Source organism: Carettochelys insculpta, chromosome 17 (genome assembly GCF_033958435.1).
Source record: "Carettochelys insculpta isolate YL-2023 chromosome 17, ASM3395843v1, whole genome shotgun sequence".
NCBI classification, from domain to species: domain Eukaryota; kingdom Metazoa; phylum Chordata; order Testudines; family Carettochelyidae; genus Carettochelys; species Carettochelys insculpta.
In genome coordinates, this window is record NC_134153.1 from 14,163,675 (window position 1) to 14,235,763 (window position 72,089).

At 41.5% G+C, this 72,089-nt stretch overlaps 2 protein-coding genes across 2 annotated transcripts in view; one reads left to right on the top strand and one right to left on the bottom strand.

Annotated features, from left to right (window-relative positions):
• PCK1 (phosphoenolpyruvate carboxykinase 1) overlaps positions 1-5,555 on the bottom strand; it is a 7,334-nt gene extending 1,779 nt beyond the window's left edge. Inside the window, exons 1-7 of the mRNA XM_075011692.1 lie at positions 5,332-5,555; positions 4,590-4,771; positions 3,810-4,013; positions 3,322-3,509; positions 1,801-1,963; positions 1,401-1,625; positions 1,183-1,314 (exon numbers count right to left, since the gene is read on the bottom strand). Coding sequence (XP_074867793.1) covers positions 1,183-1,314; positions 1,401-1,625; positions 1,801-1,963; positions 3,322-3,509; positions 3,810-4,013; positions 4,590-4,771; positions 5,332-5,555 — 1,318 coding nt within the window. The remainder of the gene's footprint in view (positions 1-1,182; positions 1,315-1,400; positions 1,626-1,800; positions 1,964-3,321; positions 3,510-3,809; positions 4,014-4,589; positions 4,772-5,331) is intronic.
• A 20,003-nt stretch (positions 5,556-25,558) lies between these two features.
• Positions 25,559-45,592, top strand: CTCFL (CCCTC-binding factor like). Its single transcript, XM_075011758.1, has 10 exons — positions 25,559-26,119; positions 27,442-27,676; positions 29,896-30,066; positions 30,499-30,632; positions 32,204-32,324; positions 33,800-33,949; positions 36,865-37,025; positions 40,846-41,028; positions 41,889-42,012; positions 45,435-45,592. Exons 1-10 carry the CDS (start codon positions 25,559-25,561, stop codon positions 45,590-45,592), a joined length of 1,998 nt encoding a protein of 665 aa, XP_074867859.1.
• Positions 45,593-72,089: the final 26,497 nt, after the last annotated feature.

Below are 72,089 nucleotides of genomic sequence, written 5' to 3' on the forward strand. Positions count from 1 at the left end.
TACTGTAGTATGCAGGTTAGCAAAGAATTCAATCCCTCTTTTTCCTGTTATATAATTCAGTTCATTTTCCCCCCTCCCTTATTGAAAAATAATTTAAGACAGAATCCTCTTTCTCTCTGGCTCAGTGAATCTTTAAATAGTTGAAGCTGTTCCATTGTCCATAAATATTTTGAATCTATGGGCAAGAATAAGAAAAATAGAGACTGAATGTGTAATGTTGTGGTTATGGCATGATTCCCCACCCCCAACCAAGAAATGGGAGATCTAGGGTTTAGTCTCCCTACTCCACTCATTTTTTATTTAGCTACCCCACAGGAACAACTTCAACAGGACAAAACAGCAGAAATGTAGCACTTATAAAGACTAACAAAATGATTTATTTGGTGATGAGCTTTCATGGGACAGATCCACTTCATCAGATCAATCTCATTTCCAATACAGACTGACATTTATAAGTACAGAGGACAAAAAAAAATTGCAATAAAAACTGACAAATCAAGTACATAGGACTGAGGTAGGTGGCAGCTATTTTGTTGGAGTACAGACTAACACTGCTACCTCTCTGTTACAACGTCAACAGCAGAGAGAGTGATGAAACTCCACATTCGAATATCCCATAGTTCAATGCTTAGTGCTCCCTTCAGAGGTGGGAGACGTCAGCGCAAATCTCTTCTCCCAATCAAGCAAAAGAGAGAATCAAGTCTGAGTGGTCCTACATCCCAGGTAGGTGCTCCCACCACAGAGCTAAAACCCATAAGCTAGGCATCTCTTGCGGACATATTCTGAATGGCACTTGGGCCAATAGGTGGCCTCAGTTACCCATCTGTAAAATGGGGATAATACTTCATTTCTCCCACCCTCTCTCTGTCTGGACTATCTAAAATGTAACCCCTTTGAGGCAAGGACTGTCTGTTACTGTGGATCTCCCACGCTTTGCACAATGGGCCCCTAATATTGGTTGGGCCCCTGGGTGTTAATACAGATAATCGTAAAGTGTTGGGCACCCAAAAATCACAGGCCACTTCTTTAAAATGTAGTTTACTAATCTAGTGGATTTTACTGCACTCACTGCTCGGGGACATGGCAATCACAAAAACCATATTTTAACCCAAGTATTGCCAGCAGTTTCAGGCCTACAGTGGCTAGGGCTTTGGTCTTGATACACATTATTGCCACTCTTACCAGCAGGTCTACGCCCTCCAAATATTATACCCTCAATCAGCACTCCTTCTGGAGATTCCCAGGCAGGGTCAATGATTGGGCACTGGCTGGCAGGCGTGCAGAATCGAGAATTGGGATGGGCACAAGTCTCCCCTGTACAGACCAAAATAATTCATGATTGCACAGTTAACTTGAAATATATCAGAAGTTTAAAAAGTCCCCCAAACCTACACAGTTACCATTCTCTGGGGTCCACTTCTTATTCTTCCATGAAGTCAGTGTCACCCCCGGTGCAAGCGGTTCATCAATGCCTTCCCAGTATATGCCTCCGTCACTAGTTTCTGCTATGTTGGTGAAGATGGTATTCTTGCATATGGTCTTTATGGCATTGGGGTTTGTTTTTACTGATGTCCCAGGAGCAACTCCAAAAAATCCATTTTCTGGATTGATTGCCCTTAAATTACCTGGAAATTTAAGTGATACCAAGCAGTGATCCAAACCCTAACTTACCATTTGAACTCTTCACCAGACAAGGGTCCAGATCCTGCTGCCATCAAAGTCAGAGGGATGTGGTCACAGACTATAATGAGAGCAGGATTGGTCCATAGAGTGATTCAGCCTTAAGAAAAGAAAAGTTACCTTCCTCATCAAATTTCATCCAGGCAATGTCATCTCCAACGCACTCAATTTTCCACCCTGGCAGAGTTGGGTTCATCATAGCCAAGTTAGTTTTTCCACATGCACTGGGGAAAGCTGCGGTGAAGTATTTCTTCTCTCCCTCTGGATTTGTGACACCTAGGATCTATTGAAAAATAAATGTCTCTGTTTAATATGCTTATTTTTTTTCCTGCACTTGTATTATTACCAGTAAACGGTGATAATAAGGCCTACTGGATTTCCATTAAATTATATGCAGTTTTTAAGAAAAGGTTAATATTAGATTTGAGCAAATAATTTGCAAGATAGTGTTTTATGTGACAAAGTATCCCCTCATGGAATACATGTGAGCAGATTACAGGTTTTTCCAAACTTATTCACCTATTTATTCAAACTTCATGATTATGTGTTACATACTGCACTCAAAGAGCTTAGATGAAAAGGGAGATGGGGCAGTAGCTAAAGAGGCAAGAGGAGTCAAGGACAATGGTCCGTGTAAGCTGAGCGCTTGGGCAGCCACCCAGGAGAGAAATGCTGCCCAGCTGATTTAGCAGAATGCCCACAGCTGGCAGCATGTGTTTCTAGTGGTGGTGCACAGTCACATGTGCCTTGGTGCACTTAATAACATTTATTCTGCACACGGAGGGGGACAAAATAGAAGGGCAATTGGTTGGGACTGTTTTGTGATATCACATATTTTATTATGTAGTAAGAGAGAGAGAGGCAAATGAGAAGTTAATGAGAGGAGAAAGCTAAAGAGGGAGGGTGAGTGTGAGGGAGATCAATTTACTTGTTTTTTTTATAAACTTTATAGATTAAAAATATTGAAACTTTGAATATTTTTGTGTTGCTCAGTTGATAATCAGGGAAGCCATGTGGTATTTTCAGGTCCCCAAGTGGGTCAGCATGGCACAAATATTTGCAGACATGTCTCACATGTGAATACTCGTGTGTTGCTAGGACCATTTTGTCTTAGGGAAACTTGCTCAAATGGGTATGGAAATGAACACAGGAAGTGCATGAACACAGCCCAGTGCAATTTATTTTAAAAAGCAAATGAGTATTTGCAGGATATTTTTTTTCAAATCAGCTTTCTCTATTAGAGACATTTACAAATGCTGGACTCTGTCCTGCAAGCTGTTGTATGTATGTTGAAAGCCCATATTCCCATATGAATCCTTATTGAAGTGACTAGGCTTTGCACAGGCATCAAGATCTAACTGCATGGAACATTTTTCAGGATCAGGGCCTTGACAAATGTATGGAAATCTTACTTAGGTCCCTATTTTTACATTTTTTTTTCTATAAAATGCTCATTTATCAACAATATGAGTAGGTCCTTATTTCTACACAAGTGTGGTGGACATTATGTATATCTCACATCACATAAATATTCATGTCAAATGGCAGTGCCACTAATATCAAGGCCTGGTGTTTTCATGCTTTGCTGTTTTGAGGTTTAATTGCTTTCAGAAATGCACTTACAATTTTACCAATTCTTACCAGCATGTGCTCAGCCAGCCAGCCCTCTTCCTTGGCAATTCTACTGGCAATCCTGAGGGCAAAGCACTTTTTCCCCAGTAAGGAGTTTCCTCCATAACCACTGCCGAATGAGATGATCTCTTTGCGATCAGGAATCTGAGCGATCAGAGTCAAATCCGGGTTGCAGGGCCAGTTGTTGACCAGTGGTTCTGCAAAACACAATGTGCCACTTGTGAATACAGGAATTGATGGCTCAGGTCAGACTCATGGTCAATTTTGGCAGCATCCTGTGTCTGACACTGGCCAATAGCAGCTGATTCAGTGTGCAGCTGATGAATAATCTGCCCCATAGGAAGTGCTCAAGGAAGTTCTAATTCCTTCACCTGGAACATGACCTTGCTTCAGTTGGATTCCAAAACCTTTGGTTCACTTCACTGGCAGTTTTCACGCTGCAAAGGATTCACCATGGGTGCAACATATGCATGTGAGAATTTGACAGAGTTACTTACTTTTTAGTGGTAGAGGGCACCCAACCGAATGAAGGCATTTTACAAACTCTCCATTTCCTAGGGCTTCCAAGATGGCTGTTCCCATCCGGGTCATGATCCTCATGCTGGCCACCACATATGGTGAATCTGTTAGCTCAATTCCAATCTTGCATAAAGGAGACCCAATGGGCCCCATGCTAAAGGGGATGACATACATTGTACGACCTGCAATGCAGGAGCAGAGCCATGAGAGAGATGTGACCGAAAAGAAAACCAGTGTATTGTTGGAATAATCATTAAAAAGTATGTTGTCCCTTTACATTTTTTCACTTATCTAAAGTCTCTCCACCTTCCATGGGGTGGTTTCAAAGGACTTTTATAGGGCTGTAACATTCCTGTTTGTCAGAAGGAGCAAGGGGCCAAATTCTCTGCTGATGTAAACTGGTGGAATTCCACTGAAGAGAAGCTGACCCAGGGAATCAGGATTCCTAGGTTCTTTCCTCAGTTTCAATCTACTGCTGACTCACTGTTGATTTCAGGAAAATCACCCAATCTTTTCCAGCTTTGGTTGCCCTTCTCTCAAATGTCTAGTGGAATGGCTGCTTGGGGTCACAGTGCTGCTAAGCCTACATGTATGTAGAGCTCTGAGACTGAAAGGTGCTGATACAATGGATTAGCTGCCTAACCTTATACGTCAAAGTCTGTAAACCTTAGTCAAATATATTTGCATTTTAGATGACAACGATGATGATATTATTTGTGCTTATTAATATGAAAGTGCCATGTGAGTTTTCTTTTCACCTTTCATACACCCCGGGAATCTGACACTGAAGTCTTTTTCAAAATCTTCTTCTGACATCCAGTTACCCAGCTGACTAGTTCCAGTTTTGGGGATTGGAATCGAATCTCTCTGCTCCTGAGTGACAATGACTGTTTTGCTTTCAATTCGTGCCACATCCCTGGGATCAGTGAGAGCCAACCAACTGTTTAAAAAGAATCAGGAAACTGTGCTTTAGTCATTATAAAGTAGCAAGTAGACTACATTTAATCCTTCCCTAGAGTCCATCTAGGCAGACTATTGGAAAATGCTTTAGAGGGGGTGTTCAGATAAAAGATCGATGAAATATGTTCTCTCATCCAAAATAACCAAGAATATTACTAAATGAAAAGACAATGTCATGTCTTTGGAAGTGTAAGGGCTTGTCTACACTACCACCTTCCTTCGAAGGAAGGATGGTAATTAGGGTGCATAGGCAGCACTTCATTAACCAAATCTCCCCCCCTCACCCCCCGCGCCAGCGTCAAAGTACCTTACTCCTTTTTGAATATTCCAATTGAATACCATTTACATTAGCATTGGGTGAATACTCAAGGATGAAGCATGCTTTACCTGAGTAATCCAATGCTCATTGAAAGTAAATAATCAAGCACTTTGAACATGGTTTAAATGAAATGCCCTTTGAAATATAAATATTCATTGAAATTTATTTGCCACAACTTTCTCGAGTCTAACCCCGACATCTTTTACATGTCTGTTACTTACCATTTCTCATACTTTTTGAGCTTCTTGATCATGCCTTGTTCTACCATGAGACCCATAATGTTTTTGTTCTCTTCCTCTGAGCCATCACAAATATGAATTCTATCAGGTTGGCACAGCTTGGCAGTGCTTTCAATGAAATATCTCACTTCCTGAGACAGGCTTTTCAAATCCCCCTGGACAACCTGTGGGGTTATATTCAGACGAGTTTTCAGCTGGCAAGGCATTGTTTGGAGGCTTCACTGGATATCGTCTGCAATCAAAAAAATCAAATGTTTGTCTTGTTAGCACATTACCTAATAATTCCTAATGGAAGGAATATGCATTCCTAAAAATACAGTCAGTAATAAAAGGACTGTGGATTAGATTTGTATCAGAAGGCATAGATGTGTTAGTCTGTATCCTCAAAAACAACCTGGAGTCCTGTGGAACCTTATAGAATAACAGGTTTACCTGGGTATAAGCTTTCATGGGCAGCAACCTATGGGTCAGATGCACTGCCTGATGTGGGGGATAAAGCTCCATCTGATGAAGCGGGTTTTGTCCAGAAATGCTTGTGTTCAAAGAAGCCTGTTAGTCGGTAAGGTGCCCCAAGACTCCTCATTAATTAGATCTGTGCACTTATGTTTATAATTTCAATCAAAACCTCACTGTGCATAGCTATGGAATTTAAAGCTCTGGAAGAACATATACAACATATTATATATATATATAAACAGAGAAAGAAGGTCTACTTACTTTCCCATAAAAGAGTTTGGAGAAGATTTTGCTGCTTCTTCCGGCTGTTCAGATTTAGCCCACTTTGGATTAAACTTGTGATCATTCACTTCCAGCGGGGAATCCTCCTCTCTTAAATACTGGCATGCGGGAGTCCTTCCCACCAGCTGAGGGGAAGCATGCTTATCTCCTATGTCATTGCAGCATAGCTTCTGGAACAGTGTCATAGACAGTTGTCATCATGAGCAATTGACAAGAAGAAGCCCTGAAGAGGTAATTATTTAACAAGCTTGATTAATGAATGCTTGAAGCAGAGATTCTGAGCCCTGGGATTTGCTGTTGAAGCAATTACAACACTTCTTGGTTTGTCCAATCTTTTGACTAGTTTTGCTCTAATGCAAAAAGTGTTGTAACTCCTCAATATGTGGGAAAGGTTGTACGCAATGTGGGGCTGGCCCCAGAACACCAAGGGTGGTAAAGCATAACAGACAGCCTGGCACATCTCCTGTGAGTGAGCTGGAGGCTCATACAAAGTGTGTTTACTCACCTTGGAAACAGGGCCTGATGAGGGAATAAAGTGCAGCTTTGAGCAGCAATAGGAGGGAAATAAAAGGGTGCACTTCACATTCTATTTTCACATCAATGAACCTTGAGGTTTTAAGTGTGTGCATGAAGTTCTGAAAAGCTCTGCCAAAATCATGCTTGCTGATCAATTTTATACTGTGTTAGAGAAAAGCTAAAGCTCCATATCTCTAAGCTGGGGCTTTTCATGGGCACAGACAGAACTGAGTGTCTCCAAATTCTGTATATTCCCAGTATTGTGAGCAGGGACAGAACATCTCTGAGAAACTACAAAGAAACTTCTGTTATTGTTAATTGAACAGTCTTACTATGGGAAATGTAAAGTTGTATTTGAATTGCTGCCCCTTCATTGTGTTTTGCAAGGAGCACTTAATAGCAATTTTCAAAGTTATTAAAATAAAATTCTGCTTTCCATATGTATGGCAAAACTGTTGTTTTGTCATTAATTGATATAACTTGATTGAGTGAAATGATTGACCCCATTGCAATATACTGTGAAAGTATTTCATTCCTGCATAGTTCCTAGAGATAGGGCCAGATTTGCACAGTTCAGGCATTCAGTTGCATGTGTCTATAGAAATGATGCAATCTTGCCCCTAAATCAGACAACTGAGAGCATCTGTCTGGCCTAAATGTTTGGGATATCTGGCCCAGAACTCCCTGTGCATTTTTCTGTGTTTAGTTCTTTAGATGCCCACCTTTTAGAAAATGAAAGAGAAAATAGAGTTTTGTATGCCTGCGCCCTCTCAGTCTGGTGTGCACAAATACCGCAGCGTTTCAGGCAAATTGCACGTGCACAGAAAAGTCACAAAATAAACTAAGCCACTGTGTCAACCAGATCAGACATAGGCAGTCATAGGATCATAAGACTGGCCATACTAGGTCAGACCAAAGGTCACTCTAATCCAGTATCTGAGCTTCTGACAGTGGTCAGTGTTAGATGCTTCAGATGAAATGGACCAACAGGGCAGTTATTGATTTGTTTAGTCCAGTCTTCTGGCAATTGGAGGTGTAGGGGCACCTGGAAGATGGGTTTGCATTATTTAGTATTTTGGGTAATAGCCATTGATGGACCTAGCCTTGATGATCTTATCTAATTATTGTTTGAATCCAGTTATGCTTTTGGCCTGCACAATATCCCCTGGCAATGAGTTCCACAGGCTGACTGTGTGTTCTGTGAGGAAGTAGTTCCTTACAGTAGTTTTAAACCTGCTGCTTATTAATTTTATTGGGTAATTCCTCTGTTTTGAAGGAGCAAATAACACTGCACTATTTGCTTCCTTTATACTATTCAAGCTTTTATAGACATTTGTCACATCCTTCCTTGGTAGTGTCCTTTTTAAGATGAACAGCAGCCATCTTTTTCATCTGTCCTCATATAGAAGTTGTTTCATATCTCTAATAATTTTTGTTGTCCTTCTCCATAACCTTTCCAATTCCAATTCTTTTGTGAGATTGGGTGACCAGAATAGTATGTATTCAAGATGTGGTCATACGGTGGATGTATATAATAGCATTATGATATTTTCTGACTTATTCATCCCTTTCCTAATGGTTCCTAACATTGTTAATTTTTTTCCCTTTACTGCTGCTGTAAACTGAGCAGAGGTTTCCAGAGATCTATCCTTGATAGATAGCTCCAAGATCTACCTTAAATGGCAACAGCCAATTTAGACTCCCATCATTTTCTATGCATGGAAGGGGGTTATGTTTTCCAATGTGTGTTACTTTGTGCTTACCAGCATTGACTTTCATCTGCCATTTTGTTGCCCTAGCCATCCAGTTTATTGAGATCCCTTTCATGGTGACAAGGATCAGATGGGTAGCTGCATTCAGGGACATCTGATGAAGTGTGTATATGCCCATGAAAGCTTATGGTCTTTCCGTCTCAAACCAGTTTCGCACTGATCGAGTTTCCACTGTGTTGTATGTGTGTGTGTGTGAGTGTAACTATATCTACTAAGATTCTAGGGCAGCAAATCTGGTAAGTGACTTTAGTCAGGCTATTAAATATTATGAAGTAATAAAATCAGTGTTAGTGGCCTCACTAATGAGCTACCAGCCTGTGGGAGAATTCAGAAGCTGTCAAAGTCCATATTTATGCTGTTCCATAATATTTTTCCAAGAAACTTCCATTAGTTAGACTTCGCTGAACAGAAATAAGGTGCAATGTCAAACCTATCTGTATTATAGATAAAAATTTCAACCTGACCCCCCAACCTTCACCTTTAAAATGCCATCAGTTTGAGCAGCCTCGGGTTAGATGGTGAATGACTGTCAGAAACAGCAATACAGGAAAGACAAGACTACACTCCTTGGAAAGTCTTTTATTATGTTTTGTAAAAGCAAAGTAAAGAAAATAGTGAAGTAACAGGAGATGTCCTTGATGAATAGCAAGGCCAACATTCCTGATAAAACCAAAGGCTGGTAAAGCACAGAGTGGATAAGAGATACTAAGATTGCTTGAAGAGATAAAATATGCATTAAGACAGGATAATTAAAGACAAGTCAATGCTGAGAGGAAGATTGTCCCTGCTTTGGGCCCACTCACACGTGGAACCATGCTTGGATTCCATAAGTACTTTGGCAGAATTATACCCTGCAAAAATGTTCTGACTTTGTTTCATAAAAATTGCTGACTGGCCAAAGTTTTGTTGGAATTTTTTCAACCTGCTCTAAGCTTTGAATGTGTTAATTAATACACCTTTTTCCTGACCTGTCTTCATATGGCTTCCCAGCCCCACCATGCAGGTCTGTTAATATATAAGATGTCAGTAGGTGGTGCTCAAGAAGCCCTACCATGGGCTGCATGAGTGTCTATGGGTGGTGCACATCCCCACCTGCCTTGATGCACATAACAAAATTTACTCTGCCCATGGATGGAAAAAATTAGAGGGAACCCTGCTGCCATGTGTTGTCTTCAGCCCTGAGGTTGGAGGGTTTCACTCAGTCCTTAGCTTGCAGGTGACAGTTTTCATCCAAAGACAAGGAAAGAGAGAGAGAGGTTCTGCAGGCCCATCTGGACAGCCAATAGAGCAAACCTCTTCCAGAAACTAAGCTGCCTTCACTGATGACGTGGTTGAGGATGATGACAGGCAAATCAAAAGAAGCTCTAAATTTCAGCTCACGGGAACTCTCCATGTTTGCCTAATGGAATAAACAAAATTTGTGAGGCCTTTTCTTAAACCTATGAGAGGATCAAGTTTGCTAACCTGCAGTGCATAGTGCAGGGCACACAACATTTACCCAAGGATTATTCTGGGGTTCAGCTAATGTGGGCTGTTTCCATGTTCTCACTGGGCACAGACATCAGATTGAGTGGTGATTGCTGCTACCTATTGTCAGTAGGACTGTGTAGGTTATTTTAATTATTTATTTGCACCCAGAGGCCAGGGTGATGGGCCCACAAGAAATCACTGTATTGTTTTTGTGTGTGTGTGTATTAAAAAAACAAGCGAGAGAGAGTAAAATAACAATGTGTATATCTGTAGAAAAGGGCAATGGGCCAGACTTATCTTACTGACATCAGCACAAAGCCAAATGAATGGTGCTACTGAGTGAACCTATGTCTAGTTCTATATGGTATTACAGCTTCTGAACTTTTAACTTGGGTTGGCAGAGTTTGAACATGAGTGCTCAGGTACTTGGCACTGTGTCGATCCTTCTCCAGTGAATGCTTTCTATTTGAGTAGCATCTCTCATCAGAAGATCTAAATATTCCATTAAGCCTCTAAACACCTCTGAGAGGTCTACTATTATACTCATATTCCAGAGAAATAATTGGAGCATAGAAAAACTAGGGCCATGGTTTTTTAAATGGTTCTTCTCACTTTGGGGGATTTCAATTTCTGGAGGCTCAATCTGATACATGATGGAGATCTGATTTTAAGAGGCGCTAAACAACTCTCAGCACAGTCCATAAGGGGTTCTGTCCCCTCAAAAATCCAGCCCTACTGGTCATGTTGGGCAACTACAATTAGCTTGCCCTGCTGCTGCCAATAGTCTTAGCTAGGCATAATCCTCTGATTTCCAGGACTTTCAAGCAAGCAAATATCCCTAGCAATAAAGTAACTGGGAACAGTGTAAGGGCCTTGTTTAAGTGTCTTAAGTGTACATTTTGTTTCCTGTGTTAAATGAAAAACACTTTTTTTTAGTAATAAGTGTATTATAATACACCAGATTTAATAGCGGAATGCAAATCCTCGGGTTTGAATCTTTTTCTTGCTACTTGTTCTCTTTACTTTTTTTGACACTTGAATCTGATGCTTATCGGGTTTCTTTTTTGGAAGCTGTCAAATTATTTAAATGAGTGCGAATGTGACATTTCCAGATGATCGTGTTCAGTAAGTGCATTGAAAAGAGTGTTTTCAAGATGTCTCCTTTGATGGACACCAGTCAGGCTGTTCAAATTAGAGGTTTTGAGTGCTTCAGTTTAGGAGTGACTTACCAGAGCTTAATAAAATTAAATTAAATGTTCCAAAGTCCTCAAGACCAGAGTCTCTCTCTCTCTCTCTCTCACACACACACACACACACACACACACACACTTTTAGCTTCATCCCTACACATGGACATAGGTGCAACAAAGCACTCTCATGAGCTCTGGAATCACTAAAAGCACATAATTATTTATAATAGACTTGGAAATCCTGAGTTCTTCTGAAGGCTAAGTATTGCAGGTACTTTCAAGTTTAAAAATGTGTGGTGTGACATTTGGGTTAAGACAACAGATATTTAAAAATCAATATATCTGGAATGCACAGGGAGTCTGTGGTGGAGCCAGAAATTTAACCCAGTTCCATGAACACCCAGTGCACATCCTAAAACATCTTAAGCCCCATGCAGAAGCTATTAAGCCACCTGTGGGGACTCAGGAATGCAGTAGGGAGAGAGGCCTCTTCACATCCCCGGCTTAGGGGAGGAGGCTCTCTCTGCCAGCCCTAGCATGGCAGAGGAGCGTCTGTCCCTGGCCATAGCTGGTGAAGGGGAGTCCCCCCCTCCTCCAATCACAGCACAGAACCACCCAGGTAAACTGGATGCCCAAAGCCCTGCCTCACCTTAATCCCCCAGCCCTGAACACCCTCCTGCATGCAAAAGCCTCCTCCCCAGACCAACTCCAGAGCCCACACTTCTGGCCCACAGCCTGTGTCCCCTCCTTCACCCCACTCCCCAGCCTAGAGCCTGTACTGCCTCCTGCAGAGGCCCTCCCCAACCTTGAAGCCCCCCTCCTGCATTCCAAACCCCTAATGCCCAGTCCCAGCACAGAGCCTTTACCCCCAGCCAGTGCCCTTGCACCCTAACCCTCTGTCCCAGCCCTGAGCCCCTCAATCCACAGCCCCACCCTAGAGCTCTCACTTCCTGCCACAGCTCTCACCCAGGCCTGAGCACCCTCCCACTCTGAGAACCCCTTGGCCTCACTCCTGTTGCATGAATTTCGTTTTGTGCACCAATATGAAAGTCGTGTATTGCACATCCCCTCCACATGGGTGCACATAAGAAAATTCATTCCGCTCAGGGGTGGAAAAAATTTGAAGGAATGTTGCCAGTGACCCATCTGAGATACCCAATTCCTGCATGAGGAGGGGGCTGGTGAGAATCCTCATAATGCTGCTTCCTATGCAGTAGAGGAAAAGTATTTGAAAATATTGGGCTGGGATTCTGGGTTCAACCCATACGTCTGCCTCAGGCTTCCTCTGTGACCCCTGGGGATGTTTATCTTTCTGTGGCTTTGTTCCCAATGTGCAAAATGGGGATGGTAATATTCCTCATCCTTTGTGCTCATATCTAGGAAGATTAGTCATTGCTTCGCAGCCTTGTCTACTTAGATATTAACTCTTCTGGACAGAGACTTGCTATTACACTGTGTATACACACAATACCTAGCACAGTTGGACCTTGATCTTGGTTGGAACTACTGTAATGCAAATAACAATATTAACATTCTCCCTCACGTGCTCCCATCCTTTGGATAAATGTCTTCTTTCACCTAAAACCTATTTTCTATTTCCTTGGCAGCATAGATACATTATACTGGATTTTACTGCATTATACCGGGTACATTTTCTGTTTCAGATAAGCTTTCAAGCTCCTTGTGATAGTGGAAACAAGGGCAGGATAAATAAGCTGACCCAGAAAAAATAAAAGCTAAGCTCTATAAAGATCAGAAGGCAAACATTGCACCTGTATCAGGCAGTACATCTCTCCTGACTGATTCAGAAAAATCAACAAGAGAAAAAGCAATTGAATGATAATGCTTTAAGTGTTTACAGATAAAGACTGACTTAAAGGCTATTTGGCCAGCTGAAAGAATGTTATGTACTGTATGATAACAGCCCAATAAACTTCTATTAAAGGAAGCTTGTGTGTGTTTTTTTTTTAAATCGATGCATTTTTGAGTAGGCTCTTTGGTTAATAAATTCCTTTTGGCTGGATGCATGGCATAGCCAACATTAGGAGACAGGACAAGTTGCACTCAGACTGGAAAAACATCAGTGGAAGGTTGCACATTTCCCTTTTCCTATGCAACAAAATTTTATATGTAGCACAATCAGTGGGTTTTTTTTTGTGGCAGTACTTGCTCGTACTGAGTTCTGGCACCTCAGCAGCCCCAGCAGTGGAATTGGCTGGGGGGTAAGGGGCAGGGAGTTAGCTGTGTACTGGTTCCTCTTCTATTTTTATTTGTTTATTACAAAAAAGGCACTGAGTGAGATAATATCCCCATACATTTCTGAAAGAAGGATGGCAACAAGAATGATTCAAAGGTGACTTAGCTTTTTGTTTGTTTCTTAATAAAACAAAAAACATTTTTGTTTGGTGACTCTGAGAGGTCTCCGGACCACAAAAACTAGCCAATTAACTGTTAATGACAGCCATTGCAGAGCGGCCAGAGATTCCAAAAGGACATGGAGACAAAATTATTCTCTTCCTCCTACAACTAGTCATTCCAAGTGAGAGTAAAAGAATATTGCCAGAATATTAGCTCTCCTACACTAATTATAATAAATGCGGCACCTCAATGTCAGATCCGTAAATCTAACACCACTCATAAAAATTGATGCAATGTATTGTAAGAGGGGAAAAAAAACGTACTACATCGATTTTAAAAAATGTTAAATAAATCATAACTGATTTCTGTAATGTAAATCAAGGAAGACAAAGTAACCTCAAATCACTATTTATTAGAATTATTATAATAATTTTGTAATATATATATTATTTAGTAGTGTGGTTGTATCTAGGAAACTAGGCCCCACTTTACTGGCCAGAGACATATAGGAAACAATTGTTGCCCAAAAGACCTTAAAATCTAAAATGAAAGGCAAGAAGTAGATATGAATGACAGATTGAGGAAGTGTAAGATAATAATAGGAGACAGCTATTACAGTATAATAAGTAGCCTTCACAGCACACAAGTTGCCACACCATTATTTACAGCCATCATGTTATATGTTGACCCCATATTAGCCTGGAAAGTATTAAAGCTAAGGGGCCAATTAACCAGATAGGCCACACCTGAGAGAAATTAGGTAACTGCTGACTGACTCAGCCCAGCTGAGAAGGCATGGATGAGGCTAGTACAAAGCCAAGAAGCTGGCAGCAGACAGAGGCTATAGGGGAGAGGGCTGTAGCTATTTTCTGGGTGTTTAAGGGGGAAAGGGAACCCAGAGAGAGAACAGAAGATCTGGGAATCTAGATGCTGAAGAAAGGGCTTATTCAGAGGTGTGGAGGGAGCAGAAGCCCAAAGGGGGCTGAGCAGGAAAAGGCTCAGGGAAATGACAGCAAGGTGGCATGCTGCTGCTTAGCAGGTCCCTGAGCCAGAACCTTGAATAGAAGGCAGGCCCAGTTTCACTTATGAGCTGCTGGGGAAATAGCACAGTCAGGGCAGAAGAACCAAAGACCTTAGATACTTTGAAACCTCAGAAGGGGGAAAAAAAACTCCCAGTGATCTGGCTAGAGGGCAAAGCCCAAATGAGGGAGTAACACAATCATAAAGAGGAAGTGTGCTGAGTTCTGAGGGTGGGAGGGGCCAATGGTGGGCCATGGCAAGAGCAATGATGGATGGGGACCTCACAGCTGGGCAGAGGTAATCCCCGGAGCAGCAGGGCATCCAAGTTATGAGCACATCCTATTACAGTGTGTTTTAAGAAGAAATGTCTGGTGTTTTTACAGACTTGACAAGGTGCTTCCTTTATGCAAAGAAGCAGATTGGGAAGCATTTTATATAACACCCAAGTCACCTCTTCTTGATAGAAGAGTACACTATTCAAATTATTTGTGGTCTTCACAAATTATTGTTATGTCACAGTAGAAAGGAGAGTGATCCTAAGACATTGGTGTGGATATAACTCAGGGACACTACACCAACATGAGATCAGAATAAGACCCTCACAAGGGTTTTTAACTCCCTTCTGGGCTCTTTTGAACTTTAACATCAAGCGGCATTACTAGTGTTTTTGTACATATCCTGAGTCTCCTCAGTGGTTCCAACGTCCATGCAGATTTGTTACCCTAGTTCATAACTTGCACATGTGAGACCAAATCTGGCCAGAGCATATTAATGCTAATTTTTGCAGGACTCATGTACTCTTGCTTTGTGGGTATTTCCAAATGGATACAAAATCTGAATCCCTTTGCTTGGGCGTGTTGCTCAGTAATACATCTGAAATCATGATTTAGTGGTCTCATCCTCTGAGTTTCTGAACTCCTAGGAGCTGGTGGCTGTCCAGGCACACACCCTCTGTTCTCAGAACAGTTTTCCTGATTGATGATTAACAGTGTGATAAAAGCAAAGAAACATGGATATCCTTGAAACTTTTCTTTCATCAATTAAGTTGAACTGTTACTATCTCTTCCCATCTGTGTATCTTCACTGTGTTTGGAATGAGGTTGTGCACTCTCCAAGTACGTCAAAATAAATGGATAAACTTTCTGCATTCTAAACTTTGTAATTCTTTGACGAATAGTAAGTACAGAAAACACTAAATAAGAAGGCATTATCTTTAGAAAAACTGCTATTGATTAGTGTTCCATAAATACAATGATTTTCAGAAAATAATTTTAGTGGATTGTTTTTATGTGTATGGTGGAATTGCAACATAAGTTTGTACATCACTTGACAGGTAAGGAACCATAGCCTTTGTATTCAGTTGGTGTAAACCAGAGTAGCTTTATTAAAGTCACTCAAACTATGCTGAGATCTGCATGAAAGGAAAGAAGTGAGTTTTAAGGAGGGAATGGACGATGCAGTAAACTTTCATATTTGGCAATCTATTATTTGGAATGTCTAATAACCGGCATTTTAACCATAAGTAAAGTTTAGTTATGTTTTCTGTAAGTACAGTATAGTGAAAGTAAGTACAAATAAATACACTAAGTTTACAGTGTACAATGGTATTGTTGGCAAATAAAGTACTCTTCATACATTTGTTTGTTTCTTAATATCTAATTTTGTTTTTCTTTAGTGTCCTACATTGCTAGGTATACTTCTCTATTATCCAGAATATTTGACTAGCTGGGAACCTCCCAGTCCCTGGGCTGCCAGATATGAGAGAGTTTACTGTATATGATGCTGGGAAGTGAAAATGTGTTCTGACTGCTGGGGAGAGAAGAAGATGGATTGTGATGCTTAGAGTGGGAGAGGAATGGAATGAAATGATAATATTATATGGGCAGAAGCGAAATGGTACAGAACCTTGAAAGTAAGCATAAGAAATCATCCTGTAGGGTAAATTCAGTCCCTGCCTCAAATGCCATGGAGCGTTCCATGTCAGAGAAATACATGGTTTTGCTATGCAAATAGACAGCCCCCATTGGCTGGAAACTGGCCAATGGGAGATGCACAATTGTGCTGGGCCCCATTGTCTGGAAACTGGCCAAAGGGAGCTAAATGATTGTGCTGGGAACACCAACCAAAGCCTCTCTTCTCCCTTGCTCTGGGCTTGCAACGTTCAGAGAGCTGCTCTGAGTAGAGCTTGCAGGAGGCAGAGAGTCTGGCTGAGGCTTTCCTTGGGCTACCCCATATTTTGCTTGCCCTTAAAATAGGTGGATAGAGCAGGTCTAGGGCAGGATTAGAAAGGGATGACTGTGGCACTGAAGAATTCTATGCTGTGTGTGTGTGTGTGTGTGTGTGTATATATATATATATATATATATATATATCTCCCAGCTCTTCATGAAAAGCTGTGCATGGAAGAGCTACAGATTTTTGACTTCCCTGAACAGTCCTACTACCACCGCCGCCGCCACCTGCAGCCATCATAGCAGAGGCAGGAGGGACCTGATAGAAGTGGATAACGGCTTTTTGATTCCCTGCCTCCCCAAGAAATTTGTATCCTGCGTTAGCTGCAGCAGCATGGCAGAGAATGTACAGGTATCTGTGGGAGAAAGGGTTTAATAACCAGTGAAGGCTGCACATGCCAGCAGAGCAAAGGCAGCAGTCAATATAATTTTGATACAGCTGAGTTACTCACTTTTTTTTTTTAAACAAGCTGCTGCGTGGTATCTTGGAGACTAGCACACTTATTAAGCCAGGAGCTTCTGTGAGTAAAACCCACTTCGTCAGATGAGTTGGAGTAGAAACATCTGATAAAGTGGGTTTTATGAATGAAAGTTGACTGTGGCTCCTAGAAGTCCAGAGGAGAGGGGTGTGGGGAGAGGAGGGGAGCAGGGCTGCCCAGCCTGGAAGTGCTTGGTGGGAGGCCATGGCAGTGTGGCTGGCAGGGCTTCCCCCACAGTCCATTGCTGCAGCGGAGGGCTAGGGAAACTGTTTGCAGCTGGGTGCAACTTACCTGGACTAGTGGCTAGCAAGATGGTGAGCCCTGTCTCCAAAGGAGCCCTGCCTTCCTGGTGTGGCTGTCCTTGGTGGTCACTCTGCATTATAGCTGTTCTCTGTGCTCACTGCCCAGATGGTCACTGTGCAGTATCATTGTCCCTCTGATCAGCCTCCTCCCATTCCATGTTTGGGGAAATCATTCTAATTCCAGGCATAACCCATTTTCCTGCCACAATTTTTGACCATGCTTTAAGTTAGAATAAGAGGAAAAGTATACTAACTTTGGTGGTCCTATCTCTTACCAGTTAGGATGTGTTCTTGAGCAGATGGATTTACAGACAGGCACCCAAATATCTAATATACAGGTTGTGTTTAAGGAAGAAGTGACTAAAGACAGGCCCCCTTCTTCTGCAAACACTTAAATGTTAAGAGATCATGCAAGATACATTTGCTTGGATTATTTTACCTTTATCTCTAGCCAAACCAATGAAACAAATTCAGATGAGATGAATCAAATCCTGGGAACAGAGAAGGACAAAGACCTCGTGCTGTTTTGAAGCATATTTCAATTTCTCTCTAGCTTCCTTGTTGCTCCTTAAGGGATGAAGGGGAAATAATTTATTGAGGGGATACACCTGCAGTAAAAATATTAATCCTCCACAGCCCTGCACAGATTGTGGTCAGTTCACAGGCATGTGGAACAAAGACTTTGTCCATTCTTTGCCCCTACATTCCTACTTGCTTTGAAGAAGGCATAAGGAAGCAAGTAGCCCCACTTATTCCTAAATGCTTGGATCTAAGGTGTGACTAGCCCCTGTGAAAATGAGGGAGAGGGCTTCCTTACTAGTGCCTTGTGCATGCATGTAGCTCAAGTTACAAGTGAATCCTAAACTAAATCTGTTGAATATGCAGAGGAATACCAACCTGACTGTACAGATCAGGGTTGTCAACAATCAGTAAATTCATGGAAAGTCCATAAAAATAGGTCCAGTTTAGCTCATCTGTAAAATCTACAAAGAAAAAAAATATTTAGATATCAGGAAAAAAAAAACCTGAGCTTTGAGTGATGCTGAGGAGTCTTTCCCATGGGCAAGTCTACAATGGCTAGGCCTAGGAAGTGTGAGTTGAGAGGGAGCTCTCCAGGCAGAGCCTTGCTCTGACCTGCTGTTGGGGTCTGCTCTTTTCCATTTCCAGCTTTAAATACCTCTTCAGTGTCACTAGCATCAGCATGGCAGAAACTTTTGGTGGACATGCGCGCAGCACACACCTTTGCTGGACTCCCCATGGCTGTAGGAGATGGGATACAGTGGACTGGGGGGTTGCAACCTCCCGTAGGCGCCCTGCAAGTACGTCACAGCAGGATGGTCACTTAACTATAAGAAATAAACAGTCCACTCTTATGCTAGGATTATTGATGGTCAAAAATTGACCTGGAAAAATTATTAAAGTGTTGGTTGATAGTGTGGCTGCTGCAATGTATGATCACAAAGTTGGAGAACGTGAAGGATGCTGATGTGGCTAGTGAGTAGGTTAAGCTGGCACCATAACATTACGCTTGTGGTATATGAATAAAAACACCGATTATTTTTTCAATTTTGTTGTTTGGAGCCATCTTTATATTATGTAAGAATGTGTCTGCTTGTCTGTGATTTTCTCCTATACTCTTCATAAAAATCACTTTCAGCTGTTGGCAACCCTGGTACATGTGCATACAAGTTTTTGTATCTGTACAGCCACTTCCTTCTTTATTTGTGTAACTCTAATCTCAGAGCCAGGGAACCAAGATTTTTGCTATAATAAAGTTTTTAACTTTTTGAGCAGTCTTCATGCCCAAATGAATTAACGTCCTTCCTGACATTCAGAATGTATCACACACTTCCTTGACAATCTACCAACCCAGCACTTCACAGTATTTAAGTAATTATAAATCCACTACTCCCAGGTTTTTGTATTGGCCTGAGAAAGGACATAGCTATTTTTTAATATCGCTTCAGGAGGCCTGTTTTCATATTTTAATTAAGTTCTTTGGTTGTTCTCTTAAGAAATGACTCATCAGCATGAAAGACAAGGGAGGGAAAAGAATTACATATTGACAACAATGCAAAGCACATTCAGTTTCAGCAGCGAAATAGAAGCAGCTTCAAAAGTGTACAACAGAAAACAAAGGTTAGAAAATTACAGTGCAATAATCACTGCCTCTGAAGCCAATGACAATGTGTAGAGGATTATTTACCTCTGTGACTAATAAGAGTGGGAATATCTTTTCACAAATCAGGTGATAGTGATAAAGAAGGTAATCTTTGTCACTGAGAGCAGCTTAGAAGTATAACGATTGTTGCCACTGAGAGCAGTGTTGAGGAACTCAGATACCGCAACGATGGATACTACAAATATTAGGTTAAGCAATAAGAAAAGTGATCCCTTCCAGGAAGGTGATTATGAAAAACCTTTAAGATGCCACACTAGTGAAGCTGCTAGGAAAGACAGAACTTGAGTCCTTATACTAGAATGAATGGGAGACAAGTTTAGGATTAGACTGCACCTTGCATTATAAAAAAGGAAATTCATAAACTGAACCTATTTGAGCTGCTGAAAAAGTTTGAACTGATTCTGCACAGAGGCCAGGTTGCACCCATTTTAATGACTTGATTCTTTGCTATAATAAATGTGATCCACCCTGAACACTCTGGGCAGGTTGGTCACGTCTACACAAGCAGCTTCTGTTCACAAAACTAGGTTTTTGTCAACAAAATTTGCATGCGTCTTCACAGTTAAAGCGCTCTGTTGACAAAACTCAGCTGTTCAGTTGGCAGCGTTATCCCTGTTCCTGATCAGGTGTAGTGCCTCTGTTGACACTGTTTTGTTGACAGAGTGCCTGCATAGACACTTCTGTCGATAGAGAGGGCTTCCAGTTCCCCAAGCAGCCCTGTTTGCAGAGCTTCCAGTCAGCCATTCTATCGAGAGAAGGCAGGGCAGTCTGGCTGTTCTCTGTCAACAGAGCAATCTGCTTTTGTGTGCAGATGCTATCCATCCGCAGGAGTTTTGCAGGGATTTATCCATTGAGTGTGACCTCTATCGACAGAAGGTGCCTGTGTAGATGTAGCTGTTGAGTACAGTATACCCTCAAGTTATGTGGGGGTTGCATTTCTGTTCTTCCCCCGCCCCAAGTAACTTGAATTTTCATGCAAGTTGAGGGGAGAAGGGAACCATGCTTGCAGGAGCCGGGAAACTGACCAGCCCAGCAGGACTGGTCAGTGTCCTGGCTCCCAGAGTGGCAGAGAGCCAGGAACCAGGGGACAGCCTGGTTCCCATCTCCCCACTGATTGCTGCCTGGTTCCCAGCTCCCTGCCACTCCAGAGACCAGGAAAACACTGCTGTCAGGGCCAGCAGTCTGATTCGCAGCTGCCCTCTCTGACAGGAGTGGTTTTCTGCTGCTGTCAGGGGTAGCAGTCACGTTAACCTGAGACACACACAACTTGATTGCACATATCTCGAGGGTTTATTTTATCAGTCTTTGTTGGTTCAGAGACTACACACCACATGCCCTATGCAAAGCCTGCTGAAGTCAGTGGAAAACCTCCAAATTTCTTCAGTGGGATTTGGATTCAGGCCCATGTTTGGACCATGCAAAAGCAGCACAAGATGTACAGAATGATTGTTGATTACCACAGGTGCTTCAGTAATCAGTGGCTGTTTCCTAAAGGGAAAGAACGGGACCCAAAGGAAGGCTTTAATTACTCTGAAGAGCTATGATATTATGATATGTGATTATGAAGGTGTTAGAGCTACTAGCATTAAAATACATTTTAACTAATATTAAGGGTTTCAATTAAATCTGTAAATGACAGTCAGTTGAGAATTACATCTGACAATCTGGACTAATGGTCTGATTTTAATTCACACAAAATACATAAAAAAGTGAATGCCAACTGTGCAGTTTGCACATGAGAAAAACTCGTATTGGAACAAATGCTGTTCTCATACTCTGGTGCACCCAAGAGCAGAATTTGGCCTAATGACTTAGGGAGTGTGTTCACTTTCATGCAGTGTTAGCTCCCAAACAGCAATTTATCTTAACTGGCACAGTTGAACTTTGTTTCTTTATGTAACACTGTTTTCACAAGAGGCTGAAAAAAAATTTAAATTCCACATGGTTAAGAACTTCCTGATTAATAATTATCCATACTCAGTTTACCCTCCCTGAAATAATTTGAAAGTTTCTTAAAAATGTTCACAAATTAAAGAGAGATTCCTCACCTGATGGACTCAAAGGGAATCTTTAGAGTAATGGGTTGTAGTTTATAGTCAGATGATTTAACAAACAATATTTGTTGTTGTGGAGATTGTACACACAATAGGTCATAATGATCAGGATGGTGCTGTTAGTCGATTGTGTCAAAACTTCATTGGGGATTTTTTTAGTTTGTTGATTGCTGATCAAATGGCTCCTTTGAATTAAAGAAAAATGAACTGAATTGATATTTTAAATTGGAATTATAAATTAAATTGTAAAGGAAACAATGACTGACCCTTAACTATAACTGCATGGATGATACTACTATTAATACAGAAGTACAAAACAAGACAGCACTTAGGTGATGATGACTGTTCAAGTGCAGAGAAACTCATTAAAATGACCTAAAGGAAGATAGATATAGATAACTTCAACATCTTTTTTTCCCCCGTCTGCAACTACTTATTACTACATAATACTCAGTACCAACCTGAAGCGATTCAGAAAATCTGAAAGAAGTATGATCTATTATTGCAGCCAGTGGCATCAATGGGGTACATATACATGTCTTCTGGATCTTATCTTAAGTGGTATTGAGACACTCCCCATGGATGTAAACAATTTGATATCAACTAATATATCACAAATTACTGGAGTAAATAATCATACTTAATGCTTTATTTTGGGTTGCTCTATTACTAAATAACAATTATGGAATTATTTGCACACAAAGTAGCATGTTGTCATAGAATCGCCGCATGAATGAGAACAAGGTCCCATAAAGTACAAAAATCAGTCAAGTCATGAGATAAGAATCACATTTGTGCATGCACATTTTCTAACTCACCATCGTGCAATCTGTTGCATGTTGGTGGATCTCTGCACCCATGTGGCACTCCTCTGATAACAACGGGACTTCAAACACTGACTCCTTGCAAAAAAGTGACAATTTCACTTCCTCGACTGTAAAGTGATAAGTAACCCAGGGTAGTGAGTGTCCCTCCCTCATCTCAGTGGGCTTCAAGACTGTCATAGACAAGAAAGTCTCCTGGGATAGAGTACTATTGCTAACTGCACTTGTGTACCTAGAACTCGTGGGGTGTGCCAATTGCACCACAGATGTGCTTCAAAAGGAAGCAGAGAGAGTACATTACAGCTATGCTTCAAATGGATGCAGAGGGCTCTTAGTGCACGGCTCTTACAGTCAATCTGTTGTGCAATCAGTATGCACCTCACTTCTGGTGCCCTTGCCTCATTTGAATGTCACTTTCATAATAACAATAGGGGAAAAAAAAACCTATGAAGATAGAAACCAACAGAATCTGGAAACCCCATGTTTGGGCAACAATAAACAAAATGTTTCACGGAACACACATAGAACCCTAATAGGCTGCAATGTAGATCAAGGTATGCACTGTCGGCTGCTTTTGTACTCTTATAATTTCACAATCACTTTTTAAATGAATCAAGCCTATTAGTTTTGACAAAGTAAAAACAGTTTAGTGGAATATTACGTATAGACTGTCTAGGCCATGTCTGGGACATGGGAGAGGCTAGAACCTAGAGCCATTTTGCAATGTGTTATCTTAAACATTAAAGGTGAAGCTTTAAATACTTACTCTGCACTGATATCTATTGTTTGAGTATTAATGGCAAGTGGGCTTTATAAAATGTGTGGGAATAAAGTGGATTATCCTGAGGATTAAAAAGTGCTGGTTTTGAAGGATATAATGGATGAAATATTTCACAGAATATTTCAAGTTTATCTCCAACATTTTTTCAAGTGCCTTTAGAGAACTCTTCAACATAAAATATGTTGTTCCCTGGTTGAGTAACCAATCCTGAACTACAATATCGTGTAATGATACTTATACCTCTTTAATCAATTTTGTAAAATACTTAAGCTTTGATGCTAAGATATACACTCCTATAGTCAACTAGCTCTTGAATCACACTCAAATGGCATATTATCAAAGCTGAGTGCTTTCCATAAGAGCATAGCTTGAAAAAGGAAGGCCAACTGAGTGTGACATTGACTCTAAGTGGAAGTACACATTAAGAACATAAATGGTCAGAAATCTCCATTTAAGACTCAGTTATGGGACACAACTGTTTCTAAATATTTTGGAGTTTTATGGGAGATTTTACTATCTATTATCCAACTTGCTCAGGTTGCAACTGGCATAAAAGTGGAAAATTGAACTTTGGCTCTGGCCATGTAATATGATCCCAATTATTACCAGGGATCATGCCTGAAGATCCAGTTCCAGGCTGTTGGCTTTCTTTAAGAACATAAAGAGGTGACTCCTATTCATAGAGCCCTGTGTTGACACAAAATTTGTACCTACATCAAATTTGCAAATATCTGCAGATCTATAGCAGATATTCATGGATTTGTAGCTGCTAACCAGTTAGAATCTCTCAGGTCTTCATTTGTCATCTTTCCTGTGTATGATTTTGTGCATTTCTTGAGTCACTCATTTATTTCCTCAGCTTGTGAGTATGACACAGTGAGTTTCTTCTGTAGGCCAGATAGCAACTGACAGATCTGCTCTCCTCCTTCCTTAGACAGTACCTTGCTAAGGAGACTCTGGGACTGGCAGGGCTTTTTTTCCATGTTGACCCCTGGGATGGAAATGTAATGGCTGCAGCAGGTTCCCTCTTTGGGAAAGGGAGCTCAGGCCTCAGTCCCTGCTGCTGGGGTAAGGAGTAGAGCTGAGGACAGAACCGGTCCTCTATTCCCCTGCGGTGGAGGAAGGAGTGGGGAACTTAAGCGTGGCCCCCTGTCCCAGAGCAGGACGGGAAGGAATGGAGAACTCGGCAAGCGCTGGCAGGGGCGCTCAGGGAGTGTGGAGTTCTCTGTCGCCTGGCGGAGGGTTGGGAGGCGGAGTTGAGGGAGCCCGGAGTCCCTTATCCCCTTGTAGTGCGGGGAGCTCAGGGAGTGGGCGGGTCTCCTCTCCCCGTGCCCTGTGGGGCGCAGTTGAGGGGCTCCCTGTCGTCTTGCAGTGCTGGGAAGCTCAGGGAGATTGCGGAGCGGAGGGGTCCCGTCCCCTTGGCTGGATCGGGACGGGGGAGACCCCTGTCCCCTTCCTCTCGGAGGGCGGCTCTTGTCACCCCTCCGGTCCGTCCCCTGCGGGCCTGAGAACCCGCTTCGCGCCCCGCCGGCTGTCACGTGCGTCGGCCGCGCCCAGCCTCAGCGCCGCTGTTCCCGCTCACCGCGGAGCGCGCCGGGCCGGCCCTGGAGGTCTGGGCTGGAACCCGCAGGGTGAGGGCCCCCCAGCAGGCCCGGACTCCCCGCGCGGTGGCTTCTGGAGGGAGGGGCTGTGCAGCGCCGGGGGTTCGTGGGAGCTGGGTCATGGGGGTGGGTTTGGGAGCTGGTGGGGCAGGCAGGGGGCGAGGAGTAGGGCGGGCAGGGGGGGTTTCCTGGAGAGTAGCCCAGGGTGGATTGGGGGAGGGGTAATATCATGGGGGGGTGAAATTGGGGATGGGCGCTTGGGGGTGCCGTCACGGTGACGAAGAGGTTGGGAGGTAGCAGGGGTGCTGGAACAATTGTTGTTCTGGGATTGCTGAGACCTGCTGATTCAAACAATAAAAGACAATGGAAACCACTCCAAGCACTCCCCTGCACCCCTAGTTCCAGCGCCCATGGGTGGCAGATGGGGGGAGCTGTTGCAGAGGTAGAGGCTGTGAAGAAAGGACAGGTTTGGAGGGATTGTGGGGAAGGTTTTCCTAGTTTGTGGATGGAGGAGGTTGGGTTTGGGTGACCAGGATTTTAGCAGACTGTTTCTGGGTATTTGGGTAGAGGTTTATGAATGAGCAGAAGCATGGTGGGTTATAGCAGCCTTAGGAAATAGTATGAGCTGAATTGAAGGGCTTGGAAGTGCCTTAGTAGCTTTCTTTGCTGTCTCTTGGGACAGGTTTGTTTAATGATGGCATCTCAGGACTCAGACCTGCCTGAGCCATTCACCAAAATAAAGGGTGCCGAAAGAACTTGGGACAGAGAAAGAGAAGATGTTGGAGGGGACAAGATGTCCTGGGTGAAGGAAAGAAACAGCATCTGTGAGCCAGATGCTGAAGTCCTAAATGGAGCCTCTCCAGCCAAGGTGCTGGAAGGAGGAGGAAACATGGAGTTGTCCCCATCTCTAATGCAGGGTGAAAAGCATTTGATAATGCTGCAGACTGTGCGTTTGAAGGAAGGGGAAGAAGATGACCTCCAGGGAGTCAGTCAGTTGAATAATCAGCAGCAGAGTGGGGTCCACATGGTGGTACAACGAGGGGCAAGTGTCTTGCAGCCCTTGGTAGTAGTGCAACAGGGAGTAGGGGCTCAGCAGAACATGCCCACAGGTGTGGCAATAAGTATACAGGATGGTGTTTATACATTTCATGACATGGAGGTGATGCAGATTAATGTTTTGCAAGAAAAAGTACAGGGAAAAGATGAAGAAAACAAGTCAACAGATAAACCCCCAGGAATGCTACTGATTAAGGTAGAGATATCAGTGAAGACGTGGAGATGGTAGCCTTCGCTCTGTAGTGTTATAAGGGCAGATTTAAAACTAAAATCTGGTTTAAAACCAGAAATGAAAAAAGTCATGGCTGTGACTTCTTAAAATAAGGGATTTAGGCATCTAAAACCCTTAAGCAAGTTTCTTATGTCACTGTTTATATTATTAGAAAGCAATATTTCCTATATACGTTACTGACAAGTTTATTACAAATTAAATGCTTAAAATGTACTTTTTTTCATTTTTACATTATGTGAATTTCAGTTCACTGGGGTGTTTGCTGGAAGGCTTCCTTTCCTGGTTTTCCTGCAGTTGTATAATAGTTATGGGTGTAAAAGTTTTAGTCCAACAAAATCAGTTTTCACTTAGAGCAAACTAATTGAATAGTTTGTGAAAACGTTGGCATTGCTATTGATATTGGGCTTTGTAACTTTTAGTACAAAATTTAGGTGTTGGGCTTAAAATACTAGGCATTGTCACTTTAAGAAGGTGATGCGTGATATTTTGTAGTCTCGGGATTAGTAATGGTTTTACTAAGTATTAAAACCTATTCAGTTAACAAAATTTCAGTTGCAGTACCTTTAATGGGTACAAAATACAAAATATTTACAAACAATATAGGTGTTATGTGTTATGTGGTACATTTCTTTTACAAAAAATATAAAAAATTACATATATTTTCCTAGTTTTTCTTAAAGTCTGAAGTCCCAGAAATTATCTGAAAAGTGCTGTCAAAATGAATTGAAAATATAAACTTTTATAATCTCATTGCTACCTTCTTAAAAAGAAGGTCTAAAATTTTAAACCTATAAATATGAGAGCCAGGTTTTAAAAGTTGCTCAATAGCTCCCATTTAGGAATCTTATATGAAGCTGTTAATTTTCCAGAAGTACTCAATATCCAACAGCTCCCCCTGAGAACAATCGGAGACTGCTGATTTCTTTTGAAAATCTGTCCACTCAGTTTAGATGCTGAGGGCTCTTTTGAAAATTGGATCCCAACTGTGGGTGTTGACAACTTGAAAACTCTACCTGCCAAAGTTTGGTCCTATTCCTGTTGAAGTATCTGTCAGAACTCATTGACTGAGCAAGACCCAAATCCAAACCCTTGCAGAATATGTACCACATAATTAGCTATAAATGAGAATAAATTGGTAGGCAGTTTATTGCATTCTGTAGGCTGCTGCAGGTGTCCTCTGCTGCTTAGGCACAAGCACAGTTGTGCTGCAACCATTTTTTTTCCTTGCTGAAGTGTAAACCTGTTTTGTGTTTTGTTATTTTTTCTTTTTAAAATTTGTAAACTAGATTGATAGAAGTAAAGATCTGCATGCAGTTGAAGGTAAGACCCAGGAAGTGTCTCCAAATGAAGAGGGAAGAGAAAAGGACACTTTCAACGTTGAGAAAGCAAAGATATTGAGCTGTAAAGCCAAAGATGATATGTCAGTGCCATACTATGAACTCAAACAGCAAGAAGAACAAGCAGCTGTAAAAAATTCTGGCATTCCAGAAGCTCAAACAAACACACAGCATAGGAAAAAAGGTAAAAAGATGACTGTGCAGTTTTTATAGATCGTGTTTATAACATAAGTATGGCTATACAGGGTCAGACCAAAGGTCCATCTAACTGTGTATGCTGTCTTCTGAAAGTGGCCAATGCTAGATGCCCATGGGAGAATGACCAGAATAGGTAATCATCAAGTGACCTATCCCCTTTCATCCATTATCAGCTTGGAGCAAATAGGGACATAGAAAATAACGTGAAGTTCTATAAGTAACTTTCACTTTATCTATGGCTAGATTAAGTTAAGATTAGAACTAGTACTGAAATTTGGAAGACTGTTCTGATCTTACAAGAATATTTTGATCACTGTGATGGCATGGTGAAGTTTCAAAAGAGACATTCTTCAGATTACTGCCTCATCCATGCTTTGAGAAACTGGGGAGTATTTGAAACATGGCTCCATAGTTAAGGTTCCATTTGAGTTTTCCACTTAATGTTCAGTGTAGATGCTTAATAATTTAAACATGAAGATTTGTAAAATCATTCTGAAATGTATACTCTTTAGAGCCTTCCTTAATCTTAATGTTTAAAATCATTGTGTTCTGAAATTCTTAGTTTATAGCTTCTTCAGTCTCCTATAATATTATAAACCCAAGGATGAGAAAATAATTCAGTTCATCATTGCACTCAGTGCTTTGCAAGGAATAGACCCAGAATAGGGTAATTCATGGTGGAAGAAAATAGAAAAAGCTGTTCTTCATTATAACTCATCATGGGTTTTGTTCATTTTTAATTGGTTTATTGTTTTACCTTGGAGGCTGATGGAGCTCTGGAGCTTCACAGAGAACTCTCATTTTCTGAAGTTCCCTTCTTGAGTCGCTGGTCAATGCTGACTTCCTTGTTCATGTGCTTCCTTCTACCATACCGGTACCTCATCCTAGCTGCCTCTGTGCCTCCAGAGTACCTTTGTCCATATCTTCACTTTTAGCTTACTTTGGGTGCGATAATGGGAGTTTGAATACAACAGACCTGGTAAGGTTTACCAGAATAGATCTTCTGTTTGCCACTCTATGTAACAAAGGCAGACTTCATGTGACCCTGCCACCATGTCTCAAGTCCTTAACAGAAGGACCGGGGGGGCTTGCAGACAATATAGGGTGCAGGAGATTGGAGCAGGCAGAGAAAGTTATCTTGGAAGTAAAGCTGTTACTTTGCTGGGGAGGCAGTTTCTCTTACTAATGTGCTGAAATAATGTGGAGACCTGATTTGATGACTCTTAGTAGCTAGGCCAGAAAATGCCGCACAAGGGTTTGCAGGAGGTTGTGAGGAGCCTATGGGTAGTTCCACAAAGCGTTTCACTCTGTGGATGTGTATTGGTGAGTAAAATAATACATTTTAAAGTACTTTTATGTGTTTATTCATTGCAGTATGGTACTATCTACATGTTTTAATACAGGCACATGGATTCTGTATAAATATTTTTGGTTGCAATGTGAGCAGGTCAGCTATAGTCTTACCTGAAACAGTGGTTCCAGGAAGGCTGTCCAAATATTGCACTGTACCATTTGATGACTGAATCTGCTTGAAAGCTGAAAATGTTGACATTTCCTCCGTTTATTTTCTAAAGAAATTCATCATTTTTGTTATGTGAGTTTGCACGTTATATAATCAGCATGGAGTACTGTACCACTTAAGGAACCAACTTTTTGCTGCATTTGCATTCTTCAGGTTCAAGCAATAGATTGAGAGGCTTTGAACTATAATAGTTTTTGTCTATACTTAGTACTTTCAAGACTCGGAATGTGTGAAGAATTTCATAATTTTCCATTTCTACATTTTTATGTAAGTAAAGGAGGTTGTCTCGCTAATTAATGAAGCTGACACCAGAGGCATACTCCACAGGATATAAGCATCTAGATGAGCTAAATGTTAAAGACACTGTCAAGGAAGGGAGGTTTATCCATTGGTGTGAGTTAGATTAAGAGCCAAGCCTCTTGGATTTTGTTCCCAGCTGTACCATAAGTGAGTGTATGGGTTTGGATGAATCACTTTAAACTCTTTTTATAATAGATATAATAATACCTTTCTGACAGACAATTTTTGTAAGGCACTTTGAGATACTCTTTTGAAAGGCACTATAGAAGTACAAAGAATTATTACTTAATCTGGTAGCTTTAGTTAGGAAATATGGTACTATTCTTGAAGTCAGATAATTGTTTCATGGCTCATATGACCTAAATATGTCTGTATTCTCATAGGGGAAAAGGTGATCCTCCATTGTGATCTGTGTGCATTCACCTGTATTAGAATTTCAAGTCTTAATCGTCACATGAAAACCCATTCTGATGAAAAACCCCATTTATGTCATCTCTGCCTTAAGGCTTTCCGTACAGTTACTCTCCTGCGTAACCACGTGAATACACATACAGGTATACTTAATGCATAAGTCCTTTTTCTTGGTGTCTGCCAGATTTAAAGGCATTGAAGTAATCTTCTCCCTTCAGCCTACACTCAAAAGCCCCGTTGATTTTACTGAGAGTTCCATATGTAGCATGGTGGTATAACATGGTTTTTTGTGGGGTGGGTGTATAATATACAAAAATATTCAATGCAACTATCCTCAAGTGGAAAATGAATTGAAATATCAAATTCCTCTGCTCATGACTTGGTCTGTCTCCTTTAATGCCTGTGGTCCTTTAGGTATGTAATAGATAAGTCGTGCCTTAGTTCCAAATACTTTATAAATGTATTGTAAAAAATTTTATATCATTTTTCATATTAAAACTATTTTCATTAATGTATAAATGCTGTCTTTCTGCTGCGAAATTATACAGATATGCGTTTAAAATTTGTACTTACAGGGACAAGACCATATAAGTGCAGTGATTGTGAGATGGCCTTTGTAACCAGTGGTGAGCTTGCACGACACAGGCGATATAAGCACACACTAGAAAAACCCTTTAAGTGCTCAGTATGTAAATATTCTAGTGTAGAAGTAAGTGCAGTACTACTGAAGCTTTTTGTTGGGAATGGAGGAGCATGTTTTCAAATACAAAGGTTTGATCTGCAGTGCATTCAGTAGGTTTTCACACAGATACCTAAAAATTACAAGCACAAGTGCGTAAATATTGGGATTTAATGGCTTTATTTGTCGTATTGTGTTTACTGACCTTAGCTTTACTAAACTAACCAACTTGTAGCAGAGACATAGGTCAGTATAGTAAACCCTCGATTTAACGGATTAATATGGGGGAGGGGTGTCTGTTAATCCCAGAAATCCAGTAAATCTGAGGGTTTACCATATGATGGTACACTGACCTTCCCAGCTCCTGTGGGGTCTGAGCCGTTTGTACTCTGCTCTGAGCACAGCGGCTCATCCTGGTTCTGAGCTGCCTATGGTAAGGGCAGGGCATGGCAGCTCTGGGGGCTCTTCCAACTGCTGCAGTGGTCCCAGCCACCATGGTGGCCCTGGGGGTCCTCCGGCCCCAGCAGCAGACACAGGCACTCCGAGGGACCCAGCAGCAGCAGTATCAGTAGCTCCAGCCGCTCTGGTGTGTCACCAGCATTTACAGTAGCATATTTTCTTTGGAGTGGGAGGCTGGCGGACATCCATTGTTCCTGATGTCTGCTATATTGAGAGTTTACTGTAAATGATAAGTGTAGTTGCATAAGTTAAGCTACAGTATTGACAGTGTTGTGTTCATGAAATTCTTCTTAGTGCAGAGACCAAGTGCATTACTGTTTCCACCATTTTAACCCTATTACTTCCCTCCACAGAAGAGTAGTGGCCACACAGGGTGGCTACATCTACACTACAGAGATCTTTCGAATGCACTGTGCATTGCACTGTTATTACCAGAGGTGAAAGTATGTGTGTGTGCAAATAAATAAATGCAAATCCTGTAATTTGCACTGTTTTAATATTTATGGCAAAATAGCAAAAGTGTGCAGCTTTGGCAAGAGCTGGCTGAGCTGTGGTAAAAGCCAGCAGACAGCTATTTAAAGGCAGCTATTCGAAGAGTTGTCAGGCACCCAAGTTGCAATAGGACAGTTCCTGTAATAAATCTTAATTTTATTTCACCCTGGTTATTACTGTGCAGTTGGCTTTTGATGCAGCACAGACATAAGCGCATCTGTGATTTTTACTTGAGGAGTGACCTTGAGTGGGGGCTACTTGTGCATTAAATTAAGTATACGTGTAAATCGTTGTGCATATTAAAGCCAGTATGATGAGCAAATACTTAGTAAAGCTGATGTTTTATCAGCTGCCAAAGGAGCTAGGTGTCCTCATTAGGCTGGTTTGAGAATCCCAGTCTTGTGCATTTGATAGAAGTATGCACAGGGCCAATTTCACTGTTCTCTCATAGAGTCAGTTTCCCCTTTTGTGTGCATGTGTTTTGTGTGGGAATGTTAAAAATACCCCCAAATTTGTGATTGAAAAATCCAGTAAAATTAAAAAGTGTTTTTGAAATTGCCACGAGTTTTGTAAAGCAGGTCAGATTTTAAGTGGACACTGTCCCTGTAACATGAGTAGGTGTTGAAATAAATTTTTGACTTTTACACTAGGCAAGCAAATTGAAGCGTCACATTCGTTCACATACGGGAGAGCGTCCATATAGCTGTTGTCTCTGTAGTTATGCTAGCAAAGATACATACAAACTGAAAAGACACATGGTAACCCATTCAGGTAAGACATACCAAAGTAATGGACCTTATTTTTTTTTTTTTTTTTAAATTGGCCTCATTCTAGCCTCTGAAATTGCTGCTTCTGTTGTATGCAGTTCTTCAGTTTTGTGTGTGCACGAAAACATACATGGAAAATGTTCATGTAAAATTATTGGGTCTGTCATTTAAAACTAATTTTGAAAATTTGGCCTATTAGATTGTTATGACAATGTTTAAAATTGTGTTCGTTTTGTTTAAACTGACATTTACTAATATGAAACAAAATGTTCAGTGTCGTCGTTTGTGTGCTTTAGTTTTCTGTGAGCCTATTTTCAGTTTTGTATCATGCCTGTTGAATATTACCTGGCACATGTGGCTGACAGTCTGGAAAGTTTAAGAGACAGCTGCCCCAGAATGTCAGTGTCTACACTATCAAGTTCTTTCAAAAAAACTGATCCTTTTCTGAAGGAACCCATGGAGCATCTACACACAAAATGTGCTCTTTTGATCTGAAATCAAAAGAACACAGCACTTTTTCCAGTGGCCCTCTTTCTTTCGGGAAAAAAAGTGTGTAGACACCCTGGTGCCCCTTTTTTCAAAAGAGCAGTCCTCATGGCGCCTGCCTTTTGATCCATGGATCAATTTTTTGATCTTCTCTTTTGTGTGTGGATGCGTTCTTTCAAAAGAAGTTTTTTTTGGAAGAGATCTTCTGAAAAAACTTCTTTTGAAAGATTGCTGTAGTGTAGACATAGCCGATAGTCCTCTCATGTAAATTATTTTTGCAAATAAATAAATGCAAGCCCTAACATTATAATTTGCACTATTTTAATATTTATGACAAAATAACAAAAGTAATTTGCATAATAAATTTAGGCCAATCTGGAATTAGCAACTGTGTGTTTTAATGCATGAAACATATCAGAAATGAATAACTATATTTTACGTTTATAAATGGCATGTTATTTCTGCTCGCAACTTCTGTAGGCTAAAATCATGCATTGGGATCAGCTATAAGCTACTTTGGATCTCTACACACGTCATTCAGATTATGTCTACATGGCGGGTACTGTTTTGGGATACAAAGGTATCCTGAAATAGCTCCCTGTGTCTATGCAGCGTGCCCATTATCTCGAAACAGTTTTCAAGATAACAGGTACACTATAGCGGCATCCTTGTAAACCTCATTGAGTGAAGAGTACAGGGATGCCTCAAAATAGGGCTTTATTCTGGCACATGGCGCCATTTAAATAGTGCTACATGGCAAAATAGTGTATTTCAAAATACACTTGTGTAGCTTGTTTCAAGGTAAGGGCACTGTCTAGACATAGCCACAGTGTCCTACTGCAGTTAGAGAGTTTCTGTGTGGGCATAGGTTTGGGCTCGTGGATCACAATGCAGCATGAAGGCTGTAGACTTCTGTGGGAGAGTTGCGTTTGCCTCAAATATATGTAAAGCTGCTGAGCATATATTAATATCTAACTTACGCTTTTTCCATAGGAGAAAAACCTTATGAATGTTATGTTTGTCAGGCCAGATTTACACAAAGTGGTACCATGAAAATCCATATATTACAGAAGCATAGTGAAAATGTGCCCAGATATCAGTGTCCACGTTGTAATACATTTATTGCAAGAAAAAGTGATTTGGGTAAGTTTGGTCTTAATTAAAAATGGAATGCAAATACATAGGAAATTTGGTATCTTTTCTTCCTGTTCATAATGCTATAAAATAGTCTGTTTTATTTTTATCGTTAACTAAAGTATTCCTAGGGGAAAATGTTCATGAATTTCTTCTGCTGAAGGGATATGGTGCCATCTTGTGGTTGCAATAGATTGAAACAGTTATAATGTTCTACATCAAAGATTAATATTTCACTAACTGTGGCATGAAGTGAATCCATTTTCCAGAGTGACAGCTGTAGCAAAATTTAGGCCATAGATGATTTTCTACACGGAGTGGAAGCCCAATGTGCCAGAAGGAACAGATCTTGATGTAACTGTTAGTTTCCATGTTCTGTTACAGACCCAGTATGAAAAAAGTGGATATCAGACCAGACATCTGCGGTGCTGTTGTTTCAATACATTCAAATGCTTGAATATATGTTTGTACGTTTGTATTGTCCTTGAATGTTTTTTTTGCGTTGTATAAATTGTGGCGCATTTCACTAACAGGGCTTCAAATTTGTATTCATAATCAGTTCAGAAAGTTCATGTTAACTTTTAATCTTATTTTCATGTATGTTTAGCAGATAACAGTTGTACATTATAACTTTTAAATTCGAGTAAGCAGTTGTAGCAGGTATATTTTCAGAGTTCCATAAGAGTCATGTGACATGGCAGATGATGGTGTACAATAAATAGAAATAACCTTTGCCTCTTTGGGTCTTTCCCCATCAAGTAAAAAGCTATTCTGATGCAGGCAATGAAATTGTTTATAAAACTCATGGATTGTTTATTGTGCCTGTAAGTAATATCACTGTGGCTATGTCTAGATTACAGGCTTCTGTCAGGAGCCCGGAGGTCTTCCAAAAGAAGTCTGCCACTCCGGGAGCCTGCTGACATCCCAGTCATCCTCATTCCACTAGAAAGCAGGGATGTGTTGGCAGGTGGGGGGGGGGGTTCCCTATATTTGCCCCGTGTGGATGGGCCAAAGGTCAGGAAAGCCTCTCCCAACAAGAACTGTTGGCAAGAGGTATGCTAACACGCTGCACAATTTTTTCTGACATCTCTTCAATTTAGCTGTAGCCTAAAGTATTAGCAGACATGCAGAGATATGCTTAAAATGTCATAAATGATAACTGAAAATTTAATCTGCATAAAATCTAGTTATGTAAACCACTGTAGTAGAAATACAAACCCACATGACTTTCCAAGAGAATTATGATTATACTAACCCTGTGTCTGAAACATACTTCATTCACATACCAATAAAACCATCAGTATCCAGTTAGTTCACTTGTAACTTGATGGCTACGTCTACACTAGCACACTACATCGAAGTAGCCTATTTCGATGTAAGAACATCGAAATAGGCTACTTCGATGCGTATCGTCTACACATCCTCCAGGGCTGGTGCCAGCGACGTTCAACATCGAAGTAGCAATGGAGAACGTCGAAAGGAGCTGCCCCGGAAGGAAATGCGGAGCATCCACACACACAAGTGCTCCCCATCCAAATAAGGGACCAGCAAAGCCCCAAGCTGCTCCCTTAAAGGGCCCCTCCCAGACACACTCGGCCTGCACAGCACGAGATCCACAGAGCCGACAACTGGTTACAGACCCTGTGAATGCAGCATGGACCCCCAGCTGCAGCAGCCAGAAGCCCTGGGCTAAGGGTTGCTGCGTGTGGTGACCGTAGAGTCCCACAGGGGCTGGACAGAGTGTTTCTCAACCCCTCAGCTGATGGCCTCCATGGAGGACCCTGCTATTTCGAAGTAGGGGAACACGGATCATCTACACATGCCCTACTTCGACGTTGAACGTTGAAGTAGGGTGCTATTCTCATCTTCGGATAGGAATAGTGATTTCGATGTCTACCTGCCTAATGTCGATTTCAACGTTGAAATAGCACACGGCACGTGTAGACGCAACTCGTGCTATTTCGACATTGTACCGGTTACTTCGAAGTAGCTGGCTAGTGTCGATGCACCTGATATGTTTTAGTTATATGAAGGCCTCATTGAAATCAGATTTTCATTTACAAGCCACCATACTAAAAATACAACCTACTTCTATTAATTATGTCAATATAACTGATATTTTTCAATCAAGTTTATGCAGAAAGGCCAAGATTTTCACCCTAGGAGCCTGAAGTTACAGTCTTAAATGGATACTTCACTGCCAGGTTGATTTTCAAATGTGCTGAATATCCAAAAGCACTGATCATGGTTAATACTGTACATTTGTTCAGCTTCTTATAGAAAGTACCTTTCATTCGTCACAAGTGAGATATACACACATACAGAGGTGTGACTTGTTTAAATGATGATTTATCCTAGTGGGCTGTTGGTGCTTGAGTTAGGTGAATTGAGGCACCAGATTGTTAAAGATAGAAATCTAGGCACGTTTGGAAAACTCCCTAAAGGCCCAACTCAAATTTAAATCAATTAAATATTTACTAATAAATGTAAGAATATGGTGGGATATTTACACACAGAATTTGTCTGTGTTCAAAGATTATCACCTAAGAATTAATTGTGAAAGAGCCCGCACATGCTGCAAGCTCAATACAGTAAATATAATTTGAGGCCAGATTGTCAAAGGTACTTAGGTGTCTGAAAATGCAGAATTATTTCAATGGTAGGTATGTGCCTAAATTGCTTAATTCTGAAAATCTGGTCTTTTGTGCCACTGCCCCATAAATGATGCTAGTAGGCTGTTTGTGGCTGCTGAACAGAACTAGTAGGAGGTTTGGAAGGTTCCTTTTCTGCTTTCATTCATCCCTGCCTTCAAGGACACTGATTTAGGGCTATGTATAGACTCGTCTTTTATCTGAAACTATGAATGTCCAAAAATTTTTGGCTATCACAATTTTTGAATGTAATGATCTGTAAAACTGTTTTAGGTGTCCACTTACGAAACTTGCATTCCTACCTGGCTGTAGCCATGAAGTGCAGTTATTGTGATGCTGTCTTCCATGAGCGCTATGCTCTTATTCAACACAAGAAAACCCATAGAAATGAAAAGCGGTTCAAATGTGATCGATGCAGTTATGCATGCAAGCAGGTATTTGAATTTAATTGGAGTATGATTGTATATTCCATTTCTGTTTCTGTGAGGTAGGCTTCACTTTGAATAGGTATTTTCTTTGATCATAAAGTTATTTGTTAGTTACCACTGTATAGGTAAAATATTGTAATTACATATATTTGGAAGATAACTCGTTTATGAATGATAAATTAGTAATCAAAAAATCTTAAATTGCTTATGAAAACTTATTCTTACACAATCTGTTCAGAGCTAGAAAATAAAAACATTATGTTTACTGCCGTTGTGATGAGATCAAAATATGGTATTTGCATCTTATTTGTAATATTAAGCATGCTCAGAATGGTGTTTTTCAATCTGAACTGGCATTTATATAGAACAATAACAATATGCTATAAAGTAGCTTGAATGCCATGCAATACAAAATGTCAAGAAAAATTGGATTTGCAGAGTCAGTCATCTTTCATGAGAAGTAATTTAACATAGGATAGTTTATTCCTTTTTCTAATGTATTTGCTGTATTTACATTTTGAATAAGACATAACCCATATTTTAGAAATGTAGACAACTCTTCAGAACTTCATTACACAGCTTTGTTCATACTCTCAACCAGCTTGGTCCTATTTATCTGGCCCTGACTGAAAGAAATTTCTCAGTGGAACATTTGTCACCAAAATATATGAAAATTCCTTTGAGAACAGGTATTAGATAGATGTGTTTCTACCTACTTGTGAAAAAGCATCACTTAAATCACACTGGCCATGTCTACCCAGGCACCTTCTGTCGACAGAACAGGGCTTCTGTCAACAAAATGCACAGAACGCCTTCATGGCTAAGGTGCTCTGTTGAGAGTTTGTTGACAGAAGCTCTTTAATCAGCAGAGTTATACCTCTCCCCATTCAGGTATAGCGTATCTGTCGACAGTGGAGTGACCGTTTCGACAGTTCTGTTGACAGAGAGGGCTTCTGGTTGCCAGGCAACCCTGTTTGCAGAGCTGCCATTCTGCTGCTCTGTCACCAGAGGGCAGAGCAGTCTGTAGTTCTATGTTGACGTAGCAAGTTGTGTGTAGATGTAATCTTTTGACAGAAGCTACCTGTGTAGACGTGGCCTCTATGTTTCATAAGGGTTTTTTTTTTCTAATATATAATATAAGGTAGCATATATATCCCAATTTATAGCCTTATGGTTGGTTTTATTCCTTGATGATGTGATTGTAGAGTTACATATACTAAGCAAGTAATTTTGCACTATATTTCAAAACGAAGTTTAATTTTTATTACGGGGGACTCTGATTAGAGAATTATGTGCAGTCCAGCCATGATGAATTTTCATCCTCTTGGGATGTATTTAGAAATGTGTCATGTTTAAAGATTGAAATATCTGGCCATGCTCTACAGAACAATTATTCATTCATAACACTTTTTTAACCCCATTTTTACCTTTACATTCACATTCATCTACTATACTAGTAGTCAGCAACCTTTCTGAGACAGAATGCTGAAATTTGATCTTTTGACCTCTATGTACAGTCCCAGTGATCCTTTTAAAAGTCACTAATAGTCCTACTTAAAATAGCTTCATTAATAAATAAATTAAGATGCAGAGCTTTACTATTTAGGTGATGTTTGGTAGTATTAGCTGAACTTTTGTTAGACCACAGGCGGCTTGGCTTTGAGCAAGCTCCTGGTTGCATGGGGGAGGAGGGCCAGGGCTGAGCTCCCAAAATTGTGTGCTGATGAAAATTGGGCTGGGTGCCACTGTTGGCACCTGGGCGGGGGGTTGCTGATCCCTGAACTGTACCGTAGTACTTCATAGTTGAAGTTTATCTAAAATATCCTCATATAAAACACATGGGATTCCTTCACTGAGACTCTTCCTCCAAGTGCTTTTGTGACTGTTCTTGGAAAAGTGTGAAAACTTAATGACTTTGGTCTGCCTCTTTGATTTTTAGAAAGATTCTAGCACACTCAGGAAGAGATTTTAATGTATATTGAGAAGATAAGTAAATATGGATCACAGGCATGAATTCTTAATCAGAGAAGTATACGCTATAGTAGAAAGGACTATATTTAAGGCTGGCTATATGTATTTTAAGGCTGAGCTTTTAAGACCATTAAAACATGTAGGCAGTGTCAATACTAGCCAAAAACTTCGAAATGGCCATGCAAATGGCCATTTCGAAGTTTACTAATGAAGCGCTGAAATACATATTCAGCACCTCATTAGAATGCGGGTGGCTGAGGCACTTCAAAATTGATGCGGCTCGCCACCGCACAGTTCATCCAGATGGGGCTCCTTTTCGAAAGGACCCTGGCTACTTCAAAGTCCCCTTACTCCTATGAGCGGATAGCAATAAGGGGACTTCGAAGTTGCCAGGGTCCTTTCGAAAAGGAGCCCCATCTGGACGAACTGCGCGGTGGTGAGCCGCATCAATTTTGAAGTCCCCTTATTGCTATCCGCTCATAGGAGTAAGGGGACTTTGAAGTAGCCAGGGTCCTTTCGAAAAGGAGCCCCGTCTGGGCGAGCCAATTCAATTTCGAAGTGCCACGACTGCCCGCATTCTAATGAGGCTCTCAATATATATTTCAGCGCTTCATTAGCAAACTTCGAAATGGCCATTTGCATGGCCATTTTGAAGTTTTTGGCTAGTGTAGACGTAGCCGTAGTGTATTATCATTTCTCCCATGGACAGGGTAACAACGGGTAAAACTCTGGGAGCTCAATACAGATTGAACCTCTGATCCAGCAACAACTATGGTCCTGCATGATTTTAGTTGGCTGGATGTCCACTTATCATGGGTGTAGCCAAGTTTTCTGTGGTCCCATAAAGTCTGTGCACAGTTACCAGTCCGGGCTCTGTATTCTGTGCTGTTGTTTTGTTCAGATCCCAATAAGCAGTGGAAATATTGGCAATGCTGCTGGACAATACTGACTACTCTCCAGCCAGTCCTGTGGCTTGGGCTGCACAGATGGCGGTACTTAGTACCGGCAGGTACCAGTACAAAAAAAGTACTAAAATAAAGTAACTTTGCTCTTTGAACTCACCATATCCTGTTTGTTCAGTGAAAGGAGAGCACAGACATTCTCTTATATAGTCAGCTGTCTATTTTTATAGTCTGGGGAAGTGAGGGCAGGAGGTAAGCCAGACCTTGAAGAGGATTCTTTACATATCTTAGGTTGCTACTGTTTTCTGAAGTTGCGCCATGCAGGTGTACTTTCTCCATATGCAGCAGTCTTTTACCCTGCTGATACTGTAGCTGTTAGTCTTTCCCAATGTTAATTACATAGGCCCTGATGTGCTAGCATAGACTGTTTCTTTGCATCTATGCATCTCCAGGTGCATACAAGGATTCATATCAGTAGATTTCGCTTCATTATCGGTACCGTGCAAACTCAGCTGGGGTAGAGTTTCCATTGGACAATAGGAGACAAGGTGTTAAGAACTCTTCAGCTCTTGAAATAACTGTTTTTATTCTTTAAAAATGTAAACTTATTCTCTCTCTTTCTAGAAAGGTTTTTTTGGTATCAACTCTTCTTTCAATCATTTCACAGTAAAATAATTGGCGTACTCTTTCTTTAATGCTCTGGTAAAGTGAAAAATTTAGGAAAACACAAGCCCTCTCAGCCCTTAACATCTATTTCAGGGATCACTGTTCTCCAAGTGTGGTAAAATGCTGGTCCTATTCAAGTCAGTGGCAGTAAGATTTTACTCTACCTGTTCTTCTGTAGCTGTGCTCTGTGGTCACATTAAGGAAACTGTGCAACATCCTTGAATTCTGGTGTTCTTGCTTGTCATAAAAAATTAGTTATGTTTTAAACATTTTATTCTTCATTTCAGGAGCGACACTTGATTGTGCATAAGCGTACACATACTGGGGAGAAACCCTTCACTTGTGTATGTTGCAGCAAGTGCTTCCGGCAGAAGCAGCTTCTAACTGTTCACTTTAGGAAACACCATGATTCCAGTTTTAAACCAACAGTTTATGAATGCCCTAAATGTGGCAAGGGCTATTCGCGTTGGGTAAGATATTACCTTCTAAGGAATCTCAGTGACCATATCTTTAGTTAAGTACTGCATAACAACTTGTTATAAAGAAGCAGTCTGTTGACTGAACTGAATCTCTTGCTAGCTTCTTGATGCAGAACAAGTAATAGGATTTTCCCATCTCTCACATCAAAGGATTAACACGTCTGATAATTTGTCACTTTTATATAAATAATAGGCCGTGTGTTTGCGTCAGGAATCATACTGGTAAAATGTCAGCTGGGAATTAATAAGATTGAAAGCACAAATAGACTAGTGATAAGAAAACAAAATGAAAAAAGGAAACCAATGTAAATATCTGGAATGTATCCTGGATAGGTACCAAAATATAAATAGAAGAAATTGAGAAAATATGTAAAGTAGAAAATACAAGGGTAGTATAGCAAAGTGAATAAGAACATAATAACCCTGTTCTTCTCAACCTTGTGCTACCAGCAGAATTTTGATTTCATCATCTCTCTGAGCACATAGAATGCTGTATGAGCAACGAGAAATGTTACTGTTGTGGGACATGTGATTATAGCAGCTTCAAAAGCTGGTCCAACCTTCTTTCCAAAATTGATATTTTATAAACCTGTTCATTCACTTATGAAACTAACAAAGATGGCAGGTCTGATTTTAAGCCTGCCAGTCTTGATAATGTTCCTTTAAAGTAGAATTTAAAAGTTTTATTGCAGCGATTTTTCAGAAGTTTGATAAGCAGCAAAAGGCATCAAGATTAATTAACATTTTTTCTAGTTTTCTAAAATTTATATATTAGAAATTTGAAATGTTTGTCTCTTTTTTTAAAATGCATAACTGCGTTAATACTACATTTGTGTGTCTACTTCTAACAGAATAATATGCATAAGCATGCTGAAAGCTGTGGATTGGTTAGGGCAAAAGCTGTTACACACCACAAAGGAAGCAAGAGCAAAAAAAAAAGAGGGGCCAGCCTAAAAGAGGATGTTAAACAAGAAGGTAATCAGCTAATCAGTTAGAATTTAATTGGGTAAATTGGAAACAACCAGATATGGCTAAAGCTGTGGTTTATTTAATATTTCACAGTGAGGCTAATTTAAGTGCTAATAGGCAAAGAATGTTTCAGACACCTTTTTGTGTGTGTCAGAAAGCTCAGTCATATGCTTGTGTCTGAGTATAAGTTATTTGCTCGATTATTTGTTCTGGAGCCACTATTCACCACTCAGGAAAGTTTGGCTCCCTGTCCAGCGATAGTCACAAATACATCAGTGTTCTTTAAGGAAGGCCACTGTGGGTTCTCTTGTGCAGATCAGTGTGAATCAGCTGGCAGTAAGAACCAAACAAAAAACTCCGGCATACCACAAATGAAGTTTCTCCTATTTGTGATGACAGATTGTAATGCTGCTTATAGTAGGCTGAGCATATCTTCACAATATGGTCTTTCTGCTTCTGTCTCTTGTGTTTGATCATCAGAGAAATAATAAAAAATGACTATTTTAAGCAGAATTGGGCTTTGCAGTTAACATGCCACTAAGATGATCAAGACAATTCATACCTGAAAGGTACTGTTTTAAGGCTGTCTGCAAGTTTGGGCATACACAAGCCTTATTCTTTCTGATTCTTGGTGCTTATTCCATATGTTAAAAACCACAAGTTGAACAGAAGGACTACTCCTAGATATCTCTTCTTAGCAGCCTTAACAACAGAAGTCTGCGTTTTGCATCATGTCTAGACAGCTGCTTGAGCTCTGAAAGATCAAGTATGGGGAGAGTTCCCAAACTGAGAATCTCTGCAAGAAAAACACTACCTCAGTAGAGGTGCTATCATGCTCTTTGGGCTTCCACTTTGTTCACATTTGAAAGGGTATGTTTGCAGTCAGTAGCACTCTATAGTATTTTTTTAAAAAGTAAGCTTAGATGCTGGAATACAGGTTGATAGCCTCTACCTAAAGGCACTGGCTCATTGATCCACTGCAAACTTGTACAATTTTACTCTTTTTAAGGATGAGTAGACAGCACAGTATTTAATGTACTGGCAGGCAGTCTATACTAACTTTTTTTCTCCTTGTATGGACAATGCCACTGGTATGACATTTCACAAAATGATAATTGTGATGTTGGAGCTTTTTCTAAGTCTGATTAATACATTTCAAAATGATACATTAGCAGATGGTGTAGAGGAGTGCTCCTTTCGCTCCTTTCAGTGGTAAAGGTAAAGTGATTGTAACTGAAGATTTTAAGAGGAATGCCAAGTGTAGGCGCAGACCTAGCTTGGCTTGTATCTTTGCATTTTCTGTACTTATTTTGTGAAGACTTTGCGGCTGTTGTCTGTTACATGCAGACTCCAGGAGTTTTTGTGCATCAGCCCTTGAGGTGAGAAATTAATTTTGCTGGAATTTAAATAATATTTCTGCAAGCACTGAAGGAACAGAATGCAACTACTTGTCATTTCCCAAGTATGACTTGCACTGATCTTACACACTTAAACACTAGGTCCAAATTATTTTTTCAGCAGTTAGTATGTGGGGCCAAACAAGCAGAGGAGGAGTGTTCCTTACAAACTTAGAACATGACTATAGCAGGGGTTGGCAAGCCTGTGGCTCCAGAGCCACATGCAGCTCTTTAAGGGCTCCTTTTCTGGCTCCCTTCCAATGCTAGAATAACCCCACCCTGCAGCAGCAGGAGCAATAGCGCCTCCCTCAAGATCAGCCTATATCCGACTTTTCCGCTGCCGCCTCCTCCTGCTCACATCAGAACAGCTGGAGGGTGGGGCTGGCCTTGCTGCGGCACCTGTATGTTTTGTGGCAGAGAGGCAGAGGCCTCGAGTTGCGAGTCTCCCTAGGGCAGCCATCAGGAGCCTGGATAGCATCTGGGGCCGAGCGGAACATGGTGCCACAGTGAATGGGATACCGCTCTGGGAAGGTACAGAGTGGTTTGGACAGCTCTTGTCCCTCTTAGCTGTGCTGCTGTCAAGGTCTCACATGCTACTGTCCCCAGCAGTATGCTGAACCTCACGTCAATATGCAATCCAGGTTAGTAGTGCCTCTGCCTCTCCTCTTTAGCGTTGGGCTCTCTGGCCATGTGGCAGTGTCCTTCCCCATGCCACTCTGGGAACAGAGTGCACTGCTTTAGCAAAGCAGTGATTGCTCGCTAGGTTGTGTTGCTGCTGCCTGGCAGAGGGCGGGTGCAGAGTAAAGACCCTTGTCCTGGAGGGTCCCTGCCGCTCCACTGGCATCCCAGGTTGTGAACACAGGGTGAAGCTGCTGGGGTTCCTCAGCTCATGATGCAGTGTCACGGATCTGGCCCTGTGCAGGCCACCATACTGTAAGCATATAGGATGCACAGAGGCCAAGCCAGTTTATGGTACTTCCACGGGCATCTCGCCCATGCTGTAGGTATCTTCAAGGCATAATTGTGCCATTGTGATGTGTGTCTGAGCTTATTACCCTTCTCAGCTGTGTATCAGTGTATTTTAGGCATGTCCTGACAGGGCTGGTTTGTCTACAGAACATGCACTGTAGCTGATTCTCTCTTCAAATCTTTGTGTAGTGTGAATGTTTCAGAAGATAGTACAGAGATAAAGACGTACAAACACAGTAGCAATATCACATCAGGTAACTGCCTAGTTTTTCTCTGAACCCACTCATGAAGAAAAGGTTTGGGAGTGAAAGTCAGGAAGTTTGTGGTACCAGCACACCCACACACACACGTAAAGTGTGAGGAAATAGAATATGTAAAATATTTGTGACTATCCTTCAGTAAACGTGTCAGTACAAATCATTGCATGTGCACTGTTCTTAAAATAAGGATTAAAAAATGTATGATTTTAGGTTATTTATTAAGAACTGTCTTGTATTTGCATGCATGGCGGTTCTTCAAGTATTGATTTTGTAATCAAACTTGAAAAAACGGCTCTTCTCGCTATTTTGATTGCAGACCCCTGGACTGTAGGATATATATATATATATGATCCCTAGCTTCTAAAAAGATCATAGTATCACAAGAACTATTTAACTCTTTTGCTTAGATTTAAAAATTGATTTGTGGTGTCATTTTGACTGATAAAGAACCTGTTCTGCTCCTGCTTTCGAAATTTGATTTTAAAATTTAAAAAGGAATTCCCTCTTCCTCATTGTGCCGTTGATGTGAGAGTATGCAATTCTCCAGTTAACGTTTGGGTATCTGGTGATTAGTAAACAGTTGGTGCTACTCAGCATTGATTATTGCACATTACAGTTAAATTGATCCACCAAAGTCGAAAACAAAATCCCAGTGGTAGCAAGGTGTACTCATATTCCAAAATTGGAGGCTTTAAAATACAAAGTGTGGTACATTATAAACACTAAAAATGTTTCCACACTCTACATTTAGTATTTAATTCTTTCTCTACTTGACAATTATAATACTTTATTTTTTGCAAAGCTGTTGACCTGGGATCATTCCAAGATATTTCCTGTGTGAACACTGAACACTGTGCCAGTGAGATTGTTCCTGTTGAATGTGGAATAGAAACAAGTACTCCGAGGGAGCAGAAAACAGAAATTACTTGTGAAATGATCCTCAACATGATGGACAAGTAATACATATACAAGTTCTGATTTCCATGGTTAACGTACAGAATGTCCATTTGTATACAAATGTAAACATGTTCAGGGAAGTAAGCTGTAGAAGGTATTGATTTCTGGAAAGGTTGCAAAAAGTTGTTAACTGAAGTTACCTGGAAGCCACATATTCTAGCATGTTCACATCAGCATTAAAAAAAAACACACCTTAAAACTAAATCATGGAAAAAGTAGGTTGAATTTATTCAATTTACTTTTCTTTTTTCTTCTAGATTTAGTAATATAGATATATACAGTTTTCAAGCAGATGTATTCCTCAATAGCTAGGTGCTTTTATCAGATCCAGATTTGTGTGATCTTCAGCTTGTTTGCATTTACCTCATGGTGAGCATATTGTGAACAACAACATTATTTTGATGTAAGAAACACAGCTAGCCTTCTCTAGAAACTCTGTTGATCTTTAACAGATTGGTACTGTTTTAACCTCGTATAGTTAACGGGTATGAGAAGCATGACATGCGTCCGGATACCCTTGTCAGTAAGTTTATTGTAACATTATTAACTTTACTACATATATGTTTAATCTCTGAATTTTAAGGAGGATGCTGCCTTTATAATGTAACAGCTGAATTTCAAAACTGAGCAAGGATTTGGTCAGATTCTCCTCTATTGATTTCAGTTAGAGCATTAATGAGGCTGACCAGTGTGGGCAGAGAATCAAATCTCTTGTTTTTTGATTGATGGACATTTAAAACTTTACTAGAGCAGTAAGAGCATCAGGTGGCCTGTGATCGAATATAACCATTTTCATTTTCCTAACTGTTCTCTCATAGTTTGCTCTTTGCATAGCTGTCTTTCATATAGCTATTTGTGTACGACTTTAAGAATTGGTTTATATTTAGGACTTGATTCAAAGCACAGAAAGGTCATTTGAAAGATTCCCATAGACCCTTCGGTTCAGGCCTGTAGTGTATGTTTGTGTTTGATTAAAATATTTTTCATATTTTAATGTTCATGAGACATATATAAAAAGCAATGAAATTCTAGTCATTCTAGCCTTTTACCAATTTTTAGGAATCACCACTTTTATACCAATCTTACTGCTTAATCTTCATGGCAGTTGCGAAAAGTACCATTGATTGCTGCTGTTGGGTACAGTGAGCACAACCAGTTTTTGCAATATTCACTTACTTTTCTTTCATTTACAAATATTTGAAAGCATACTCAAAATATCAAATATATACTAGCATTTTCAATGAAAACACACTTTCATGCTATTTAAAACTGATGTTAGTGACAAATAATGAACAAATTTGGTTTTAATATGCTCAACATATATTTGATTTTTGCATGTGGAGTATGTTGTTATTCATCTGAATTGTTTTTATGAGCTTTACAAGTCCCGCTGTCTTTGCTCAATCAAAAGAACATCTCAACTGTAGCAAGGGTTTTGTTGGAGAACTAATGCAAAATTTGATTCACTAATTAGGCTGAGAGCCTAATTCTAATGTTTTTAAAGTCAAATATTTTACACAAAGCTACACATAATATAAATTCAAACTGATGCCACATATATGTTCACATAGACCTAATTATGTACTGTAGGTTTTTAATTACCCTTTTAATAATGCTTTGGAAGCCATGACAGTATGATTCTTTTGTGTTCTGTGCATTCCAAGTTAAAGGAGTTTAAGTATTCACATCTGAAAGAACTCTTAGATGATTTGTTACTTTTAAGAAGTTTAATAAATATATGGTTTATTTTCAATTAATACACATTTAAGGACTTTGTCTCATCCTTTAAGTGCCAGGTATAAGTAGATTGTAGTACCTGCATTACTGCAAAATAAAGCTAGTACTGTGTTGTGCTGAGCTCCAACTACCATTGAAGGTGGTAAAGCAATCTTGCTCTGTTGTGTACGAGCATACAGCTGGGAGTTAATGGTTATCAGGGTCTCACCAATGTTAGTTGTCTCTTGTAGGCTGTATTATCCAGGTTAATGAGATACAGAGTGATGCATGCTATCACGTGAATGGATCAAGTGCTTATATAACTACTGATAAAAAATTATAGTAGTTACAGCTTTGATAAACCAGTGTGATAACCCATCCAGTTTTGTAGTGTAAGTAATTTGCAATCACTGAGAAGGTGGTGTTCTAGACTCAGTTAAACTTGCTAGTTTGTTAAACCCTCATTCCATGATAATAGTGTTATATGGCTGTTCAGATTCTTAATCTGTGTTGTGGCAGTTTGTTTAATGATAATGTTTACCTAGATTTTAAGAATTGTCTTCCTTCTATTATGAATGTTTCAATATTGTTGGCCTAGCACATGTAGCATTAACTTTGTTCATCTGAAAATCAGTATATTGGTTTCTTTGTTTCACATTCATAACAATTTTGTGTAAACATTTGACCATTTTCTGTGTGTACACTGTTTATTTTGAATCAGAGTAATTTGGCTTTCTTCTTATCCCAAGCCAAGAAATCAGACTGCTTGAAATAAAAGATATTTTCTCTCATTTGTGACCTCAAAGTAGTCATTTAAGCCATTTAGAAATTGAAAGAGATGTATGCTTTTGAAGATTGAAAGATCCATGAGGACTCAGCGTCAAATTGAAGTCTTTTTGCCTTACAGCCTTACACTTTTCTACACTTTTCACTGAAGTCAGTAGTGGTTCTGTTTAAGATTTGCATGATGGAGGCTTTTATGCATATTTGTACCTGTGACTCGAGTCAGGTTATGATTAACACTTCACAAAATGCTAGTTTTGAAGCTATCTGATTGAAAATCTATACATAAGTCTGTGGATTTTAAGATTATGTGCATATAATTAACTATTGAAAAATAAAATCCCAGCTGTAACCCTCAGAAGTTAAATTTATCAGTAACATTTAAGAGGCCAATGGAAAAATGGTTTTAAAAATTTGTAATGTTTTAAAGATTTAACTTTTGTTTTGTATTTCTTTATTTTGTTGTATTGCCAAGGGACTGTTGAGATAATTGGTGATGTTCGTTACCAGAATTTTAAGTAAAGGGACTAATTTTCAAGTGCCATTGGTAATTTTACATTTGCAGTTGCAATATTGTCTGGTGCAAATGCAATAATTTAAACGGTAGTTATTTGTGTTTTCACTTGCAGATGTGTGCACATTTTTATCCAACAAATTTTTATTATTCCTACAAAATTAGGCTTTTTTAAGCTTGTTTAAAAATTCATTCTAAAAAGCACACCAATTTTCTTGTGCAAATGTCTCCACAAAAATACACGTTTACAGAGTAGAAAGTATTTTTTAGCGGGGTTTGTAATTATTAATTCTGTTGAGAATGACTTATGCACCAGTATTACAAATGCTGATACCTTGCATGAGCAATACAACATGACCTAGTATCAGAAAAGTAATGGTTCTAAGTGTGAGAGCACCATCTAGCTTAAAACAATTGTGAAGCACCTTAAAGACTAACAATTTTATTTATTAGGTAATGAGCTTTTGTGGGTAAGATCCACTTCTTCAGTTTCTTGAGTTAAGTGGGATGGCAGCTGTTCCTAACTTAATTTAGTCTTTCCAGAGGTCCTTTTAATGGTAAGTGACCCCCCCTGCCTTTTTTTCCCTCTCTGTTTACCCTGTCTGCTCATTTCTGCTACAGAATCTGATGAGATGGTCTTACCCACAAAAGCTCATAACCCAATAATAAAAATATTAGTCTTTAAGGTGCTACAGGACTGTTTGTTTTGCATTTTAATGAAGCTACAGACTAACCACAGGTATCCCTCTGAGAGTTGTAATAAATAGTAGAGCATTTCTATGTAAGAGACAATAGAAGGCTTGTCTGATTTTTTTCACCACAAAAATGAGAAATAGCCTGGACAAAACTTCTGTCTCCAGAGTGAGGCTGCACACAAAAGCCAATCAAAAGAGCGATCAGCTCTGTTGACAGAGCAGCCGGACTGCCCGGCCTCTCTCTCGACAAAACAGGCACCCGGAACCACAGCAGAGAGGGCTGCCCATTGTTCTGGATGCCTTATCTGTTAAGAGAGCTCCCTGGCCCTAAGAGAGTCAATGCAGCTTTTTTGTCGACAGAACCTGTTGACAAAAGGCACTCCCTCTCATCTGGGAGAGGTAGAGGATCAACAATGAATGTGCCAGGTTTTGTTGAGATACTGTTGACAAATCCCATTTTGTGTGAGGATGCTCCACTAGTTTTGTCAACAAAACCAGGGTTTTGCCAGCGAAACTTGCTAGTGAAACCATGGGTATGGAGTATGAGGCTGCAAAAATATAAAAAATACAGAACTGACCATCAGACTTGACATCTTCCCTGAGCAGAGGTAAAACACCTTTCAAAGAGTGTATGGCAAACCACCCAATCCTACTGTCAGAAAAATACAGGCTGAAGATATAGCTCTTTGAAAATGTGAACAATTTCTTGCACGAGGATGACGAATTAAGCACTATGCTGCTTTATATTGGCATTGTGATGGGTGTAATAATGACTTTTTCCTTAAGGTGGCAGTCTAAGTTCACTTGTCTGTACTATCAAACTAGCAAGGCTATCTCTGTTACTATTCAAAACGTAAGTTCACTTGTGTTTGGTCACTCAGTAGGTGAAGGTCTTTAAATAGGGCAGGGTTCTTCAGATTTTCCATTTTTATATAGGTTTAACTGTATATCCATCTGACGGTTTTAGTATCTGCTAAAACTGCAGGATGAATTCTTTGCAGCATTTTGTCTTGAGCAGACACAGTAATTCCAGGTGACTCTAGAAAGTGTGGACACTACACTATGCTTGGAAAGGATGCGGTGTGCACAATTCACAGAGTGTCTGATAGTATGGATGCTGGCGCTGCCCTTGAACAAAGGAGAGCATCATCACGGCCCCTGTGCTTGAAATCTGCAGGGGTGTGCAGAAGTGAAAAATTCCATGCACCTTTCCCTTGCTCTTAGGTGACCATATGTCATAGCACTAAAAATCTATGTAAAGCTATTTAAGACTATGTAGTGAGTCATGAGATAATTAAACTGTAGAACTCATTACTCCAGTATGATGGAAATAAAGAGCCTACTGGGATTTTAAAAAGAATGAGAGGTAATGAAGTAACAGAGTGATGCAAAAGGGTAAGAACTCCCATGCTTCAGGGCATAAAGCAACTAAGATGTTTAGAGGTAGGAAGAAACTCTGACTACATCTATGATACAAGATAAATTTGAATTTACTAAAATAGGTTGTTTTAATGCTGGGATTTTATAAATTCAAATTTGAGTATCCCATCAGCTCCCCACAAAGTCCACTTACTGCTGCCAGACTCAATTGCCAAACATTGACTGTTGCAGCATGCATTTTGGGAAACCTATCCCACAGTTCCCTCAGACCAGTAGCATTTTGGGTGTTTTTTAACTGGTGCAGCATGGGAAAAAAAATGTCCCGCAAGTGGATGTGGGTGTGTGATGTCATCTGCCCACGTTGCATTGCTCTCTTCCCCTCCTGGCCATTTTTCCAGAAGGAAATAAGGAAAAGTAGGGCATCAGCAAAGATTGCCAAATGAACAGAAATCTCTTGCTTCTATAACTGAATTGCTTTTTATAACTGAAATATCAAAGATTTTACAAAAAGCGGCAGGTGTCTGTGTCTTCTCAGCTGGTTCTCCAGCCACTTTTCCCTGTCATAAGGGTGCCTTTTGGTAATAAATTTGCCAAAAGAAACAAAGATTGGAAAGAATGCATCAGTAAACATCACCTAATTAACTGAAATCTCTTGCTTTTATATCTGAAATATCAAAGATTTTACAAAAAGCAGCAGGTGTTTGTGTCTTCTCAGCTGGTCCTCCAGCCACTTTTCTCTGTCTTAAGGAATTTGCCAAAGCTTGAAGAAAGAGAAGGATAGAAAAGGTTAGGAAAAAGATTTTTGGTTTCCCATTTCACTACACAGGAGTTGTCCAACCCGGGGTCAGGGGAATGCCAAATTTCAACAAGCAGTGTTGCTCAGGCTGGCCCCTGTTGACTGTTAGAAAGCTAGGCCCCCGCCCCTTCCCATTTGGAGGTGGTTTCAGGGGATCTGTGGATGAAGGGCCAGTTGAAATGGTCCCTGCAGTGTTGCTTGGGTGCGGGGTGGGAAGTCTCTGAAAATCTTTGGCGCTGGTGTGATGGTGGTGGTGTTGTACTGATCGATCCTCATTGTCTTGGTCTTTCCCTTGTTAATGTTCAGTCCAATTACTGAGGCAGTTTTGTCTTACTGTTGCAAACTTTTTGTCCCTGCTTGCATGTCGGTGTGAAAGGAGGGTGACATCATCAATAAAATAAATGTCCTCTAGCTGTTTGAAAAATGTCCATTGAATGCCCTGTTGATGACCACCTATTGTCCTGCACACAATCCAGTCCATTGTGATCAAGAACAGGAAAGGTGACAATAGGCACTCTTGTTGCACTCCTGAGACTGTGCTGAAGGATACTGTCAAGACACTATTGTGAGCAACTTGGCATGTCAAGGGTTCATATGTTGAACAGCTCAGGTTAATAATTTTGGATAGGATGACACGGTGTTGCAGCAGTTTCCACAAAGTGTCTCTCAACGCTGTTTGAAGGTTTCTTTGAAGACTGAAGGTTATGTATAGGGGTGAGTTCCACTCAAGCGACTGTTGTATGATCACTCTGAGAGTTGCTATTTGGTCAGTACGAGATGTCTCACTTTGGAAGCTGGCATGTTCTCCCCTGAACTGTCAATTTCTGTTGTCGTTCTTGCCAAGAGAGCCCTACTGAACACTTTCCTGGAATAGACAGTAACACGATGCCCCTCCAGTTCTTGCATTCCTTCAGGTTGCCTTTCTTTGGAAGCTTGATAAGGTAGCCATGTTTCCAGTCTTGTGGGATCTCCTCAGTGTCCCAAATTTTCCCAGATAGATTATATACAATGTTAGTTGATGCCTCACTAGCTGTCTTGATTGCTTCTTCAGGGATGTCTGGGTCAGGTGCCTTTCTGCTTTTCGGGTGGGCAATTGCTTTTCTGATTTTTCTCCTTTGTAGGTCTATTGCTGAAAATTTGCAGAGGTATATTTGCAGGTGGTAACTCCAGAGGTTCCATGTGGGCAGGGCAGTTCAGTAGCTCTTCAAAGTGGTCCTTCCATCTACTGGGCTGCTCAGTTGGCTTTCTTAGCAGACACCGCTCCTTGTCCTGTACTGGTTGATCCACTGTACGCTGTGACCCAAGTAGTTTCCGTGTAATATCACAGTTCTTTCACGTTTCTCCATCCTGCAGCTTGTTCAGCTTGTTGTTTAAGGTTTTCCACAAAGTTGTTCTTGTCCTGTTTTAAAGCCTTGTTAACTTCTCTCTTTTGGCTTCGGAATGCTGTTTCTGATCTTCTGCCTCGGTTGCTCTTGTTTTGCTGTGGTTGACTGCTGCTTTTCCATCCTTTCATTCCTTCTCCTTTCTCAGGATTTCTGCTATGATCCATTCTTTGTTATGCCTTGCCCTCTTTCCCAGTGTTTTATCACAGGTCTCTTTCCAGACTATTTTGTTGTTTTCCCAAATTTGTTCCATGGTATCATCTTTTGGGATGCAGTTTGTCAGAAGTGCGTATCAGTTGGGACAGCTCCACATGGAAACTGGTCTTATCTCTATATCAGTGATGTCCAAAACAAAATTTAACAATTGCCACAGCCCACCCCTGGCCAGGCACCTTATCCCCCCCTACCCCTTCAGCCGGGCATGCACATGCACACCACAAATGCTGGTGACTCACTGGAGCCACTGCCAGAGCTCTGCCACCTTAGCAAGTTGCACAAGAAGCCATCTCCACCGCTGCTGCCATGCACTTTTCTCACCAAGTGGTGGGGCGTGTGCATGGAGCGGCAGCGGGTACTCCACGTGTGCAGGTCTAATGAGCTGCTTTGCCACGCTGCTGTCCAGTTCACCCCACATGTGGCGAACAGACAGCTTATTGGACACCGCAGCTCTATATCCTTCAGCTGCTCTGTGTTGAATCTCAGTCCCAGCTTGGTCACTTTTGTGGTGTACCTCTTGGGCTTGAATTTGAGTTTCATTAATCTTCTGAAAGAACTGCTGATACAGATGTGATCAGTCTGGCTTTCTGACTGATGGTCCAGTGAAACCCAAATGACCTTATGAATCCTTCTGTGTGGAAAAACACTATCCCCCATTACCAATCTGTTGAAGGAACTAAAGTAACTGAAGAGCTCTCCATTTTCATTCATGTTGCCTAGGCCTTCTTTTCTCATGGTTTGTTCTCTTCCTGTTTATGCTTATAATTTTTGCATTGAAGTTGCCTGTCAAAATCAAGATATCCTTCTTTGTTTTCTGGTTCCACCACACTGCGTAGTTTCTGATAGAAGTCTGTCTTACATTCCTCAGCTGCTTTGTTGGTTGGTGCCCAGCATTACACAATCAGTACCTTCCACACTTTGGTGTAGAATCTGGCTATGATGATGCGTGGTGATGCTGCTGTCCATTCCATTAAAGCACCAGAGGCTCTTCTTGATAACATCAAGCCCATGCCTTCTCTGTGTGGTGAACTCTCTTCTTCATGTCCAGACTAGATGAAGGTTTTGCCTGTTGGCAGGCGCAGCTGCCCAGATTGTGTCCATCTTGTCTCACGCAAGCCCAAAACTGCAAGCTTGTACGGTTTCATCTCTGCTGCAATATGTGTTATCTGCCCCACTTCAAACATGGTCCAGATGTTCTACATACCAAACTGGGTGGTTGTCCTGGATGAGAGAAGGGTCAACTGTGAGCAGCTTCCTTTCAGCTGTCCTTACCATGCTTCATACTCAATCTGTGTGGGTTGCCAACACCTCCCAAGACTTGTGTAGTTGTAGGTCTTTTTGTAGATGTTTCTGTAACTTTTGGTTTTTATAAATAGGGTGGTTAACCCGAAGCCAACCCCTTTAACTTCGGGGAGAGGTGATCCAAATTTGTCTAGTTTCTACATTTGACCTGTCCAGTTTAGGTGACCCTTCCAGGAGCTGTAGCTCCAGCTGGAATAGCTCTCTTGGTCATTGACACACACAAACCACCTCATCACAGCAAGGAATGGACCATGGGGTAGTTCATTTTGATTGCTTTCAGAATAATATGATCCAGTCGTTCCACGAAGACATGAGAGGAACCATCCAATATGACGGCGCTTTATCGGATGCTTTCAGAATCAGGAGTGGCATCAAACAAGGATGCGTACTTGCTCTGATATTGTTCGGCATCTTCTTTGCACTCCCCCTTGAAGCTTGCCTTTGGATCTTCAACAGAGGGCATCTTGCTGCACACAAGATCTGATGGGAAACTGTTTAATCTTGCAAGGCTGAAAGCTAAGTCTAAGGTGCGGGAAGTCCTCATCAGAGACATGCTGTTCACAGACAATGCTGCTGTAGTGTCTCACACAGAAGACCAGCTTCAAAAACTGCTGGATCAGTTCTCCAAAGCATGCAAGGACTTTGGGCTTACCATCAGCCTGAAGAAGACAAACATACTCGGTCAGGATGTTGCTGAATCCCCATCAATCAGCATTGACAACTATACGTTAGAGGTCGTCCACGAGTTCGTTTACTTCGGGTCCACCATCAGTGACACCCTGTCATTGGACACTGAGCTAAATAGGAGGATCGGAAAAGCAGCCACAACTCTGTCCAGACTCAGCAAGAGAGTGTGGAATAACAACAAGCTGTACACTCACACCAAAATGCAAGTCTACAGAGCCTGCATCCTCAGCACCCTCCTTTATGGCAGCGAGACTCGGACCCTGTATGCCCTCCAGGAAAAGAGGCTGAACGTCTTCCACTTGCGCTGCCTCAGGTGCATCCTTGGAATATCATGGAAGGACAGAGTGACCAACACCGCCGTCCTCGAGCAAGCTGGAATCCCAACCATGCACACCCTCCTCAGGCAGCGTCGGCTCTGCTGGCTTGGGCACGTCCACAGGATGAATGATGGAAGGATTCCAAAAGACATCCTGCATGGTGAGCTAGCCTCTGGCAAAAGACCTCCCGGACGCCCCCAGTTGCGCTACAAAGATGTCTGCAAGAGAGACCTCAGAGAGGTAGACATTGAGCTGGACAACTGGGAAGAACTAGCAGACAACCGCAGCAGATGGAGGCAGGGGTTACACAAGGGCCTTCAGAAGGGCGAGATGAGGATCAGATAGCTAGCAGAGGAGAAGCGAGCGCACAAACCACATCTGCAAGAGATGCAGCAAGGACTGTCATAGTCACAGTAGACGCTGTAAATGAAGCCCTCAATTGAAACTATAAAGGGCGTGATCCATAGTCTATGCAGACTGAAGGATGCCTACTACTACTAATACTTAGCGTTTGCATTTTTTGCTCTGGAAAAAAATGTTGTTATCGCTGTTTTATAGATGAGAAAACTGAGGCACAGAGTGACCTGAAATAACTTGCCAGTGGCTGGGAATAGAATCTACATGATACTATTTTTCAGTCCATGGTTCTATCCACTAGATCATATGGCTTCCTCATGATAACATAAGCAAAGCGAGTATCTGGCAACTAAATCTTATACCCTAATTATTGCTAAAGTGGCAATTAAAAAGTTAATGACTGTAGTATGGCTAAATGATATTCTGAAGATCCTATCCAATGTGTGCTGTGTGTTATCTGCATTGTACAGATGGGGAAGATGTGACAAATGATCAAAGTAATCTCTGGTTTAATTCTTTTCCCTTCAGATGAAGGGATGAATTTGGCCCGCAGAGGTTGACTGGTCCACGTCACAGCAATGGGTGGCCGTGATAGGATTAAAATGCAGAATTACCTATCAACCTATGTCCCATCCACTAGACCACATTTCCCCTTAAAAGACTTAACTGTTGATATTGTAAATTATGTGTATTGCCAGATGATAACCCCATGATATTAGCAACAAAAAGTCACAAGTGTTGTGGGCCAGCATGACTGAGTTCCATGATCAGAACCATGTGTGGAAATGTACAGGGCCTCCTAGTGTTATGTCAAGGCTACTAGCTGCTTTCAGGGCAACCGATTGAAATAATATAACTAAAGGTCAACCCTCAAAATGATACAAAGGCATTGGAGTAGTCTGAGACTAAAGGTCATGACTGAAATTGCTGTATTATAATGGACGAAAAGGAGGAAAATGTGAAGAAAATATCTTGGTAGCTCAGGAAAGTTCATAAATAAGAAGATGCAGATCTACTTAATCATAAGAGCTTCCTAAATGAGGTAGAGTTCAGAAGGTGTCATTCACATAGATACTTGTTTTTAGAGAACCACTCTGCTGGTTTACCATCGCAGGGAATACAAGCTGCTTTTACGTGGTTAATGGTAAACTCATGGATGGATAGCATTTAAACTACTATTGTGATCAGGGTGTACAGCTGCAACAGCATCCTCCACTTGCACAGGTTAATATCTAGTTTTCTGTATATTTTGTCTGGGAAATCAAATCAGTGTTTGAAAGCAATTTACATTAATAAAGTATGCTTTCAAACATTCCCTGCTGTGCTTTTTTTAAACAGCCTACTATTGTTTGTGGTTAGTCACTGAAACATTTGGACTCTTTCTAGCATTATGGATGTGCAACCATTATAAAACAGTGAAGCATTTTCTAGCAGTTTTCATTCAATATGTTTTCATTCTTAACTAACACTTGACAGTTAACAGAATTTAATTTTTCTTCTTTTGTCAGTCAACCTTTTTCATTACATCTACATTATTTTTCTATTTTTAGCTTTGTGGTTTTTCCAGATTCCATCCATTATTAGTTTTAATCCAGTCCTGTTCACATAGCAACACTGGCTTGCAAGCGTAAGAATGCAAAGAAGGAGTGACAGAGCTGCATGGTTTGATAAGGAAGAGCCCTGCCTTTATTAATAACAACTAATCAAGTGCTAGGTAGCAGTTAAATGGCAATTATAATTAATTCTTCTAACTGCCATCCTTTATGTGCGTGTATTGTGTATTTAGAGAGCAAAAATGTCCTCCCTTTCTGGCAGAAGTGATTTTATTGTAACAACGTATCAGCAACTTTTCACTGTGGGTGTGGAAATGAAGTTATAAAATATAATGCATGTTTACAGTAGGTATTTCTTGACATATTATGTTGCATGTACTGGTCTTTTAATTGATATATCTCTCTATCATTTGTCATAGCAGTATGCATATTACTGAATTTAAAATGGGGCAAATTCTGCAAGCTTTACTCCAATAAAACTTTCGCAGAAAGTCAGTGGGAATTGTGCCTTATCCAGAATGGCATGATTGGGTCTTCTGAGTCTAATTCTGGTCCCAGTTTGCATTGGTGCAGACTCAGCGTAAATTCACTTCTTTCAATGATTACTCCAGTTATATGCTGATTTTCAGAAGTGCCAAGCACCCACAAAATCTATTAGAGCCAGTGGAAACTGCAGGTATTTAGCATTTTTTGGAAATCTGGACATGTCTCTGTTTTATGTTCATGAAGAGGTTTTGCTATTGTTGTCGTGGCATCTCCTAAGAGATGCAGCTGTTTTCACTTCGTACTAGAATGAACATAAAGATGCCTGCCAACTCAAGCTTGTCAGAAGAACACTGGAGCAATAAACTGCTGTTTGCTCTGTGCCTTGCCATACTGTGTGGCAGATGTAAGCTAACTACAGGAGGTCATATATGCAGGCAGGCTGTCCTAATACTTTTTTCCTACTCAGAAGCAGACGACTGAGTAGAAACAATGCCTTGCTTTCATGATGTGGTGATGAAAGATGACAGTTTGTAGGAGATGAGTCAAAGGTTATTGATGAGACGATCCATCCAGGTAATTGCTGTAATTATGGCCTGAAGATGTAGTGCTTATCAAAAAGAGTTATGCAATAATTTTGTTTATAAATACATACTCGACAGTGAACTTCTTTGCCTTAAATCAGGCAGGTTCCTCCTACCCATTTAAAAGGAGAAACTTCCATTTTAACCTCTTGTTAATCCAACTGTGCTGCTGCTTTTGGCATGTGAAAAAGAAATGGTCTTGATCTCTTGAAAGAAAAAAGTAATTGTGATTTTTTAGACAAGTTAACAAAAAATACCACTGTCTGTTAAATCCTTACATCAGTGATAGGTAACTTGCTTGCCACAAGCAGACCATTTATTTGTGGCCCATGAGACAGTGTGCAAGGTTGCCAGATTCCACTCATTTTCATATGAGTATTTTTTTCTCTCCATTGGTATTACTAAATTGACATGACTGTAAAGCAAAGGGTACATGAGGTGAGGTGCATGCTGATTGCACACAATATTGCCTGTGAGAACCTCTGCATCCAATCAAAGCAATGCTACGATTCAATTGGCACACCCCACAAAGTCTATGTATGCAAGTGCAGTTAGCAAAACTACCCTATCCTGGGAGACTTCCTTGGTTATGACAATCTCGTGACCCACTGAGATAAAGAAGAGCCATTCCTGCAGAGAACTCACTCTCCAAGTTTGCCCATCACTGCCGTAGTTGTATATGCTGATTGCTTTGAATCCACAACAAATAAATAACATGAGTAAAAGGGCAAAATGTCATTCACGTAGAAGTTTCAGCTTGCTTGGAGACCCCTTTGGAAACCTGGAGATAATACATTTCTCATAGAACTGAAAGGGACCTCGAGAGGTCATCAAGTCCAGTCCCCTGCACTCACAGCACTCCTTGGCTCAGCTTTCTTGGAGCTGCCTGGAGCTGGGTCTGCAATGTAATGGAAAGAGCAGCCCAGAGCGAAAACTCTACCTGGATTTTTAAAAGTATTCACATGCTCATAGATACAATCCTATAATGAAGTAGTGGAAGGGACCGTGAGAGGTCATTGAGTCCAATCCCCGTGCACTGAGGTAGGATTAAATATTATGTGGATAGACACCTAATGGGAATTTCAAAGCACCTAGGTGCCTAGTCCCCATGATTTCAATGGGAAATCAACAGGAATTAGGAGCCTAGTGGCATTTTCAAAGCACCTATCTGCAATTTGAGCACCTAAATACCTTTAACCACATTCAGACTAAGAACCAGATATTTAAAGACAATGAGCTAGATTGATCCCAATAATGCCAGCCTAAATCAATACCCAAGCAATGGAGTCATATCAGTGAAACAGCCTAGGCTTTTGATTTCTAATACTGAAGAGCCCTTTTTGGATCCTGTGACAAAGAAATTGTACTTTCCCTGAAATCATTAAATATATTAATCATAGATATTTTTTCAAAATTCTGGCTTGTATGCAACATTTTGTTTATAAAACAGAAGTTCAGCTAGTATATCAGGAAACAAGCAGGCTGAAGTGATTCATAGTTTCCTAGTATAACCACATAGATGCCACTCTTCGAGAGTTTGAGACTGGACTGGGAACTTCTTGTTTCTCAAGTAGGTAGAAGATTTACCCAGTGTTGCTTTGGTCCTTCAGGGCAGGGGACCGGTGGGAGGGAGGTGGGTGTGAGGACTGCGGGAGAGCTCATGGCAGAGGATGGGGCTAGCTGGGCATGTTGGTCATCAGGGCCAACCTGAGATGGTGGGAGCCACACTGCCTGGGTACTGGCACCTGCTGCCCTGGGCCAGACTGGAGCGGTGGGGGCTGTGCTACTCTGCGATTGTTAGGGGTGCATTTGCTTGCTGCTCCTTTGTGGTCATTCTGGAGTGTAACTCTCCCCTGTTCTTCCTTCTCCCCCTATGGTCACTCTGGAGTATAACTACTGCTACCAGACCCTCCTCCCTTTCTGTTTGATAGAAACATTTGCATTCCATGCACCTCCCATTGTACTGGCACAACGAAAGTCTGACCTTGCTTTAAGTCATAAGAAGAAGCTGCATACCAAATTTGCTGGTCCTACTCTTACCGTTTAGGAGGAGTTCTTAAACAAATGGACTCACAGACAGATGCACAAACTCAAATACACTGTGGGTTACATGGTTTAAAGAAGAATGTAGCTGTCTTTATTAATGCTTAATAATTATCAGTTTTTGAAGAGTAACTTACAAGTATCTGACCAGAGCAAGACTTTGTAATGTACTCTGCTGGCCAAATGCAATTTGGATTTTTGATGAACCCATTTAATCCCATGATGCTTTGTGGCCCCTGCTGCTGTATAGCAGAGGTAATTGGATATGTGCAACTACCAAATGTATCCACAAAGGGAATGGGGTTGGCATGTTCTCCCTCAATCCATTGGTGGCTTCCTGAGTGTATGCAGCTCCTTGAGATTTTCAGAGGTTACTCTAACAAGAAAGTGAGGGGTCACTTTGGGCAGAGCACTTCTGCATCCATTAATCAGAGCATACTTGTCTATCTACTTTTTAGTGCCTTTGGAAGTATAATACTTTACTATGGTACCAGCGCTTTGATGATGCATAACTTTCCTCTTCCCAGAATTTTTGTAAGAAGAATTGAGGCAGTTCCTTTATTACTGCTTACTAAGCCATCAATTTCTTTATATAGCATATTGATTATTGCTGTATTTTGCTCCTTCTCATGCAGGCTTTTTAGAGGAAAGCCTCAACTGTCGCTTGCTGTTTTATGTCCATTCCGTAGAGAAAACAACAGGTTAATATAATCTCGTGCTACTTTGGAGTGTTATAAAATATCAGGTCCAGTGCTTCTAAATAAGGATTACAAGCCACAAGTTTTGTGTTTACATTGCTGAGCATAGCTAAAGTGAATAGACTTCAAGTTTAATTGAGTAAAGAATGAAAAAGCCCTCTCAATCTAAACAGAGATTGTATTCACTTAGCAAGCGTTAAAATGCCATGAACTGGCTGACCAGAGAAGTCGTGTTGCTTCACAGACTAACAATAATTTACATTCTAAGGATGTACACATCAAAATTGCTTCCACTTTTAAGTAACCCATTATTTAACAACGGGAGATTCTTTTACACCAGGGCATCTAAAACAGTAGAAAGTAAAATGGTTTCCTTCCGAGAAAAATAGTGTCTATACTTTAGCAAACTAACATAAAGCAGCTGAAACAGCTTGCCCACACTTCAGCAAGGAGACTTGTTCCTAAGATAAATAGAAACTTGTTTTATTAACAGATTTTTTTTTTAATATCTGGGGAAACTGACACTGCATTTTTCCAACTATGCGTCCTATAAAATGATTTTCTGTGGTTAGCAGAGGTTTCCAAAGTGAAGAGGTGCTAGGGTTACCTGGCACTAGATTAAACAAAGGCTTGTTCCTCTCCAATGCACTCTGGGGGTTGTTGGCATGTCCAGGCATGTTTTCCTCTTTCAGTGATTACACAAAGGCTTGGTGAGAACTGTATTTTCTGGAAGCCATTTATCTGTTTTTTAAATCACCTGTATTTTAATTTGTGTATCTTTCTGATCCTATTCCAAAAAAACTGATGGGAAGGAATAATATTTTTATTTAAGTAGATGGTAGTGTAGACATTGTAAAACAATAATAAATCATTGCTCCCAGACAGTGATTATCTTGCAGCCATTAGTCCCCATTTGCTCCACTCCAATGAGACTTCAGTGGAAGTACTCATGTGAGTAAAAACTGCAGGATCAAGTTCACAGTGGTTCATGTCTTAAAAGGGTCATACAAACACTAACTCATTTAATTCTCACAGTACTCCTATGGAGAAAGTAAATACTATTACCCAAGCGAAAATTCAGACACAAGCCTCTCCATATTCTAGCATTGTACAATGAGTTGTCTGTAAGTTGTGGGTTTTTCAAAAAAAGTTCCTCACACTCTCATTTTCTTATCTAACCAATACTTTTCCCACTGATCTCCATTGGGTCTCTAGAGGGAGATGTAGGGCAGAGGGTGTGTACTTCAAACTATAACTCTCTCTCTTTTTTTTAACGCTGGTTCAATAATACTTCCTGCACCTAATACCTGCTACTAGCCCTTAATCGTGTTCATGGGTAGGAGCTAAATTTGATGTTTACTCATAAATATTTTTGAACTCTTCAGCAGTTGTTTGGTTGTGAAAGGAAAGTTGTAGTGCAAATCTGAAGACAAGAAAAGGATTGCAGTGTTTGCAGAAATAGGCCCTCATGCACTGAGTGCATGTTTCCAGATTTGCTTGAGGTTGGGCATCTTTTAGCAGATTCTTGGTGAGTCGTGTGATTCTTTGGCCTTTCCTCTTGTTGAGTGGATGGCAGCAGCCTCTAACTTTATTGTTTTCACGGCAATCTTTAAGAACAAGTAGCACAAAGAAAAATGCCAGAAGTAAAAGCTAATCAAAACTCAAGTTTACAAGTTTGTGACAGCTGCTGAAGGGTGGCAGATGTAGTGCAGCAAGGAAAAAATTCCTCTGACAAGGGAAGTAGGTCCAATGGGTGGGGAAGGAGAAACCTAAGTCTGGCAAATGCAGGACTCAGGGTATGTCTATATTACTTGGAAGATTGATTTGGTCAGTGTCTGTCTTGCAGGGTTCGATTTTTGTGTGCCTGGTAGGGATGCATGAAATTAAACTGTCTGGTGTTGGCATTTGACCCCTGTAATCCTCAATATTGTGGTGAATACAGAGGTCAACAGGAAAATTTCTCCTGTCAACCTCCCTCTGTGAAGACAGCCAGGTAAATCAATGGTAGGTAGTCAATTGTAGGTAAGTTGATTCTAGCCACGCAATTGCTGTAGCTAGAATTGCATATATTCAATCAACTTTAATGCCTAGTGTAGACCTGGCCTCTGTCTGAGCTTCTGGTGAGCATTCTTGCGTTATAATATGTGCTGACAGGCCCTGACCCAACTTTATTTATCCCTCACTTCCTCTTTTAGACTTGTTGGCTACCGTGAAGCCCAAGTGGGCTCGGTCAAATTGGGTCAACAGAAATTTTTGACCCCAAAATTCAATCTGACAGCTCCCAAAGCCCTCAGCAACTGCCGGAGGCCATTCAGAGTCCCATCATCCCACCTAAGAGCTCCAAGCTTTCTGCTCCTCCCCACCCCCAATTCCCAAGGAACTTTCAGCTCCAGGGGTTCCCAGAATGCCCCCCCAAACGTGTGTGTGCATGTGTACACACACACAAAGATGATGCCCCTGTTGCGTCCACAGATACCCACCTTTACACAAACAAGCCACAGTCTTAGCACACGAATAGTCTAATTATTTGTGTAAACGTTAGTGGAACACATTGAATTTAGTGCAAATGTGAGGTGGTAACATGTCAGCAGCTCTGCACACAATTTTTGTGGGTCACTTGTTGCCTGACACTTTCAAACATTTAGCCCTCACTGTACTTTTACATTTTACACTCAGAAGAGTATTAAGAGTTAACATGTAGCTGCACGCAAATAGTCCCCTCACTTTACTGTCTTAAGAAACATTAATTATAGAGAGCCCCAAAGAAGTTGTGCAGCTAAAGTGGCTGAGTAGTATTTAAAGCTGACACATTCAAATAACCAGTTGGATGTGATCTCTAATAAACTACTGTGTTTTGATGATGAATTTTTAAGAGTGTGACAGATGGGGGTTTGGCAACAAAAGTTTTAAAAATAGGCTTAAATTGCAGGAAATTACAGCAAGTGGCTCCTTTGAGGGTTTTTTCCCAATGCATTAAGAGCCTGAGCAACTAGACAGGTGCTGTAAGCTCTTGGAGTTTTGGCTATGTCCACACTAGAGCATAAAGTCCTTTTTAAGAGGGTTAGGTCAATTTTTTTAATGTACCTGTCTTCGCTACAAATATCATTAGGTCAATTTTAAGGGCTTCTAAGGTTGACTTTTGTACTTCAGTTTTTTCATGAGGGTTATGTCTGTACTTGGGAGCGGAGGTTGATGCACCACAATTGATCCTCCGGAGTTTCATTTTGCCACATCTGTGAAGACATGGCAAAATCTCTCTCTTTGGGCTTGGCCATCAACCCTGGTACTCCACATGATAGTGTGGAGTAGGGGATGTCAAAACAAACCCAAAGAACCCTGATCAACACAAGGACAGGAAGTTGATCTTCATACATTGTCTAGCTATGCTAATGGTGTAGCGAGAACTGCATATCTGGAATTGACTTTCTGCCCTTGTGTAGACCAGCATGAGGAGTAATGCTAAATTTGAATTTACAAGGTTGACTTAATGCTCATGTAGACACAGCATTATTTTATTGGATTTTATTGGCCTCCAGAAGTATCCCACAATGCCCCAATGTGTCCACTCTGACCATCGTTTTCACCTCCGCTGCTTTCCAGGTGAGCAGGAAGTAGAAAACAGGAATCAGCCCAGGTTCTCTGACTTGATCCCCCACACCATGTGGCTGCTTGGCTCTCCAGCTTGATCCCCCTGCACCATGCAGCTGCCCTACCCCCCACAATGTGCCACTGCCCCGCTACCCCGTCGCTGCTGGGCTCTCTGGCTGCTCTCCACACCACATAGCTCCGGGCTCTCTGGCTGCCCCCTGCACCATGCAGCTGCTGGGTTGTCCAGCTTCCCAGTGCACCATGTGGCTGCCCCACTACCACACTGCTGCAAGGTTTTCTGACTGCCTTCCACACCATGCGGCTGCCAGGCTCTATAGCTGCCTTCCATACCATGTGACTGCCGGGCTCCCAGGCTGCCACCCCTCCCCATCGGGCTGCTGGGCTCTACAGCTGCCCCCACCACCATATGGCTGCCAGGTCAAAATGAAATGAATCAAAATGAAGCATTTCAACAATACCAAGAAACAATTTTTCATAAGCTCCAAACTGAAACTTTTCAGAGTTTTATTTCTGCATTTTACATTTCTCAAGACTGGCCCGCTAGCCTTGTAATGGTTTGTATTGGGGCAGGCTGTGGAAAAGTAGTGCAAAAAGGCATTTGGCAGTTTGTTTTCAATGGGAGACTGGAGTGACAGCAGTGCACTCTGGAATGATGGCATTAGACATCTGCAAATACTTGGAGCGCATTTTTTCCCTGTAACACATTGGCACAGAAACCCAGAATGCAGTGGGGGTGCAGGAACTGTGGGACAGTTACCTGCAATGCGCTGCTGACACAGTCAAACTTAACAAAGGTAATGGGGAAACACTATGTTGACTTTCTAAACACACCATCAATTTTATAAAAGCTAATAGTATGAAGGTGACTTTAATAAATTTGACTTTATTTCCTAGTGCTGACACTGCCTTTGTGTGGGGAATAATAAATGAACGTGCAACATCGTGAATGTGCTGATGGGAACCGGTGACTACACTGAGATTGTATAGTGAGTGTTTCCTGGAATTTATCAAGGGTGTTCCTCATCAGCCATTTACAAGTTTTCATAAAGCCATTTTAAGATTAGAATTGCTAATGCCATCTTGTAGGAAATTATCCAGCTGCTGGTCTTCTTTATGCTGGAGGGACTGTGGGATGAGTACTGAAGTCATTGGAGTCACTCCAGAATTACACTGATGTAATTAACAACAAGATCTGAGTTACACTGGTAAAAACTTGTGAGATCAGAAGCAGACCCAGTTTTCCTGTCACCGAAACCAAGTTTATATAAAATAAAAATGGGACAGACCTAGCTAAAGTACTAATAAGGCTCCTGTTACCATCAGATTTGACTGTCTGACATTCTTTAATGTCTTTATCATCACAACACTCCAGCAAAGCACAGCAGTGTTATCATCTCCATTTTACTGATGGGGAGCTGAAGCCCAGAGATAAGTGACTTGCCCAATGTAACAAAGTCTGTAGTGGAGCAAGGACTCCCAGCCGATTCCCTAAATCAGCCAGCACTCCAATCACTGGACCTTTCCTACCTAACTGAACAGGGAAATATAGTGAGAAAAATACTTGATCTAAGGGTTTAATTGAGTGGCTACTGGTTCAAGGCTTTACATAGCATGAGCTATCCTAATTGAGAATTCCTCTATGATAATGTGGAACTGCTCCTGAAGATATTTACTGTTATGAGCGGGATCACCAGACAATTCATGGATAAAATTAGTCAATGAAAGGGAAAACAATTTATTTGTTTCTCAAAGTGCAGAGTTTCCCATTTTCTAAGGTTTGAAATGGACCCTTCTCCATTTCCAAAAAAGCTTTTCATTATTGTAAAACAATATTGAAAACCACGTGTTAGCAGTATTGTTTCTGAAATTATTGAAATTTTTTCATTTACTGAAAATATGATTTTCTTACGCTATGTCAACTCTAACCAGCCTGTACTGGTATAACTAAGTCATAATAGCCCCTTGGGCTACAGATTACACACACACAAAAGGAGTTTTTCTAGCACTGTCTAGGGACATTGACTCTCCTGACTATGTGAGCCAGGCCAGCAAAAGCACTCTTCAAAAGCTTCAGAGATTTGGGTTAGATAAGAATCCTAAATTTACCAAATGTTTCCACCAGATCCAAACAATTCTACATCTGTAGAATATAAAAACAAACAGGATAAAATGTGCCACAAAAAGCCAGGTTTGCTATCCCTGCTTCTGCTCAGTTGAGAAATGCTCCTGAGAAAGATTTCTCAGGGGATTTTTCTCAGAACAAAGAAGTATAGAGGCATAAAAAATAATGTGATAAGAAACATTATCCAAGCCTTTCCACTCCTTGCCCTCATTAAAGATTCACTTAAGATTCTTTTCAAGTGTATGCAGAGGTTTGTGTCAGTCTTCTTTTATATCTGCACCGAAGTGCCCAACCCTAATTCTAACCAGCTGCTCCTCTTTCTTTATCTGAAATATTTCTTCCCTCCTCCCTCATTTTGACTCAGATAATTTTTGAGTAGATTAACTATTCCTCATCACTGGTTACCATCAAATTTCTACTGCAGTGTGTAGTCTAGAGTTGGATTTATTTTAATCTTAATTTCAAAGAACTGGTTTTAACTATGAATTATTTACGTCTAGCAGAAAAAGACCATTCACAAATATAATTTTCCTGTACATGGAATGCGTTTGAGTCTGTACATTAATGACTTACACAAATATAGTGCTCTGGTTATTCATTGGCTATGCCCACATGCCATCTTAAAGTTCAAATAAGCTACACAATTCGCACTACATAAACTGTGTAGCTTATTTCGAGTGTAGCTCAAAATAGGCTATTTCGGCATTTGACACTGTCTAAACAGCTCAATGTCCCCCAGGTGGTGGGTGCCTGCTGCACACTCCACAATATTGTGGAGGGTAAGGGGGAGGCCTTTGTACAGGGGTGGGTGGCTGAGGCTGGTACAGGCTACCCCCAGCCAGCCACTGCCCCTAGCTGCTAGGCCCACCAGGAAGGGATCCATGTCCAGTGGACCTTGCACCAATACTTCAACCAGGGGCCTCAGTGAGAGCCACCCCCAGCAGGTTTCCCACACTCCCCCCACCACCCTGCGCACCCTGCATTGCTACCTCCCCTACTCTGCCCCCCATCTCTTGTACACTGCCCCCTCCGCACAATGCCCACCTCACCGAGTGCACAGGGTTGTTGGAAAAATAAATGGTTATACTGTGCACTAGAAAAATGTGTGATTAATGCCTGCTATGAATAACATAACATCAAACTATTTATGGGGGTGCTAACTATTTGCAGGTGGGAAGGTAGGGTGGGGGATCAGCCTCAGCCTGGTGGTCTGAGCCAGCGGGGCCCTCTCTCAGGGGGCTGGTGGGTGGAGCTGCAGTGGGAGAGGTAGCAGGTGGGGGGACAGCCATGGGGACAGCCAGGCCACCAGCTCCCAGAAGGTGGCCGCTGCATCCCAGAAGGTGCCCATGAAGTCCCCTCAGGGTGCCAGGCGGCCTCCCCCTTCTCAAAATGGAAGCGCCGCTCTACCAGCTCCACCTGCTGCTGGATGGAGGTGGTGAGATGGGGGGGGTCCTCTTCTGGACGCCATTGGCCCCACTGCAACCAGGGATGTCCTGGTGCTGTGGGTGGCTCCGACCAGTTGCCGTCCCTCAGCGCTGAGGGCTGCCTGGGATCACCAACGGGGTGAGGCTCTTCCAGCCCTCGGATGGTACAGCTGCGGAAATGGGAGGGAAGAGAGGAACAGGCTGTGAGTACCTACCCATGGCCCATGCCCCCGTCCCTCTGTGGGTGGCGGGTTCCCATCTCCTGTCCCCCATCCGTGGGTGTGGCGGCACTGTGGATGGCCCCTTTGTGTGGTCTAGCCCCACCCCCACTTGGAGCAGGGCACAGCACTGTCTGCAGGAGCAGGTGCTCCAGGGTGTGGGGGGCCCCCCGGTTGTGTATGGTGCCCCGCCCTGTGATCCAGGTTGTATGCCCTGTCGGGTACGTACCTGAGGGTCCACCACCAAGGTCAGGGGATGTCTGTGGGGCCGATGCCTGGCTGGAGGTGCAGGAAGGGAGGTCGGTGACTAGGTCCGCCTCGTTGCTTGACCAGTCCCCGGCTGTGGCTTGTTCTGGCTCTCGCCCAGGTGGCTGATGGTCCCAGCTATTGCTTGTCTGCAGGCTGGGGGTCCTTGGCCGAGGTGTCCAGGATGGCAGGCAAAGAGGAGGTGTCACAGCAGCCCAGGATGCCCTGGAGCTCCCAGGAGAATGGGCATGAAGCAGGGGCAACTGAGCCCAGGCATAACCCTGCCGCAGCTCCTTGACCTTACTCATGACTTGGTCAGGAGTGCAGGCAGGGTGACCCCCAGGTACTCAGGCCCTCGGCCAGGCAGGCAAAGGCGGACGCATTTCTCCATTTCATGCCCATGACCCAGATTGCCTCCTCCTGCCACAGCCCCAGCAGGTCCCAGAGCTCGTGCTCTGTCCAGGAAGGGGCACACTTCCCACCCCGGCTGGACCCCTGGGAGCCCTAGGTGTGCTCGTGGGGGTGGGGGGAGTCTCCTCACATGGCTGTCTGGTGGCCATGCCACTCCCGTAGCTGTTGAGGGTTTTGCTGAGGCGTGCGGGGGCACCACATGCAATGGTTGCTGCCTGCATGCTCTCCGCTTCCTGCAATGGGGTTTCCAGGTCCATGCGGCTTTTAGTGCTGCTGCATCGCCAGACGATAGAGCTCCCAGGGGCTGGGCAGTACATCTTTGCCTCACAGCTGATTGCCGCCATGACAGACCTCTGCTTTTTCAGAAGCGTAGAGTGTCTACACACGTCCTTTTTCAAAAAAAGACCTCGAAAAGGGGGGCCTCTTTCTGTTTCCTGTTGGGAAGAGTGGTTTGGATTCCTGCGGCACCTACCATTGATTTAGTTTTTGAAAGAGTGTGCAGCATGTGTAGATGTGCCATGCACTACTTCAAAAAGGGGCCTGCTCTTTCAAAAGAGCTACCTAGTGTAGACACAGCTGCTGAGTTTGTAACTGAGTGTTCAGAGCCTCAACAAGCCAGTCAATTAACAGGACTGCAGGGGAGACCAAACCGCTTATGTGGGTTTTGCACATTTTTATTTTTGTGCAACTCTTTGCTTGTATTTTTCCCTAGGTAAAGGTATTTGTAGTTCTGAATTCCCAAGGATTCACATATGCTTGTGCATGGGAAAGAAGCAACTGTAAAAGTGCCTGGGTGATTTCCATTTAAAGTTCCTAAAATCTGGGTGTCAATAAGGTTTTAGATGGGAAGATTTGTTCATACTAGGAAGAGTCCCCTAGACATATTAGTCACACAAGCCCCAGTCACTGCCACTGCCATCTGGCAAAAGGGTTATAGAAGTATCAGGAGTGTCAAGAATCTTGCTCCTTGGTTTTGCTGGAGTCCCAGAAACATGCCTGGTGAGTTCTCACACCATAACAGATGTCACAAGAGTACTGAGTGCCTAAAAAAAGACAGCCTTCAAAAAAATCCTTTCTCTCGTGTTCTTCAGGCATTGGAGTTAAATGCACATGAACAAAATCAAGAGAGTTTCCATCATTTCAATTGTTCAACTTTGAGTTTGGTGACATCATTTCATGCTTTCTTTGGTTAGCACAGAGTCTTTCAAGCTAGACAAAACCTAACTTTTCAGTGCAAAAAATAAGCATATACTTCTCTTCTCCTAGTCTTTTTAAAAGTCACACTTTCAAGATCATTAAGCATCATAAAGAAGCAAATCTTCTAAAGAAGAAGTTTCACGACTCTTCTATTTTCCCTTCTGCAGGTCAGCTTTACAGTCAGTTTTTAAATTCCATATTCCTGCTGAAGTAGGTGATACTTTTTAAAAATAATTCTGATGTGAAATACTTGTAAACATAAGCAGTGCTCGTGGAGAAATCCGTAATGCAAGATTTCTGTTCCTGAATCAGTTCTAGCTACTATCTGGTGGTGGCACCATTACACCAGAGGAATCTAATCTCAGCTCTCATGTGTTAAAGAGATGCTACCAGTGCAGTAGCTGGAGGCAGTAGTTTTCAAACTAGCATATCAAAAGGCATCACAAGATTATTTAGCAGTTTGACTAGGTAAATTAATGCGTGTACTTCATAACAACAAACTGTACTCAAAGAGATTCTAGCAACAGATTTCTGAGTACAAAAACCACTAGTGCTACTGAACTTGTAGAGGAGATAAGTCCTGCACTGTCATGTCATGAAGATGGGCATTGATGCTGGGACTTTCACATGAGATATACACGACAGGTTGAATCTCTCCAGTCTGGCACTCTGGTCCAGCAACATTTGTGGTCTGTCATGATTTTAGTTAGGCAGATGTCTACTTATCATGGGTGGGCCAAGTTTCTCAGGGTCCCATGAGGTTTGTTTACAGCCACCAGTCCTGGCTCTTCATGGTCTGTGCTGTTATTTAGTTTTAATTTACTCCTAACTGTCTTCTAAGAGTCCAGTAAACAGTGGAAGTGTTGGTAATGTTACTAGGCAATATTGACTTCCCATGGTTCAGCACGTTCTCTGATTTGGCACCAGTCAAATCCTGAGGGTGCCAGATTAGAGAGGTTCGGTGTATGGTGTAAGTATAACCAAGATTTAGTGAGCACTGAGAACTGATGGCCCAAGAATCTGCCTCACTGTGCAGGAAGAGATTCACTGTATTAGATTTTTTCAGAAACATTCAAATACTATTGGGGTAGATATAGACCATGTTCTATTCCAATGGGTTTCAGAGAGCCAGTAGAACCCAGACTGTAGCATTTTAACAGAAGAGGTGCATGGCAGAGACATCTGGAAAGATTCACCTGTTCCATGGTTCTCCTTAGAAGCCTGTGCTGATGGAGCTGCCAGGATCCCACCCCATAAATTAAAGCTGCTTTCCCCATATGGAAACCCCCATGCAAGGTGGAACTGAAAATACCAGACCTTCACCTGCGACAAGTCCTTGGCGTACTAAGGCTACATCTATACTTGCCCCCTTCTTCATTAGGCAAATTTTCCCTCACGGCAACTTGTAAAAGTCAGACTTCAAAGTGCTGACGTGCCATGTAGCCACGGGCACTACAGAGTGCCTTTACTCCCTAAAATTCTGAGGAGTAAAGGCACTTCGAAGTAGCATGGGCACTTCGAAGTGCCCACAGCTACACAACATGCTGGCACTTTGAAGTCTGACACATTGAAGTTGCCGTGGGGGAGAATTAGCCTAATGAAATGCTGCATATTCGCCACAGCACTTCATTAGTGATCTCCCATCACCCTGATTCCCATACCCTCTTCAAAGAAGGGGGCAAGTGGAGACATAGCCTGAGAGGTATTTAAATCTGTCTGCGTAACAACAGTAACAGAGAGGTAGCTGTGTTAGTCTGTATTCTAAGA

Coding starts and splice junctions, on each gene's coding strand:
- CTCFL (XM_075011758.1), top strand. CDS start 25,559: ATGATGGCATCTCAGGACTCAGACCTGCCTGAGCCATTCACCAAAATA. Junction 27,677..29,895: donor CACACAGCATAGGAAAAAAG/GTAAAAAGATGA, acceptor GTATTCTCATAG/GGGAAAAGGTGATCCTCCAT. Junction 30,633..32,203: donor GTAAATATTCTAGTGTAGAA/GTAAGTGCAGTA, acceptor CTTTTACACTAG/GCAAGCAAATTGAAGCGTCA.